This window comes from Dipodomys spectabilis, unplaced genomic scaffold (assembly GCF_019054845.1).
Source record: "Dipodomys spectabilis isolate Male_0828 unplaced genomic scaffold, ASM1905484v1 ptg000276l, whole genome shotgun sequence".
NCBI classification, from domain to species: Eukaryota; Metazoa; Chordata; class Mammalia; order Rodentia; family Heteromyidae; genus Dipodomys; species Dipodomys spectabilis.
In genome coordinates, this window is record NW_024870953.1 from 3,813,225 (window position 1) to 3,885,313 (window position 72,089).

Below are 72,089 nucleotides of genomic sequence, written 5' to 3' on the forward strand. Positions count from 1 at the left end.
AGCATTCTAGGATTATTGCATCCAATTTTAGAGTAGACAGATGCTTAAACTACTTTTTCAATCGGTATTTCTATGCATAGGTATGAGTCTCTTGTGATCTCCTGTTATTGGTGTCAGGACTGGGATTTGAACCCAGGGCCTATGTTTACAGGTTAGCCTATGGCCTCATTGATAGCCCACCAACCACCAGCAATGGCAGGTCATGTCCACTTTGCAGCTTTGCCATTCAGACCCAGGATGGTCACCGTGCAAAGAAAAAAAAATCGTAAAACCCCAGCTCTCTGCAGCTCACCACTTTTTGTGCTGTCCAATTTTTTTTTCTTCCTGAAAGTCCTCTTGGCCCAGGATCTAATGATTGGCTATGGGTCCAATGAGTGCACCCCAGCCAAGTGAGATCCAAGCTGAAGCAGAGTTTCCATGACCTGAGTTCAAGCCCCATGCTTGGCCAAAAAAAAAAGAAAAAAAGAACATATAAAAATTAACTATTTAACTAAATAAAAATTATGAAACTCCCTGGTAAAAATTTTTGCCAGTTTTCTTTCCTAGCCTAGGATTTGAACTCAGGGTCTTGGTAAATCTGTAGTAGTGTGAGCGAAGAGTTGTCATTAATTGAGTTCAAACCCCATGCCAACCTAAAGTGAAAAACTAAGTCACTGACCTCGGCAGGGGGACGTAGTTGTGGAGATGGGAGGGAAAGGATGGTAAGGGAAAAACACAGGAGGCGTAAACAATGCTCAATAGGAAATGCACTCATTACCTTGCTCCTGGAACTGTAACCCCTCTGTAGAACATTTTTACAATAAAAAATGTACAAAAAAAGAGAAACAATGTCGTTCTCAGAGAAGAACTTTGCAGGTAAGGGAAGGATGTTTGAATAGCTGTACAAAACTCTACACTGTTTTTTTAATGTTCAGTATGGAACTGAATAAACATAACTGCTTCCATTTAAAAAATTAAGTCACTCTCTTGGAACTGGATCCAGTATTTCTGCCATTGCTAGTTTTCGAACTCACCATCCAGATAACTCTTTTGCACCATGTGTGAATGTGAAGCTCATTGTCCTTGAAGAAAAGAAATTCAGCATAAAGTTCCCAGGGCCTGAATGAAGGCCCTGCAATGGAAGAAATATTTCTATAAATGTGTAATACAAGACATATACTTATATATGCATGTTAATTTCATATTATGATTTTTATTATTGATTTTGTATTTTATTTTTCTTTGACTCATTTATTGATTATTGTATTTAGTATTGTTATACATATATTTTATTTTGCACATCTATTATAAAATTATATACAATAATTTAAGGCATTGACTCATTTTAATTAACATTTGATTAAGTGTTGAAATATGGTACATAATTAAATGGAAGCATTTGTCTCAGTCTTCATATGTTTAGAGTCTCTCCCAAGTATGAGCTTTGAGTTCAAGCCCCAAGACTGGCAAAAAAAATTGAGCCTGGGGAGACATATTCTTCTGGGACTCAGAGGAAGGCCGAGGTTATAGGTAAGAGGTAGGGTAGAAGGCAGGTGCTGGTGGCTCACCCCTGTAATCTACTCAGGAGGATGAGATCTGAGGATTCCAATTGCAAGCAGGAAAGTCAATATGAGACACTTTTCTCCAATTAAACACCCAAAGAGCCGGAAGTAGAGCTGTGGTTCATGTAGTAGAGTGCTACTACTCATGCTAGTCCTCCTAGCTCCTCAGGAGGCTGAGATGTGAGGATCACGTTTCAAAGCCAGCCCAGGCAGTAAAGTCTGGGAGACTCTGGTCTCCAAGGAACCTACAGAAAACCGGAAGTTGCTCTGTGGCTCAAGTGGTAAGGTGAAGAGCTGGGGGACAGTGCACAGGCCCAGATTTCAAGCCCCATGACCAACACCTGGCCTTCTTGGACCTTACTCTGTAGCTCTAGGCAGAGTTCTTTCCAGTGGGCCCCTGAGGGTCTCCTAATGTCTAGGTGTCCTACAAGTCTTAGTAGCAGCCTGTTTGGAGGCCATTGCCTACAGAGCAGGCCACAGTACCAGAGAAGTATCAAACCTTGGAGCATGAAGATCATCATAATGGCATCTGTCATGGGTGCAATGTGGATCCGAGCAGTAAATCAGTCTCAGACCATGGTTCTGGGCCAGGAGGGGAAGGAGCTCTAAGATGTCACACCAGATAATGCCCAGTCACACGAGTATCACAAAAGTGCAAATTTGTCAGTCAGACCTTGGGCAGGTGTTGAGTTGGGCTCATGAGTTTTGTAGGCTCAGGAATCCACAGCCAACTGGCTGCTGCTTTTAGCAGTCACTATCCCAGAAGTCTGAGGTCTCAGTGACCTGCTTTCCTCGCCAGTGCTTGGGGAAGAAGGTCTGCAATCATGGCCGACTACCAAGGAGCAACCCTAGTGTCCTTCCCTTGATACTGCAGCCCCATGTTGCGATCGAGGGGCAGGTTCCATGGAACTTACTGCCATGGCCCAAGCCCCTCAGCCCAAGAAGGACTTAGGGAGAAACCACTTGATCTGGCTTGACAGTTTACTTTGACTATAACTCAGGACTGCCCCCATTTCTAGCTCAGCTCATCCACGTCAAAACTAATGCCCCAGAACATTAAAGTACTGGCTATACCAGTCTCTCATCCCCCAGTTCCCTGGCCCTGGAATCTAAAGTATATGCCTTTGTATTCTGGGCATCCAGAATTGTCTAGAAGGACTTGAGAGGCCCAGCTGTGGCCAGAAGGTAGATTTGCCTACGATAAGGTACGTTGACATTTCTTAGACATTGAACAATACATCCATGCCACCCTGGCCTCACCTCTCATGTAGCCCCAGATTATCCTTGTTTGGGGAGCCTTTAGTCAGCTATTAAGGTCAAGCTGGCCAGAGCCACTGGCATCCACCCTTCCTCCACACCACTACCAGCCTGCTGGGAGTGGGACATGCAGCCAGGGGTCCAGCTGAGAAAAGGACAGGAAACAGCATGACTGACCCTGCCTCCCCAGAGGCAGGAGAGAACATATGCTAGCTGGCACTGAGGACCCAGAATCCCCTGGATGAGGACAAAGATACGGACAGCCGGCCTGGGTCCCAAGGAAAAGCTGGAATATGCGTTCAGGACTCTGGCAATTGAGGACTCATTGTAGACCATGTTTAAAGACAGGGTGGCTATTGAGGAAGGGCACCATCCACGGTCAGGAAGAGGCAGACAAGCACCAAGGAAGTGGGCAGAGAATGCTGAGAGAAAAATGCACACACACACAAACACACACACACACACACACACACACACACACACACACACACACACACACACGGGTAGCCCAAGGCCTCAGCACTCCCTGAGCAACTGAACATCCCAACCTCCGAGAAGATGGTACTAACATCCTCAGACCGAATGTTGACAAAACTCAGAGCCTCTCACACGTCTGGAATGGCTCATAAAACAGCATGGCATTTCCTACTGTACACACCACTATGAAGAAAACTCAGGCACATTATTTGGGTTGTCGGTCATGGGGTTTGAACTTTGGGCCTGTGTGCCATCCCTCAGCTCTTCAGCTGAAGGTGTGCACCCTACCACTGGAGCCACAGCACTACTTTCAGTTCTCTGGTACTTCACTTGAGATAAAGTCTCACAGACTTTCCTACCCAAGCTGGCTTTGAACCGTGATCCTCAGATCTCAGCCTCCTGAGTAGGTAAGATGATAGTTGTGAGATACTGGCAGTGCCCGGTTTCAGCCACCTTCTTACAACCAGGGGAAATCCAACTTGTCAGGCCATAAAGCACATGAAACCCTTCACTTTCAGACTTTGACACCAGTATCCAAAGCCATTCTTCCTTGCTTGGAGAGAATACAATCAACACTACCCTCCAACCCTGCCTACACCCTGCCTATGATAGGCCACAACCTCTGGAGTTCTTGGTAAGACATGCCCAGCCTGCTGTAACTTCCCACTCGGGCAAACTTCGGAAGTTCTTAGAAATGGCTGTACACTGAGGCCAGAACCTGGTGTCCCAACCACAGCAACCCCAGTCTTTCACCATCTCTGCCAAGCAAGGGGTGTCTTTCTTTCTTGTTTTTTTGGATGATGGGCTTGAACTCAGGGCTTGGGTACTGTCCCTGATGATGAATTTTGCTCAAAGCCAGTGCTCTTCCACTTGAGCCATGGCACCACTTCCGGTTGGAGATTAGAAATGAGACTCTCATTTGACTTTCCACCCTGTGCAGGGATACAAGACCTTCTGGATCTCAAATTCCCGAGTAGCCAGGATGAGCCATCAGCGCATGGCCTATGGTGTCTCATTCTTTAAAATTTCCAACTAGTCCTCCTCTAGACACTACCACCTAGACCCTCCTCTACTTCCCTCAGGGACAGCAAAAGGAGGCTCAGAATCTGGGGAGGGCTATGGGCATTAAAGAGCTCCCTTCACATCACTTCCCCTTTCTAAGCTCCCATCTGCTTCCTCTGGATGGCCTGGTTGTCTGGAGCATATCAGACCCACTAGAACTTCTTAGGCCTGCCCTGTATCCGCCTGCCACACCCAACCGGTACCTGAGAATATCTAGGGCCAGTTGCTCCATGTCTCAGTGGAAGCCTTTGGGAGCGTTGCTGATAACCAGGTCCAGGGGTGCCCAGGGCAGAAAGAGTGTCCAGATCCCCTCTGTCATAGAAGAAGACACAAAGCATGGATGGATCTACTAAGTGCTACAGGGCACACCATCCATCTGTCACCCAGGCCTATTGGAGTGAAGTTTTACGTTGACAGTGCTGAGGCTCGAACTCGGGGTACAGGCGCTGTCCCTGAGCTTATTTTGCTTGATGTGAGCACTTTTCCACCTGAGCCACAGTACCACTTCTCGCTTTTTCTGTGTATGTGGGACCTAAGAATCGAACCCAGGGTTTCCTGTATGCTAGGTGAGCCCACTACTGCTAAGTTAAAATCCCAACATTGGATAGCTGTTCTGTGACCCCTTGGGCCTGTTTCAGGACAGTCTTGCACATATTTACTGAGTATATAACCAGCAGCCTTGGCTGGAAAAGAACACGATCTGCTATGTTATCCTTGATCTATGGCATCTTTTCTCTCTGTGCTTCCTGTCACATCCTCCTTGTTAAGCAAGACTCCCTTTCAAGTGCTGCCTCTAAGAAGCCCACTCCAATCACCCTGGTAGAGGGGGATCTTCTCCGCTCTGCAGTCTGCTGGCCTTGTCATGCTCTCCCTCAAACTGGTGTGGTTGAGAGCGTACAAAGGTGAAGGCCTGGCTTTCACCACCTAATTTCTGAAGACTCTGATACACTCTGATATGGTATCACACTCTGTGAGAGGGCACTTGAGGCCCAGGCAATCTAGGCGCAACAAATGGGACCATTTCTTGTGTGGGTTTGAACTGAGGTCTGGGAGCTGTCACTCTGAGTTTTCATGCTCAAGGCTGCTACTCTACCACTTGAGCCACAACTCCACATTTGGATTTTTGGTGGTTCCATTCAGAGAAGAGTCTTATCGGCTTTCTAGCTTATGGCTGGCTTTGATCTTTGGTCCTCAGATCTCTGCCTACCGAGGAGCCAGGATGTCAAGTGTGAGCCTGAGCCAGAGAGGGTCCAGAACCTTTCCTTTGAGTTTATGTTTATCTCGTGTCAACTAGCAAGCCCTATTAAAATAGTCATTTATAAGGGATCAAGTTCCTCTCCTAGGTCAGTTAAACCAAGGAGATAAAGTATCTTTGGAAAACGCTAGTCAGAGTTGGCCTAGGTGAGTGTGTGTGTGTGTGTGTGTGTGTGTGTGTATGTGTGTGTGTGTATGAGTTTCAGGGATACCTACCCCCATCTCTCTGGTGCTTCTTTCACCCAGTGGTGAGTACATCCAGGATCTTCACCCCAAGAAAGGCGGGCAGGGGAGGGTACTTAAGGTCATATCAAGTGGGATGATCTGAATTCTTTCCTGCAACTGAATCCAGGAGAAATAATAGACAGAAGGAGATGTTTAGAGGAACATCAAGGGAAGCCACTTACCTTTGGCTACAAATACCGGAGAGAAGAATGAATCCATCCTTTTTGGTAGTAAGATAACATGTGTCCACTATTCATTTATTTTATTTTTTGTGAGTCCCAGGTCTTGGATTCAGGGACTGGGTGTCATCCCTGAGCTTCTTTTACTTAAGGCTGAGGCTCTATCACTTGAGCCACAGCACCAGACCTGGCTTTTTTTTGGGGGGGGGAGGAGGTAGTTTATGGGAGATAAGAATCTCACAGACTCTCCTGCCTAGCCTGGCTCTGAGTCACGACCATCAGAACTCAGACTCCCGAATAGCCAGGATGACAGGTGAGAGCCACTGGCACCTGACCGCCACCACCCATTTATAGTCCCCTAGGGCCAGTGCTGGGCTACCTGAACTGCATCCTACTTTTGGTGAGTGGGAAGCAGACATGGGTCGGTTTGATACTTCAATAGCCTACCTACCTTTGAGCATTGTTCGGGCTCAGTCTGATGGCGGCTTCTTCCTTATCCACAGCAATGATTTCGTGCTGTCACAGAACAAATGTCCCCCAGGAGGTGTCGAATCTGGGGTCTTTACTCTGCACACTGCCCCCTATCCCCGAAACGACACACTGCAGCAAAGTGAGGTAGACATAGAGTGAATTCAGTTTCTTATAATCAGGGTCTGGACAGATAGTTTGCAGTGAGGATCAGAGGCTCAGGATAGTGCTGTGCAGTTGGACAATGCAATGCCTCTTCATCCGATTTCCTTTAACTGTCTTAGCAGAGGGTAGTGGGGAAGGACTCACCAGACAGACTGACAATGAGTAACCATCACGGTCTACCCCGGGCACTGAGGGGCTTACCTAAGGAAGCTAGTTCCACAGTCCAAGCAAAAATGATCCTGACACACAGCCTACCTCCAGAATGACAGGGTCACCTTGGGTCCCAGCCACATGGGGACGCTGAGCCAAAACCTCGAGCACACATTCAACATGTTACTGAGAGAGAGACAGAGACAGAGACAGAAACAGAGAGAGAGAGAGAGAGAGAGAGAGAGAGAGAGAGAGAGAGAGAGAGAGAGAATTATACTTAAGCCGGATGCTGGTGGCATAGGCCTACAATGGTAACTACACAGGAGGCTGAGATATGAGGATCATGGTTCAGAGCCAGCCAAGGCAGGAACGTCGTTGAGATGCTTATCTCCAAAGAACCACCAGAAAACCAGAAATGGTGTTATGGCTCAAGTGGTAGAGCCCTAAACTTGATCTGAGCAGCTTGGGGACAGTGCACAGGTCCAGAGTTCAAGCCTCACAACTGACAATAATTGGACTTCCCACCACAAGAAATGGACTGAATAGCACCCATTGTCCGAGGAAGCATAGCAGACAAGTCAGGCCGAGCTTCCTTTCATCTGGGGGTCATGAGTAGGTCACCCAGCTTTTCCGTGCCTCTTTTTCCCCAGTTGCAAAGCTGAATAGTGAAGGATCCCCTTCCTCATGAGGATAGGGTAAGGAGTTGGAATGTAAACTTGTTCAAACACTTTGGAAAGCAGTATGGAGGTTCCTCAAAAGACTTCACATAGAACTCCCCTATGACACAGCAATCCCACTTTTGGGCATTTACCCAAATGTTTACAAACAAGACCACACTAAAGCTACCAGCACAACTATGTTTATTGCAGCATTATTTACCATAGCTAAGATATGGAACCCACCCAGATGCCCTTCAGTAGATGAATGGATCAAGAAAATGTGGTATATATACACAATGGAATTCTATGCCTACATCAGAAAGAATGGCATTGCCCCATTTGGTAGGAAATGGAAAAACTTGGAAAAAATTATATTAAGTGAAGTAAGCTAGGCACAAAGAATCACAGGTCCCATGGTTTCCCTTATTTGCAATATCTAGTATATGTATGAGTCAAGCGGAAATGGTTAGATAATGTGATGTTAGGAACATGAACCCTTAGATATGTATTTTAATGTTTTTTTTCTTTCATGCATGTGTTTCTAACGCATTTATAAGATTATTTCTTTGTTGCTTTGTATGTCCTTCCCCCACAGTATAACCCCCGCTTTCACTATATTTGATGTCAGTATAACTTGTGGAGGAGATGTGGAAAAACAAGTCATTTAAGGATTCAGGTGGACCTGTTGGAACAATGAGAAGTACAAGTTGTCATGTCAAAAACGAGCTTTACAACGTCGGTACGGAGGGGGGGGAGAAGGATTGGGTGGAGGGGAGGGGGGGGGCTGGGAAGGGATATGAAGGGTAAACAAAGGAGGAGGCTGCAATGTATGGTAAGAAATGCATGCATCATCCTGCCCATGTAATTGTAACCCCTCTGTACAGTATGTTCACAAATAAAATAAAATTAAAAAAAAAAAAAGAAGCAAGAAAGAGAGCCATGCTTTGTTTCCTAATCCCATACCTGTGGCATGATAAATGACAGGCCCCTTCTTAGTCCTTTCCATGTATCTTCTTGTTATATGCTCACAGAATTGCCAAGAAACTTATCTGATGACCGTTCCCTGTATGCCTGGCCCTGCCCCAGAGTTTTATTGATCCCTTGTTTCCTCACAACTGTCCTGTGAGAAGACTGAGGACCAATGGTTCGAGGCTGAACCCAGAGCTTTAACTCTGGTCAAGAATCAGCTGCTGTGGACTGAGTTTAGGACAACCATCTAAACCGATAACTGAGCATGGTGCTACATATCTACAATCCCAACTACACAGGACCAGGCATGGTGGTGCATGCCTGTCACAGGAGGACCATGATCCAGCCAAGCCTGAGCATATATGGAGTCTCCATCTCAGAAATGCCCAAGACAGAAAGGCTTGGCTCACATGGAAGAAGACCTGACTGGAAAGCCTAAGCTCTTGAGTTCAAACCCTAATATACCAAAAAGAATCTGAGGCCTGGTGCCAGAGTCTCGTGCCTATAACCCTACCTACACAGGAGGCTGAGATCTGAAGAACATAGGTCAAGATTTAAAGTAGGTTTGGCCTTACACATCAGACGTCATGATGAGATGACCCAGAGTCTGACCCATGCCAATAAAGTCCATACTAACAGGGCTCACAGCTTTACTAAGTGCTGACCAAGCTCTCTGTCCCCCTGGGGAGCCAACCCCTATGGGTCCCACCTCCTGGTCCTCCCGTGCTCCCTCTGCCACCAACCAGTCCCAAGGGAGTAGACAGTTCCAGGTCACAAAGATCCCTTGCTCTTATAATTTATAGGTGCTGAGTCCCCTTCAAACATCTCACCCTTCCAGGCCCCTAGACCTCAGCCACAAAGCGCATGCACCCCCCAAAGACAGGGATTAGAAGTTACCAAAGGCTCCAGCACTCCTTGTTACAACCAATATCTACACACACACACACACACACACACACACATACACACACACACACACACACACACACACAACACAGAGCCATCATGGGTGGCTCCTTGCTGTCATCCTAGTTACTCAGGAGGCTGAGGTCTGAGGATCACTGTTCAAAGCCATCCACACAGGAAAGTTTGTGAGGCTCCTATCTACACTGAACTAACAAATAGCTACATGTGGAACTGTGGCTCAAGTGTCAGAGCTCTAGCTTTGAGCAAGATATCTCAGGGACAGCAGGCCACCGCCTCAGCCGCTGCCGGAGGAGGAGGAGGAGGAGGAGGAGGAGGAGGAGGAGGAGGAGGAGGAGGAGGAGGAGGAGGAGGAGGAGGAGGAGGAGGAGGAGGAGGAGGAGGAGGAGGAGGAGGAGGAGGAGGAGGAGGAGGAGGAGGAGGAGGAGGAGGAGGAGGAGGAGGAGGAGGAGGAGGAGGAGGAGGAGGAGGAGGAGGAGGAGGAGGAGGAGGAGGAGGAGGAGGAGGAGGAGGAGGAGGAGGAGGAGGAGGAGGAGGAGGAGGAGGAGGAGGAGGAGGAGGAGGAGGAGGAGGAGGAGGAGGAGGAGGAGGAGGAGGAGGAGGAGGAGGAGGAGGAGGAGGAGGAGGAGGAGGAGGAGGAGGAGGAGGAGGAGGAGGAGGAGGAGGAGGAGGAGGAGGAGGAGGAGGAGGAGGAGGAGGAGGAGGAGGAGGAGGAGGAGAGTTCATCTGAGGACAGCCCCAGTTCTCAGAAATCCCTTCCCTGCTGGAACACCGAACTCCCTTCACTGCAGTTGAACAAACTGCCCTAGATTGGGGGAGGGGGGAGAGGAGGAGGAGGAACCCGCCCCAAACTCGTGCGTGGAGCTCTGGGCACCCTGGCCCACAGGAACTAACCTTGCCGTGCGCCCCCCTGGCTACCTGGGCGGGAGAGGGGGTGGCCATGGGGGGGGGCGGCTGGGGCACCTGGCTTGGGGCCTTGCGCCCTCCACGTGAGCGTACCCCCACACCCCCGGTTTCATAACTCTCCCCCAGTCTTCCTGGTAAGATGGGTGTGCGGCGTGCTGGAGAGATCCCCAGCCCCCCTTACCCCCAGCAGCGGAGAGGGAGAGGAAAACCTGCCCTGCGGCCTTCCCTGGGAGCACTGCGGAGTAGGGTGTGGAGTGACATCAGTTTCTAAACATAGATCGCACCGCACCCCAACTCTGAGCCCCACGTGTGCGCATGCTGCAGTCCCCACGCGGTGCAGGGGCGAGGTGGGGCGGGGTGGACCGGGCCTGGCCCGGCCAGAGGGCGAAGGTTGGAGATGACTTTGCAGGAATCCTGCCCTTCCTTCTTTGCTGGCATGTCTCTCCCACGATGCCACGGGGATGGGGGGTGGGTCATAGGGTTAGACAACATTCCAGTCACTGCGCTCCCCCCCCCCCCTCCGCGCGTGCCTTCCACCTTTGGATCCGCTCTGCCTTTAGTTCAATCAACCATCCAACCAGACCCACCCTCCTCCCGCCCCAGCTCTGGTGCCCAGGATCGATGGAGGCCCCAAGGCCCTCTGAGGCCCCGTGTGGGTTTACACCTGGCCCTCCCAGGAAAGGCTGTGTTTACTGTGCTTGGGGTGGAACACCGTGTCCTTTAGATCCCCCCCCCCCCCCCCGTCCCCACCTACAGCCCCGTCTCCACCCCCTTGGTAAATATAGCGCTCACGTTTCATCATCTCTTTGTCCAACGAGCCCCAGACACCCCGGCCCGCGGCCCCCGCTGCAGCCTCCCTCCTCCCTCTCCGCCTCCCGCGGTTACCTCGCTTCACCTGGCGCAGGCAGCCAGCCACTCCCGCAGCCCCCGCCCACGCCTCGCCCCCCCCCCACTGCCAGCCCGTCACGACCTTCCCCCTTCCAGGGTGACCCCCTCTCCCCAGCCCTCCCCTCCTGATTTCCTCCCTGGAGGGGGGGGCGGACTGGACAGAGAGGGAGTGAGTTAGACACCCCTTGTCTCCCCCCTGCCTCTGCCTCTCATCCTCCCCCCCTCAATCTGCCTTCCTGACTCCCAGATCTGCCCTCTGGGGTGGGGGTGGAGAGACCTAGCGACAGCAGGTGACAGGCGACTGAGACAGTTCTGATTCACACACGGCCCAACCTGCGAGTGGGTTCTTCGGGGGTGGGCGCCTGGCGAGCCGTCTCCTCCCTCCCACCTCCCCTCCCTCCCACTTCCCAGGCCCCAGTGCCGGGCTTGGGCTAGCAAGGGTCTGAGAAGAGCCAAGGTGAGCGCATGACAGCCCCCCCAAAGTGTGCACTTGCCCTTTCCTCGCTGCCTCCCCCTCCCGGGCTGGCGGCCACCCTGACAGCCACCCACACCCACCAGGGGCCCGGAGGCGGCTGGCGTTCTCTGAACACCGGCGAGAACTGGCTCTTTCTGTGGTCTTCTGTTTCTTCTCTTCCTCCTCCTCCTCCTCCTTCTCATACCTCCACCCCGGGGGCCCGAATGGAGCAGCTGGAAAAATCTAACAGCAACAACAAAACAACCCAAACCAAACCACCTCGGTCATGGGACTTCCTTGGACCCAAGCTGTGCCCTGGGTTCGCCTGTGTTGGTGACCACAGGGGACCCTGGAGAGAAAGGCTCATGGGACAGCCATCCCTCCCTCCCTCTCCTCGTGCCTCTTCCCCGCCCCTCCCACCAGATACCTTCTGATGGGGGGGGGCTGCCAGGCTGCTGACTTTTTTTTTTTTGGCCAGGATTCTGGGCCACGCCTATGAGTGGCCACCTGTCCAAAGAGAGGTGCTGAGACAGTTGGACAGCGCGTGAGAACTCTGCATGCAGGAGACTGGCAGCTTGCTTTGCCATCACAGACTGCCCATGCCTACCAGGCTGCCCCATCTGCACGGTAGAGCAAGGCTGTGCAGACAGGCCACCCAAACCTGCTCCCAGAGACACACCCTTTTCTTAGGGAGCCCAGCCAGCCCTGGCTTCCCAACAGGAACCATTCCTCCTCCTCCTCCTCCTCTCTCTAGAGGAAGCTGGATGAACAAAGGACACCCAAGGAGGTCAAGAGGAATCCAGCCCTGGTGTTGCCTGCCTGAAGTCCCCCCCTTTAAAAATAAATAAATAAACACCTCTTCACCACCACCCTCGGCTCCGTGCTCCACTACTATGGTTACCAGCTCTTTGTCCTCGGCCAGCCCTCCTGGTGCATAGAGCAGAAACAAACAAGGGCATTTTAAGTGTTCTTTTAAATATTCCAAAACACAGCATTGGTATTCGGGAAGCAGAGAAGAGGAAATAAAAAGATCTGACTGTTCAAAAAAAAAAAAAAGGTATCTCAGGGACAGCACCTAGGCCGAGAGTTCAAGGCCCAAGTTTTCTACCTCCAAACACACCCAGACACAGACACAGACAGTCAGACAGACAGACAGACAGACAGACAGACAAACACTCACACATATACACACCCATACACACACACACACACACACACACACACACACACACACACACACACACAGGATAGCCCAAGGATTCAGCAGTCCCTGAGAACAGAAACATGAACTCCCTCAATTAGGATCAGATCCCATCCCCTAGAAGGTGGCAGTACCGACATCAGACACATTGTAGAGAAAACATTGAGTCTCACACATATCTGGAATGTCTCATAGACCATCATGGCATTTCCTATCATACACACTGCTATGTGGAAAACTTAGTCACCTCTTTTTTTGTTGTTCTTGGTCAAGGGGTTTGAATTCTGTGCCAAGCTGCTGTCCCTCAGCAATTCAGCTGAAGGTGAGCACTCTCCCACTTGAGCCAAAGCAACAATACCTGTTCTCCAGTAGTCTATCATCAAGTTTCACTAACTATTCTGCCCAAGCTGACTTGTAACCACGGTCCTCACATCTCAGCCTTCTGAGTAGCTAGGATGAGAGTTGTGAGCCACCGGTAGCTTCTGGCTTCAGCCACATTCATATAGACATAGGAAACCCATCTCATCAGGCCACAAACTTTTTGCAACCCTTCATTCAGATTTTGATACCCAGCATCCAAATCTATCCTTCAATGGAAGAAGTAAAGACACAACAATCTCACACCTGCACCCCTTCGCCGACTCCCTGCCTGTCACAAGACATGTCCTCTTGAAGCTGTGGTTTCAAACTGGGGCAAACATGGGGAGTTCTTACAAATGTCTGTACAGCGAGGCCAGCACTTGGTCTCCCAAACACAGCACCCTCCCCACACCCCCTCACCTCCACCATCATTTGTAGGCAAAGATGTCTTTCTTTCTTTCTTTCTTTTTTATGTTGTGAGGCTTGAATTCTGGGCCTGGGTGCTGTCCCTGAGCTCTTTAGCTTAACGCAAGCACTCAATTGCTTGAGACACAGCACCGCTTCTGGTTTTCTGGAAATTCCTTTTAGGTAAGAATCTCAGGGTCTTTCCTGACCAGGCTGGCTTTGACCCGTGATCCTCAGATCTCAGCTCCTGAGTACCTAGGATAACAGCCATGAGCTACTGGCACCCAGCCAAAAAAACGTTTCCATTCCTGTCATCCTCTCCCCTCAGGAGACTGAAATCTGAGGACTGGAGTTGGATGCCACTTAGCAGCAAAGCCCGTGTGAACTCTTCATCTAATTAAACACCCAAAAAAGCTGGAAGCGGAACTGTGATTCAAATGGTAGAGTGCTATCTTGGAGCATAAAAGACAAGATCCATGCCCTAGTTTCAAGCTTTTTCTAGCATAGACCCACCCAAGAAAGGGAAGCAAGTGGGCACATGGGAGTTCAAAGCTAACACATAATACTCAAAACTCCCAGAACAGACCCCATCCAGCTCTGATTCCCTAGATATTATGTCCTACATCATGGAAGTCTTAGATGGGACTGACCATGCACCAATTTGGGACATTCAAGTACAATCTCATACTGAAGATCTCATGACCTTATCAAAGAATCAGGATCTCTCAGAGTCCTGCCTAAACACTGGGCAGTGAGGTAAGGTCTAGTTTTCCAACCACATGATATGGGAACCAAAGGGATTCCTGGTCATGGGACGCAGACTGGGGGGATCTACGTCCCTCTTGGGGAGGTGAAAAGGGCTTCTCTATCCCAGAAATTTTCCTATGTTGTAAGTATTATCAAAGAAACAACCCTGCTCAGGGCCCAGTGACTCTGGTTTTCCCACCAGCCTCTACCCAGCTCTGCCCCTCCTTCAGCCAGCCCTCTCTGAATCCCAGATCTGCCATCTAGACTAAAGACTTAGCCAGCCAAGAGATCCATTTCCTGCCCCCATTCCCAGGCTGTCCTTTGGCAGTGGCGTGCTTACCTCAGTCTTTGGTGAAGGAATGAACACCGGGGCGGGGGGTATTGTCAGATTGAGCCCTGGAATGTCCTAGTCCCTAAGGATATACTGCACAGGCATCCTTCAGTGAACGGCAGCCAGGTTGTCAATGATGAACCCAAGGTGCCAGGACTTTTAATAGCAGTGTGGCTGGATCAAAGGCTGGTAGTCTATGTTGTCAGGCAATGTCATGGCTCCAATGTCCTGATACACCTGACCTAAGATCATTCTCCCTCTTCAAATTCCTACTTATCCTTTGCCACCCCCCCCCTTGAAACTCTCTCACTCCAATACCTCCCTAGACATTGGAAACTTTCTTCTGATCTGACCAGAAAATAAACTCGATGAGGCTGGGGATAATTGAAACCTGGTGACCCACCCTGAGCCCTAGGTTCTACCCAAGGCTGGTTCCCTTTATAGTCGGTGATCACACAGCTCCTGGCTGTGATGAAGTTGCTGAGGGGTCAGTGGCTTGGTCCTACATACTGACTTTAGGCTCTGAAACTGTGAATAGTTGGCTCCCTTGATCCAGGGACTCCAACCCAAGGCTTTCATGTTCTCCCTTCTTCCTTCTTTTCCTCGTTTTCTCCCTCTGTCCTTCCCTCTTCTCTCTCTTCACTATTTTTGTGTCAGTCCTGGGCCTTGTACTCGGAGCCTATGTGCTGTCCCTAAGCCTTTTTACTCAAGGCTAGCAGTCTATGGCTTGAGCCACACATCCACTTCTGGTGTTTTGTTTTTGGTAGTTAATTGAAGACAAGAGTCTTACAGGCTTTCCTGCCTGAGCCAAAAGCCTCAATCCTCTGATCTCAGCCTCCTAAATAGCTAGGATGACAGGCTTGAAGCACTGGTATCCAGATCAATCCAAGGTTTCTTCATGGGCCGTGGAACCAGTCCTGGAACTTTTCATTGTCTATGACCACCCAGAGCCTGTTGCACACTGTAAAGGTTTGTTGGATAAATAAATAAGCATCTGTCTATGACAATACTACAGAAAAGTCCCATCTGATTCAGGTAAGAATCCTCTGTGGGGGAGGGGGGGTGAATCCTGATGAAGCTCTCCCACAGTTCTCCCTCCTCCCTCTTACCCCCTCCTGGTGCCACCACACTGAACTGTTTTTGGCTCTGAGGGTGTGAGCCACTATGTACTTGCTACATTCCAGGGCCTCTGGGATGCCTATCTTCTCAAAGATCTCTGTCCAGCAACTGACCAGCACTGTGGCACTCAATTCCCCACATAGGTATGAAGGGGGTTGCTGTGAGCTGAATGCCTGGCTCAAGGGGCTTCCTGTCCTCCCCCTTGGTCCAGCCAGGATCTTCCACTACATCTGGACCCTAAGCTTCATGCTGCCGAGGAAGGATCCTTGAGGCAGCCTGGGTTCTCTGAATCTCCCAGAGTCCAGTACAGGTGCTGGGAATCATCTCTGCTCATAGCTGGCAGGCTGGGGATGGAGAGGTCACAATCTCTGCTCCTCACAATGTCCTCAAGTGGGGTGGTCGTCCTAGAGAGATTCAACAGCTGCCAGAGAAAGGCAGTCAAGGCACAACGTTCAAAGTGGGAGACAGTCTGGCTTGGGAACTCTGCCTGTGCCGCTTTGAACATCATTGTTTGACGGCTGAAATCATCTATCTAATTTGATCCATAATCCCAGGCATTATTCGAACTTGCCAGCTTAAATTAAAAGAACCTGGAAAATGTGGTATTTAATTTGTCCCAATCAAACTTAAAGGGTTCCAAAGTTAGTGGTCCCCTTTTCCTTCCAGACAACCTATAGCAGGTTACAGAAACTAGCATTCAGCGAGCCCTAGCTAACTGCCACCTCCTGATACCAAGCGGGCTCCAATAGGGGGAATGGATTTGCCTACTACTGCCCAGCTGGAAACAGCCCAGGTGGGACACAGATTGAATTCTGCAGGACTCCAGGGAGGATTGACACTGGGCACTGCCCCAGGAGGGTATCCTCACCACCAGTGGGGTCCCAGAGCCCTGTGCCCGGATGCCCACAGAGACCGCTAATGCCCTAGATATGGTTCTCCTCTCATCCACTCTCATGGTGAACCATCTGCCATGTCCCACCTTACGCCAGTCCCCAAAACCTCATAGCTTCACAGCCCCTGCCCTATCCTTTCCCTCATCTTGTTCTCTAATTATGTTGGACAGACACATTCCAAACCCTTGAATTATCTCCAATTAAACACACAAGTGCAGAGTGTCTGGCTGGAAGAGTGTGGCTGTGATCTCATTCGCATCACCAAACTTCTGGCTAGGGATAGAAGGACAGGCATCCACTCCAGTCCAGGGTTCACACTGTTCTTCTAAGGGAGGCCCACTCAGGCCCAGCAGCGACTGTGGGCTACAGGAAAGGGGGAAGAGAGAGGTGGAAAGGGGAGGAAATTAATGTCTACTGAAATCTTCAATAAAGGAGCCATGTAACTCTGAAGGAGAAAACATAAATTGTGGCTGGGTTTGTATTTAGTATTGATGAAGAAAGAACAACAACAAATACACACACACACAGAGAAAGAAAATGCTTTTGCTATTTTAAACATGGTGACAAATATATTTTCATTGTTCTCATTTCCCTGCTTTCCCAACACACAAACACACACACACACACACACACACACACACACACACACACACCTCCAGAATGGTGACAGATGACAAAGTTGTACAGCACCTGCAATTTGCAAACTAATCACTCACCTGAGGATGGTCAGGCTGTACAAGGAGAAAGATTCTCTCTCTCTCTCTCTCTCTCTCTCTCTCTCTCTCTCTCTCTCTCTCTCTCTCAGACACACACACACCCACACACACACAGACTCAGAGTAGTACCTCTCCTCAGTTTGTTGGTTCCTCATCTGGGACAATGTATTAGCTGGAGCACGTGGGTTCCAATTCTCTGTTCCCTTGTCAGAACCAAGGGCTCCCACCCAAGGGGAGCACCACTCTAATGACAGAGCACGACCCCGCCTCTCCCCTTCTCCAGGGCCAGAACTTTCCCCTAGGGAACAACCACCCTTAACTCCCCATTCACCAAAACCCTAGGCCTGGACACTGGGTGAAGGAATTCCAAGACAGGTGGCTCCTCAGAGCCAGGACTGAAACAAGCAGTGGGTCATGGGGTCCCAAGGGGGGGGTGTGACACAGGGTGGGGGTAGTACTGAGGAAATGGATGGAGTCCTAAAGGCTACATTCATGGACAGACTCCTACTTCCAGCCTAGATTCTTCTGGGCAACTGGGCAGCTTCTTGGGGAGGACAAGGAGACCAGATGGACAGGGAGCACCAGCAGTTGCTGGCAGAGCTGGGAAATGTGATCACTCTGTGAGTACTGTTGACAGCTGGGGTAGGGGGATAGGCCAGGTATACGTGTGTCTGAGGGTGTGTGTTCCTCCAATATATTCACCAACTATCTGACCCCCAGTGCCCTCACCTCCCTAGTGGGCTTTTCTGGGACCCTCCTCAGATGAAAGAGTGACTGAGCACAGAGGACAAGGGCTCACACAGCAAGAGAGGCCTATCTTCTGCATCCAACACCCCCCACTCTCAGAAAAAGACCCAATAAGGCAGGTACAGAGGTGCTGTTCCCCACCTCTGCGTAAAGCCACCAGGTTCCCACCAGGGAGAGGAAGGGTGCAGATGTGGGACTGTGTGGCTCCCACTACTCCAGCCAAGGGCTCAGTGCTGACCCCTTCTCACCCATTCCTACATCTCCCCGTTTCCAGGGATACTGGCCAATAGGGATGGGGGTGAGTTCCCAGAGTCAACACCCAATCCCTCACCCCCCCACTCCTGGGGCGCATTTGTGGCAGAGTCAAGGCTGGCTTGCCTGGTGCTGGGGCAGCGTAGTTGGGACACAAGAGGGGAGGCAGGATTTGCAGGGTGGGAGTAATAGTGGTAGGGGGAGGTGGCAAGGTGCTGACCTGCGGGCAGCCAATCACTTGTACTTCTGGGAGACTCTGTAGGCTGTGGTTCTGTGTGCAGCTTGCAAAGATGGCAATGGCATGGTGGACGCTTGGGCCCAGAGCAGAGGACAAGCAGCAGGTACCGGATCAGGGCTTTAAACCAGCTGGGGGCGCACCATCACTGGATGACTTCAAGAGGCACCACAGGTCTGACCAGCGGAGATGCAATGCTGCAGGGAGCGCAGGAGATGCGGCAGGGACAGGGGCTGGTGGATGGCTGGGCGGAGCATGCCCCTGCTTCAGCTGAGCTCCCAGCCAGGGGCCTAGGACTCAGGGCTTACCTAGCTTCTGAGCCTCCCTGGGGTGGTGTGAGGGATGTGCCTGATGTGCTGGCTTTGTGTGTACTCCTGGCCCAGACCCATGCTCCTACAGCAGCAGAGGAATTGAGGCTGCCACCCCTGATGTATGTGCCTGCTCTTCTCTCGGCTCTCTCTCTGCCCCCACTTCTCTCCCGGGCTTCCCCGCCCCGCTGCCCAAGAGCTCCAGCCGCAGTGTGCCCCTGGCTTCAGCATATATGTCCCCCCTCAGCCACGCCCTGTCCTCCCCTGGGTCATGCCTCTTCCCCCCTCAGCCACGCCTCTATCCCTGGCTTTGTGCTATTAGGCCATGGCAGAAGCAGCCTCACCTCAGGTCAGGGCTTCCCCCCAACCCCAGCAACTGCCCAGGGGGTGCATCAAATCTCCCCTCAGCCCAACCACGGGGGAACTCTCCCCTTAAAATGCTCTGAAAATGAAACTTATATACAGATTGTATCCATCCTCCTTCCAACGGATCTCCTGCCTAACAGTTTTCAACCATGACTTCCAAAACTGCCCAATGCTCAATCACTTCTTGACAGCTCACCGTGTGAGGCTTGACACCTCCACCTTTTGTGGCATTCCCCACACTCTCCGGTGGGCCAAGCCAAGAATTTATAATGAATATTGGCTCCCACAGATAATTCAGGCTCCACTGGTTATTATAGTATCCTCATAGTGAATTAGAAGAAATTGTCATGGTTATATTACAAACTTGATGAGACATCATTAACTCTTTGTCACCTCATCACCTCGGAGACATCACAAACTTATTGTGTTATCACATTCCCATTGTACCAACATGATCACATTGTGAAATCTCAAAACTATTACGACCTCAGAAGCTTTGAAAGCATGGCCTTTGTGATATGACAGGCCTTTTGTGTACTCATATCCTCATGTTGAGCTAATGAAAATTGAGATCAGGCATGCCATTTTAACATCACAAAACCTTTGTGACATCATCACCAGTGTAACATCACATTGTCATTATGATAATATCAGCCAATCATGACATCATAAAACAATAATGACATCAAATCACATGTAATTGTGATGTCACAGATACATTGGAATGCCTATTCTGTGATTTCATTCCATTTCAAATGTGGCAGGTGGGTTGATATCAGAAATACATTGTGATGATATAATCATTATAATATCACAATACCTTGATGACACCACATTGCCATTATGACATCAATAACCCACTGTGACATCACAAAACAGTCTTATCCTCATAAATTTTTGACATTCTTCCAGTGTGATCTCTTTGGCCTCTCTGAGTACATAAATTAACTCATAATACTTAAGACATGACATGTGATATCAAAAATCCATTGTGATATCATGACACTGTGACAACGCACTGGCAGATGTCATGACCACTGAGTCACATGAGGACATCACAAACATGTTAAGACTCATTACACTTGTGCCAACACATGCCTTTGGATACATCATTATCCCTTGTGAACTTATATAGTCATTATCAATTAGAGATCGGGCATGAGATTGTGACATCACCAATCCATTTTGAAATCACAAACCTAAGTGACCTCATCACCTCTATGGCATCACCATTTGTGACTTCAAAACAATACTATCTGATGTAATGGTTGCATCATATTGCCAATGGGATATCTCTGTCTCATTGCATTTTCTTTTTTTTTATTATGAAAATTAAGTATGATGTATTATTTATTTATTTATTTTTATTGTGTACTGTGAACATATTGTACAGAGGGGTTACAATTACATGGGCAAGATAATGAGTACATTTCTTATCAAGTATTGTAGCCTCCTCCTTTGTTTACCTTTCACATCCCTTCCCAGCCTCCCCCAGCCCCAACCACGCAATCCTCCCCCCCCCAACAAAGTTGTACAGTTCATTTTCGACATAATAACTTGTAATTCTCATTATTACAATGGGTCCACCTATATCCTTATTTAAATGACCTGTTTTTCCCCTTTTCCTCCACAAATTTTACTGACATCAAATACAGTGAAAGCAGGGTTATACTGTGGGGAGGGACATACGAAGCAACAAAGAAATAATCTTATAAATGCGTTAGAAAGAAATGCATGAGAGAAAAAACATTAAAATACATATCTAAGGGTTCATTTTCCTAACATCACATTATCTGACCTTTTCTGCTTGACTCATACATATACTAGATATTGCAAATAAGGGAAACCATGGGACCTATGTTTCTTTGGGCTTGGCTTACTTCACTTAATATAATTTTTTCCAAGTCTTTCCATTTCCTAACAAATGGGGCAATGTCATTCTTTCTGATGGAGACATAGAATTCCATTGTGTATATATACCACATTTTCTTGATCCATTCATCTACTGAGGGGCATCTGGTTGGTTCCATATCTTAGTTACAGTAAATAATGCTGCAATAAATATAGTTGTGCTGGTAGCTTTAGTGTGGTCTTGTTTGTAACCATTTGGGTAAATGCCCAAAAGTGTGATTGCTGGATCATAGGGGAGCTTTATGTGGTCTTTTGAGGAACCTCCATACTACTTTCCAAAGTTGTTGACAAGCTTACACTCCCACCAGCAATGGAATAAAGTTCCCTTCTGTCCACATCCCCTCCACCATCTGTTGTTATTAGAGTTCTTGATTTTTGCTATTCTAACTGGGGTGAGGTGGTATCTCAATGTTGTTTTGATTTGCATTTCTTTTATGGCTAGGGAGGTTGAGCATTTCTTCATGTGTCTATTGGCCATCCTTCTTTCTTCTTCAGAGAAGTTTCTCTTTAAGTCTTTAGCCCACTTATTTATTGGGCAGTTGTTTGGGCAGTTGTTTCTTTAAGGATTTGTGGTTGGGAGATTTAATTTTTTGAGTTCCAAGTATATTTTAGATATGAGACCCTTGTCCGTTGTATGGTTCGTGAAGATCTCCCAATCCGTAGGCTTTCTATTGATCTTGCTAGCTATCTCTTTTGCCATGCAGAAGCTCTGCAACTTCATGCAATACCACTTGTCCAACTTTCTTTGATTTGTTGTGTTTCCGGGTCTCTATTATGAAAATTTCACCCTGCGCCAAGGAGACCTAAGGTTTCTCCTATTCCATTCTGTAATGTTTTCAGAATGTCTGCTTTGACTTTGAGGTCTTTCATCCATTTGGGGTTGATTCTGGTGCAGGGTGATATATAAGGATCTAGCTTTAGTTTGCTACAAGTAGTTAACCAATTTTGCCAGCACCATTTACTGAAGAGGCTGTCTTTCTTCCATTCTATTTTTTCAGCTCCCTTATTGAAGATTAGATGGCTATAGGTCTGTAGGTTCATTTCTGGGTTTTCAACTCTATTCCATTGGTCCTGAGGTCTGTTCTTGTGCCATTACCAAGCTTTTTTGATTACTATGGCTTTATAATAGATTTTGAAATTTGTTATTGATGTTCCTCCAGCAGTGTTCTTTCCGTTGAGGAGCGTTTTAGCTATTTGGGGTCTTTTATTGTTCCATATGAATTTTTGGATTGCCTCTTCTATTTCCTTGTAGAATGAGGTTGGAATTTTGAGAGGTATTGCATTGAATTTGTAGATAGCCTTGGGAAGTATTGCCATTTTCACGATTTAATCTTTCCAATCCTTGAGCATAGGATGTTTTGCCATTTTCTAAGTTCTGTTTTGATTTCCTTTTTCAAGTTTTTAAAGTTTTCATCATAGTGGTCCTTCACTTCTTTGGTTAAGTTAATACCTAGCTATTTTTTTTGTGGGGATATTAAAAATGGAGTTACTTTCCTAATTTAAGCCACACTTTTTTCATTGTTGCCATACAGAAAAGCCATTGATTTTGGGGGAATAATTTTATACCCTGCTACTTTGCCAGTTTTGAATCGGCTTGAGTGATTTGGTTGTGGAGTCTTTGGGATTCTTTAAATAAAAGATCATGTCATCTGCAAAGAGGGAGAGTTTTATTTCTTCTTTCCCTATTTGGATCCCCTTTTTGTTTGCATCTTGTCTTATTGCTGTAGCTAGGCATTCTAATACTAGATTGAAGAGAAGTGGAGAGAGTGGACATCCTTGTCTTGTTCCTGAGTTAAGAGGAAATGGCTTTAGTTTTTCACCGTTAAGTACAATCCTGGCTGTAGGCTTGTCATATACAGCCTTTATTGTATTGAGGAATGTTCCATGGATTCCTAATTTTTCCAAAACCTTCATCATAAAGAAGTGTTGGATCTTGTCGAATGCTTTTTCTGCATCTATTTCTGTCTCACTGCATTTTCACCAGCCTACTATGTACTCATATTTTAAAAAATTCATGGCCTTTCTGTCTTTTTGGTCCTCACGTGAACTCGTATCTTCATTGTGATCTAGTGGAATGAAATTGGACATGTAATGATTATGTTACACATTCTTTGTGACATCACTATCCAAGTGTGACCTTATCACCACTTGACATCACAAACCCATTGTGACATCATATTGTCACAGTGATATCATGATAACCTTGTGACATCCCAAACCTGTTGTGACCGCTTAGCACCTTTGAAAAAGCACATGGTGTTTGTGATATCATGGTCCCTTTGGGTAATCATGTCGTCATTGTGAAGAAAGACAACTGACATCAGACATGCCAGTGTACCATTACAAACGCATTTTGACATCATCTCCAGAGTGAGATCATATTGTTTGATAATACCATCAGCCCATTGTTACATCCCAAAATGACAATGACATCATGGCATTATGACATCAAATTTTCTTCATGAGGTCCTAGAGAAAATGCGATTACCTATTCTGTGATTTCATTCTATCACAAATGTGGCATATAGGTTGATTTCATAAACCCATTGTGACCACATCATCATTGTGACATTACAATCCTTTTGTGACCTCATATTGACATTGTGATATCATTAATGCAATGTAACATCACAAACCTGTCTTGTCCTTATAAATTTTGTAACAATCGACTACCTTGGCCTGGACTGGATGCCGAGAGCTAAATTGAGTCTCAACCATGAACCCTCAGACATTCAATGAGCAGTTCAGCCATTTGTTAACTGGTCTGCAAACAACCAACCCCCAAAATAATGATCTCCAAAGCTCCACACTTCAAAGGACAAGGCTGTTTCCTTTCTCTTCATTCTCCTTCTCTACAGATCTGTCCTACTTTTCAGGTCTTTTCATCTTTTCCTTCCACCATTCCATTCTTCTCTTCAGGCTGCTCTACTCTTGACAGGCCTGCCCTGCCTTGTCCAGGTGGCCAGTTGCCATCCTTCACCTCCTGCTCTCTCTATTTCCTCTCCTCCCGGGTCTTTGCCCTCCATCAGTCTCATCACTTCTTTCCATCCAGATCTTTAACCTTTTTCTCTCCCCTTCTCTTGCTCTGAATATGTAGCTTACATATAGACTCTACCCTTCCCCAACTGCAATATGTTTCTTGCCTTCCAGTTTTCAATTATCATTTACAAAATGTCTATGCCCAATCACTTTTTGGCAGCTAATCATATGGGGCTTGACATCCTATCTCCTTCAGCAGCATGTCCTGCCCCCTCCAGTGTCATGCACCCTTCTCTCCATTGGTCCAGACTAGGAGGCCATGATGACTATCTGTTCCCGTGGATTATAGGGGCACTTGTGGTTATTACAGTGTCCTCATGGTGAACTAGTAGCAATTGAAGTTGGACAAATAATTGTGATATTACAAACTCGTGACATAATTAACCCATTGTGACCTCATCCCCACTGTGACATCATAAACCCATTGTGACTTCACATTGTTGTTTTTGATACCAGGATCACATTATGACATTCCAAATCTATTATAACCTCTTATAACATTTGAAAAATACATAGCTATGTGATATCAGAATCTCTTTGTGTACCCAAAGCCCCACTGTGAAATGCTGACAATTGAGAATCAGACATGACATTTTGACATCTAAAACAGTTTGTGAGATCATCATATTTGTGACATCACATTATCATTTTTATACCATCTACTCATTATGAAATCACAAAACTAAAATGATATGATAGAATTATAACTTCGCATTGTCATGGTGACATCAAAGACATATTATGAATGCCTTTTCTGTGATTTCATTCTATTTCAAATATGGCATGTAGGTTGATGTCATAAACAAATTAGGAACTCATAACCATTGTGACATCACAAACCTTTTGTATATCATATTTCCATTGCGATATCACAAACCTATCCTCCCATCATAATTTTTGTGACATGCTGCTATTCTGATCCCTTAGGCCTTTTTGTCCTCATAATCTGTTGTTGACCTCATTAGACTTCACAGATGACATTTTATATCACAAATTCCCAGTGACATTATGACCATGGTGGCATCACACTCCCAGATGTCATATCCATTGTGTCAAATTCTGACATCACAAACCTTTTAGGATTTCAATACATGTGTGACAACACATACTTTTGGAGAAACCACAGTCCCTTTGTGAACTAATATATACATTGTAAGTTAAGACAATTGAGAATCATCATGTCATTGTGACATGCCCAATACATCACCAATATTTTGTGACCTCATCACAAATGTGGAATCATCAACTAATTGTGACAGCAAAACAATATTTAGACATGATGTAATGAGTTGACATTGTCATGGTGATATCACTGTCCCATTGTATATTCACAAACCTAAAATGATCTCCTAACATTTTTAAAAATTCATGTCCATTATGACTTCCAGCTCATTCTGTGAACTTGTTTGCACATTGTAAAATAGTAACAATTGAAAATGGACTTGTGTTTGAGATATTACAAAATCATTATAACATCAAAAGTCAATTGTGACCTTCTCACAACTGTGTATCATGAAGCTATCATGACCCCTAAGTACCTTTGAAAACACACATGGCATATGTGACATCATAGTCCCTTTGTGTACCCATATCCTCATTGTGAATACATGACTATTGAATTCATATATGCCATTGTAACGTCACAAACCCCTGTGACCCCATCGACAGTGTGACAACATATATTCATTATTACCTAATTACTTCCTTGCAACATCACCAATTTACCATGACCTCATAGCATTATGATATTATATTGTCATTGTGATGTCATAGACACATTGTAAATGCCTATTCTCTTATTTCATGCTATTTTAAATGTGGCATGTGGGTTGATGTCAGAAATATATTGTAATCTCATAAATATATGGCATCACAATCACTTTGTGACATCACAGTGCCATGGTGATATCACTAACACACTGTGACATCAAAAACCTGCACTGACCTCATAAGTCTTGTGATGTGCACCAATTGTGATGTTTTAGGCCCTTTATGAGCTCGTAATCTGTTTTCAACCTTATAATATTTCAGTTATGATGTATGATATCAGAAATCCACTGTCACATCATGACCATTGTGACATCACACTGACAAGCAACATAAACATTGTGTCACACTGTGACATCACAATCCTCCTAGGACTTCATAACATTTGTGAAAACACATGACTTTGGAGATACCACAGTCTGCTGTGAACTCATATTCTCTGTGATTTCATGACAAATGAGACCCGTTATGCTATTTGGATATCACTAACCAATTGTGACATCATAGCCCCCTTACTGTATGGCATCACCAATTAATTGTGACATCAATACCTTTTGTGATATCGCAATTTGACATGATGATCATGACATCTGTCAGTGTTATGTCACAATGGTCATGATGTCACAGTTGATTTCTGTTGTCTTGTGATAAATGAGATATGAGGTTGAAAACAAATTATGAGGGCAAAAAGGTCTAAGATATCACAATGTCAGCATGTAACAAAAGTTATGAGGAGAGGAGAGGTTTGTGATGTCACATTGTGTTAGTGATATCACAATGGTACTGTGATATCACAAAGTTAGTATGATGTCAAAATGGTTTGTAGGCACAAAAATGCGTTTCTGATATCAACTCTCATGCCACATTTGAAATACAATGAAATCACAGAATAGGCATTGACAATGTGTCTGTGATTTCACAAGGAGAATTGTTGGTCATAATGTGATTCTGTCATTGAGTTTGGTGATGTCACAATGAGCTGATGCTCTCATAATGAAAATGTGATGTCACACTGTTGAGGATGTCACAAACAATTTTTGATGTTATAATGGTATGTCTGATCTCAAATGTCAGTTCACAACAAGGATATGGGTACACAAAGGGACTGTGATGTTGAAAAGGGTATGTTATTTTTCAAAGGAGCTAAGAGGTCATAATAGATTTCAGATGTCACAATGGAATCATGATGTCACAATGACAATGTTGTCACAAGGGGTTTGTTATGTCGTGGTAGTGATGATGTCAAAATGGGTTTGTGATGTCACAATGAGTTTGTCATACCACAATCAAATTTCCAATTTCAATTGCTACTAGTTCACAAGGAGAATACTGTGATAATCAGCAGGGCTCGATAATCTATAGGGTCTGATAATCAGCATGGGCCCATCTCCTGGCCAGCTGGAGAGGACAAAGAATGCCACCAAAGAAGGTGAGGCATCCTGTGGGAGGGACTGGTGCATTAATCACCACGTACTGAGCTGTTAAGAAGTGATTGACTGTGGGCAGTTTGGGATGTGATATTTGAAAACATGCAGTTGGAGTGGAGAAGGGGCACAGACTTTATATAGGCTGTTTGTTCAGAGTAATAGAAGGTGAGAGAAAAAGAAAAAGACCTGGAGGGAAGGAAGTGGTGTGATAGCATAAGGGGAAAGACTTGGGTGGAGAGGAAGTTGAGGGAGGGCAGAAGGTGAAGGATGGTAACTGATGAGCCTTGCAAAGCAGTTCAGGTCTGTGGAGAGTGGAGAGTCCTAAAGAGAAGAAGGAACTGGTAGTGGGGAAAAAGGAAAAGACCTCGAAAGAAGTATTGTCTGTAGCGAAGGAGAGACAAAGAGAAGGGGAAAAGAGGCTTTCCCTTTGATGTTTGCAGCTTTGGATATCATAATTTTGGGGGTTGGTGTTTTGGAAAACATTTATTATATAAAATGTGTCTCGATGGATTTTCTTGACCTATAGAGGTCCTTATTTTTGAAGACTTCATCGAGATAATCCATTTGGATTGCATCAGGTTTGGCCCCAGGAACAATCCCCATAGGTGAGAGTGTCAGCCTTCAGGGTTGAGAGTCTACCTCGAGTGTTTGTCTCCGGAGGTCCAACATGGACAAAAGTCATTTATGTACCTCTAGAGGTGCATATTGGCAAGCTTGCCAGCTTGTTTTGTACCCCTCTGGAAGCTATTTGTGGCTTCCTTGGGATGCCATCTGGAACCTACTCGAGAGATAAAGTAGGGCTTCTGTGGGAAGCCATCTGGAATCTCATCAAGAGTAGATCTGCGACTTCCTTGAGAAGCCATATGAGACCTATGCTGGAGGTCATCTGGGTCCTTCTCCAAGGGCCATCTTGGACTTTCTCCAGAGGTCACTTGGGGCTTCCTCAGGAGGCCACCTGAGATCTCTTCAAAAGTAGTCATTGGGGCTTTCTTAAGAGGCAATCTAGGACCACCTCCTGAGGTCATCTGGAGCCTCTTTGGGAGGTCACCTCAGGCTAACTCGTCTTTGGACATCATCTGGGACTTCCTTGAGAAGCTATATAAGACCTTCTCTGGAGGTCATCTGTCGCTTTCTCAAGAGGGTTATCTGGAACTTCCTCTGGAGTTCATATGGCCTCCTTGAGTGTCTATCTGGGAGCTACTTGAGAGGTAATATCAGCCTTATTGAAAAGACATCGGAAATTCCTTTGGAGGTCATCTGATACTTCCTTGGGAATACATTTGGAACCTCCGTGAGAGGTCATCTAGGGCCTCCTAGGGAAGACATATGTGACATCCTCCAGAGGTTATCTGTAGCCTCCTCAAGAGGCAATCTGGGACGTTCTGTCCATCATCTGGGACCTCCTGTAGAGGTCAACATTGAGAGGTATGGGACATGTGGGTTGTCTTTGGATCTTGGTTTTTGTATGTATGTTGACAGTTCTATCTATGTCCTGTATGCACCTGTTTACTCCTTTTCTCAGGATGGAAGAACAAGGCCTTAGGTTGTATATCCAAAAAATATTCTCCCCCAGGATTACAGAATCCCTCAGAGGAAGAAGCACTGATGTACTCTCTCTCCTATTCTTTGTCATCAGAAACTTTAATGAATCCTCCCATACTAAAAGTGGTTACTTGTACCAGACTGAGGTGGTACAATGTGGTATGTTACCCTTATTACCCTTGAGACAGGAACAGGGAGGAGATGGTGGGCAGGACCCCTTTCTAATCTATGTTCCCTTTACAACTAGTGACCTGTATAACTGGAAACAGCAAAATCCATCCTTTTCAGAAAAAATAAAACCAGGGACTCATTGCCTCATTAGACAGTAATTTTCACACACAAGCCCATCTGGTATGAGTGTCGGAAAATTTTACAGGTGTGTTTCACCTGGTAGAAAAGGGAGTGAATCCTGCTCAGTGACTTAAAGTTGGTCCTTGGACCACACAGTAGCCCCAGTATTGAACCAGACTATTTGGAACAAGTCTTTCCCCAGACTTACCCAAGCTGAGGCTTACAGCAGTCGCGGTATGGAGGTGTTTACCAATTTTTTCCAGGTTCAGCTAGCAGGGATACCGCAGTGGCTAGAAAGCCAAGTCTTCAATCTAAGGTGAATGAGATGGTACTGTTCCCCAGTGAGTACCCTAATGCTTTTTCTGGAACTTCTGCCAGAAGCCTATAGGACATATAAGATATAGATCTTTAAGTCCTGGAGAATGAAAGAGCCCTAAATATGGCCTTTGTTACCCAGTCAACCACGGATATTAGAAGAAAGCTTGAAAAGTTAGAAGGTTTTGAGGTAAAGTGGTTGCTCAGTTGGTGTTTGATAACAGAGACACCCTGAAAAAAAAAAACGAGTCTAAGAAAAGAGTTTGAGTTTTGGTAGGAGCACCAGAATAGGGATCAAGAAACCTTTTACAAAGACAGTACAGATCATTTGCAAATGGCAGTAGGGAACCTCTAGGACTAGATCAGTGAGCTTAATGCAAGCAAAATGGACATTAGGAAGAGGAATGTCCAAGGAGGAAAAAGATAGAAAATGACAGGTTAAGTAATCACATTCACAACCTGGAAAATGTAAATGAAAGGTTAAGTAATCACATTAACCACATAGAAAATGTGTTCATAGCTCTGGAGAAACATGCAAAGGACCTCTGAATTCCATTAAGAAATTATGGCTATGAAAAAGGAGCTGGGGGGGGCTGGGAAGGTGGCTCAGTGGTAGAGTGCTTGCCTTGAATGCATTAGGCCCTGGGTTCGATTCCTCAGCACCACATAAGCAAAAAGAAAAAAGCCAGAAGTGCCAATGTGGCTCAAGTGGTAGAGCGCTAGCCTTGAGCTGAAGAGCTGAGGGACAGTGTCCTGGGCAGAGTTCAGACCCCACGACCGGACTCAAAAGAAAAAGAAAAGAGCTGGACCTGATATAAGAATATATCGAGGAGTTCCGGGAAGATGGCGGAGGAGAAGCTGGAATCTGAACAAGCTCTCGCATAGAAAGCAGTTTTAGAGTTCCAGTGAACAGTCCTAAGCCAGAGAAACACACCAAGTGTGCCATCACAGGACAGAGAGTTAGACAAGAGAGGGGAAGCCAAGACAAGGAGACACATCTGAGCGCCTGCCAGCAGCCGCGGCGGCGGCGGCAGGGTCGCAGCGGCGACCGCAGCCGCGGCCATACCTGAGCGCTCACACAGAGAGTCCGGGACGAAGGAGCCAGACGCAGCGGGTGAGAGGATTCTACTCAACACCAGCAAGAACCGACAAGGACCGGACAACTTCATCCTGCACTTTGCAGACCAGAGACGACCCAGGATCCAAGACTCGGCGAGAGTAGAAGCCCGACTTCCTCACTCCTTCTCAGGGAGCAGAGGAGGGAAGGCCACCCCTCCCCCCCCAGCACCGGTGATCTCCATCTTGGATACCGACAAAGCTCGGAGGAGCTGCTAGCTCCAACTCAGGCCTGGGAATAAAACGAGTCATTTAACAGGTCACAAGAACTTAACGGCAAAGTGACCTGCCAGACTCAGCTCCATCCAGGGAAAAGTCACCCAGCTCAGGCACCAGCCATTGGAGTGGCTTTCCTCACTGGGTATCCAGAGACAGAGGCTGCCCCTCCCTCTAGCAGCCTCCACAATCAATTGAAAAACAGAAACCCTGAGAATGGCTCCAGGGTGGGCTCTGTGAATTTTTCACAAAATAGCCCCAGGGAAAAGCTACTGTTTGTTGAAAGGCCTCAACTCTACCAGAACCTAGCCTCATCACCTCTCTTTTGTGATTCTCAAAGCAGATCACCCTCCCATTAAACTAACCTGGGAGGGGGATCTCAAAATCTTGGGTAAAGCAGAGCATTTTTCTGCCTGTTCGAACAAACTGACTTAAGAAACCAATCAAGCCACAGGACCTCAAGCTGACCAGAGACTCCAACAAGAGGCTGGTAACAGACAAAAGGGAGATACAGGATTCTTCCCACCCCTCCCAAAAAAAATCAAAACAAAAAAATCAAAGAACTTTTTTTTCTTCTTTTCTTTTTTCTTTTTCTTTTTCTTTTTTTTGGTACCTTATATATATAAATTTTTTTTTTCCTTTTCTAAAACTTTTATTAATCTTTAAATTTTGCCTTTTTTGAAAAAATAATTGTTTTCCAGTAACTGTTTTTCCTTCTTATAATTTTTATTTTAGGAATACGTGAATGTACGTTTTCCTTTCTTTTCTTGTCTTCTCTCTCTTTTTCTTTCTTTCTTAATTATCTTTCTGTTTTTTGTCTAGCTCTGCTGAACTTCTGATCTTTTTTTTTCTCCCTTTCTTATCCTTTTCACCTTTTCCTTTCTTTTGTTCTTCTGTATGTGACTTAACTCTTGTCCTGCACATCCTGATAAACCCATAGTTAACTAGTAGACCCTATCCCCCATTGTGTACACACTTAATCCACAAATTTATTACTCAATCCAAAACCTCTGAGACTTAAATTCCTTAATAGCAGTACTACCTCTTCATACATATATAATATTTTAAGCATTTTTTAAGTTTTTCACATCTCCTCTATCTCCCTCCTGTTTTCTCATTATATTCACATTCCTCTCTAAATAGATGGTCTTTCAATCTCCATAACTATATTAATTTTTACGTTTCTAATTTTTTTTTCTGGTCTCTTTTCATTTCCCTTTACCTTTCTTCTTTTTCTCTCCCTCTCTACTTGCATCCTACCCAACCTATTTCCTGCATTGAGATTAGGACATAGTTAACTCTCCCTGTGCCTCCCCACACCAATCTATTCCTAATTTTTACCCACATCTCTCCCTAACCCTAAAAATTTCTGGTTTCCCAAATTCTTCTCTGCGGTTCGAAGCCCATTAACATATAGTTGTTTGATGTTGAATAGATGTATCTGTTGAACTAGATTGTATCTGTAGACTATTGACTGTATAAATGCAAACGTTGGTTGATGGTTGCCTTAAGATAGTGTTCTAGCACAAAACTGGTGCTATTTTCATCTCAAATGGGCAGAGTAAGCCGAAAAAACACAAGAAAAATGGCAAATCCGGGTATCTCAATTCCCAATCTTGATAATCAGGGGTCAGATCAGATAATGAACAATCCAGAGGAGAGTTCCCAAATAGCTCTACAAACACTGGTGACAAATATGATAAATGAGAAGTTTGACAACTTACAAAGGACTCTGTATGAGCGTGATAGGGAGAAAGAGGAGGCATCCCAAAAGTTTATGCAGGAATATCATAAGCGTGAGGAAGCTACTCAAAAAATGATACAGGATTTGCGTGAACAACTTGAGAATACTCAAAGAGAAAGGGAGGAATGGCGTGAGCAGGCTGAGAACACTCAAAGAGAACTGCAGGAATCCCACGAACGGGAGGAAAGAGAACTGCAGGAATCCCACAAACGGGAGGAAGCTAATCAAAGAGTAATTCAGGAATTGAGAGACCAGGTAGAGAACACACAAAGGTCAGTAAAGGCATTCATGGAATCCATTAACAAAGAGCTGAAGGAAGTCAGGGAGACCACAAAGGGAATGCTGAATGGAACCCAACAGAAGGAATGGGAGTCCAAAGAAACCATAACCAATCAACTAAGTGATTTGAGAACAAACACTGACCACCAAATTAAGGAAGTAAAGAAATTCATACAAGACCTAAAACAGAGCTTCAACAAAGAACTTGAAGCCATCAAAGCTGACCAATTAGAAGGAAAAGAGATAAAAAACAAAGTAGAGAGTCTTGACAGCAGGTTAGACCATACAGAAGATCGAATCTCAGGGATTGAAGACAGCCTAGATATTATAGAGAAAGAACATACAACCATCCAAGACAAGTCCAAGAAGAATGATAGATCTATCCAACACCTAGAAGACACCATCAGAAGGCCTAATCTAAGGATAATGGGTGTAGAGGAGCACCTAGAAACAGAAGTTAATGGTCTAGGAAATTTGTTTAACAGGATCCTAGCAGAGAACTTCCCAAACATACAAAAAGATAGGCCTATTCAGATACAAGAAGCTTTTAGAACCCCAAATAGACCAGACCAGAATAGGACATCCCACCGTCACATTATAATCCACACAGGATCAACTCAGACCAAGGAAAAGATCCTTAAAGCTGTCAAGGAGAAAAGATTAATCACGTAGAAAGGGAAACCAATTAGAATCACCTCAGATTTCTCAGAAGAGACAATCAAAGCAAGAAGATCCTGGAATGATGTATGCCATGCCCTAAAAACAAACAACTATCAACCAAGAATACTGTACCCAGCTAAACTCTCCTTCATAACTGAAGGCCAAATAAAAACCTTCCATAGCAAAGAAAAATTGAAACAATACATCTCCACCAAACCAGCCCTACAAAAGATTCTTAAAGATGTCCTACACATAGAAAACCAACAACACCACAACAAAGGCCAAGAAACTGCACCCAAACTGAGAATCCAAGAACCATAGGAAGAACCTAGTTTTCGCAGCCCCCAAGAAGTTGGATAACATGGCAGGAACTCCCAAATACCTCTCAGTCCTATCTCTTAATGTTAACGGACTGAACTCTCCAATTAAGCGACATAGACTGTCTAGTTGGATTAAAAAACAAGACCCTTCTATCTGCTGCCTGCAGGAGTCACATCTTGCCCGTAAAAACAAACACATTTTCAATGTTAAAAGCTGGAACAAAATCTACCAAGCAAACGGCCCCCATAAACAGGCGGGTGTTGCAATCTTAATATCAGATAAAATAGACTTCAAATTAAAATTCGTGAGAAGAGATAAAGAAGGTCGCTACATACTAATTAAAGGATCTCTCCTTCAGGAGGATATTACAATTCTAAATATCTATTCGCCAAACAATGGAGCACCCAAATTTATCAAAGAAACACTACTTTCCCTCAAATCCCATATAGATCCAAAGACATTAATTGTTGGGGATTTTAACACACCAGTCTCCCCACTAGATAGATCAACTCGGCAAAAACTCAACAGAGAAACCGCAGATCTAAACAGCTGCATAGATCAACTAGACTTAACAGACATCTACCGAACATTTCACCCAGCAGCATCAGAATACACGTTTTTCTCAGCAACACATGGAACGTTTTCTAAAATAGACCACATTTTAGGCCACAAAGCAAACTTGTCTAAATTCAGAAACATTGAAGTTATACCTTGCATTCTCTCTGACCACAAGGGAATAAAATTAGAACTCAACACCAAAAGCCACCAAAGAAAGTCCAGTATCACATGGAGGCTGAACAACACACTGCTGAATCAAGAGTGGGTCATGGAAGAGATTAGAAAGGAAATTCAAATGTTCATGCTATTCAACAAAAATGAACACACAAATTACCAGCTCCTCTGGGACACAGCAAAGGCAGTACTCAGAGGCAAGTTTATAGCTCTGAGCTCCTACATCAACAAATTGGAGAAATCTGAAACTAGCAATTTAATGACACATCTAAACCTCCTTGAAAAAGAGCAGCAAGATAAACCCCAATCCAGTAGACTGAAAGAAATAATCAAAATTAAATCAGCATTAAATGAATTAGAATCCAAAAAAACTATAGAAAGAATCAACAAAACAAAGAGTTGGTTCTTCGAAAAACTTAACAAAATTGACAGACCCTTAGCAAATCTTTTCAGAAAAAGAAGAGAACACACCCAAATTAATAAACTCAGAGATGAAAATGGAAACATCACCACGGAAACAACCAAGATTCAGAACATTATAAGGGAATACTTCTCAAAACTTTATGCTAATAAGTTTGAGAACTTGACAGAAATGGACCTTTTCCTAGCAAATATTGACATGCCAAAACTAAACCAAGATGAGTTAAACCAGCTTAACAGGTCCATATCAAGCATTGAAATAGAAACAGCAATAAGAGACCTCCCAGCTAAGAAAAGTCCAGGACCAGATGGTTTTACAGCGGAATTTTACAAGGCCTTCAAAGCAGAGCTCACACCAATACTCCTCCAACTTTTCAATGAAATTGAAAGAGAAAGCTCACTACCGAACACATTCTATGAAGCCATCATAACCCTCATCCCAAAACCAGGCAGGGACTCATCAAAGAAAGAGAACTATAGACCCATTTCTTTGATGAACATTGATGCAAAACTTCTCAACAAAATTTTGGCCAACCGACTTCAACAATTCATCCAAAAAATCATACACCACGATCAAACAGGATTCATTTCAGGGATGCAAAGCTGGTTCAATATACGCAAATCAATTAATATTATTCATCACATCAACAGGAGCAAGAATAAGAACCACATGGTTATCTCAATAGATGCAGAAAAAGCATTCGACAAGATCCAACACCCCTTTATGATGAAGGTTTTGGAAAAATTAGGAATCCATGGAACATTCCTCAATACGATAAAGGCTGTATATGACAAACCTACAGCCAGCATTATACTCAATGGTGAAAAACTAAAGCCATTTCCTCTTAACTCAGGAACAAGACAAGGATGCCCACTCTCTCCACTTCTCTTCAATCTAGTATTAGAATGCCTAGCTACAGCAATAAGACAAGATGCAGACATAAAGGGGATCCAAATAGGGAAAGAAGAAATAAAACTCTCCCTCTTTGCAGATGACATGATCTTGTATTTAAAGAATCCCATAGACTCCACTCCCAAATTACCCAAGCTGATTCAAAACTTCGGCAAAGTAGCAGGTTATAAAATTAACTCCCAAAAATCAATGGCTTTTCTGTATGCCAACAATGAGAAAAGTGTGGCTGAATTTAGGAAAGCAACTCCATTTGTAATAGCCCCACAAATAATAAAATACCTAGGAATTAATTTAACTAAAGAAGTGAAGGACCTCTATGATGAAAACTTTAAAATCTTGAAAAAGGAAATCAACACAGAACTTAAAAAATGGCAAAACCTCCCATGCTCCTGGATTGGAAAGATTAACATCGTGAAAATGGCAATACTTCCCAAGGCTATCTACAAATTCAACGCAATACCTATCAAAATTCCACCCTCATTCTTCAAGGAAATAGAAGAGGCAATCCAAAAATTCATATGGAACAATAAAAGACCCCGAATAGCAAAAATGCTCCTGAATGGAAAGAACACTGCTGGAGGAATATCAATACCAAACTTCAAACTCTACTATAAAGCCATAGTAATCAAAACAGCTTGGTATTGGCATAAGAACAGACCTCAGGACAATTGGAATAGAATTGAAAACCCAGAAATGAACCCACAGACCTATAGCCATCTAATCTTCGATAAGGGAGCTAAAACAATAGAATGGAAGAAAGACAACCTCTTCAGTAAATGGTGCTGGCAAAATTGGTTAACTACATGTAGAAAACTTAAGCTAGATCCTTATATATCACCCTGCACCAGAATCAACTCCAAATGGATCAAAGACCTTGAACTCAAAGCAGACACTCTGAAAACATTACAGGATGGAATAGGAGAAACCCTGGGTCTCCTTGGCTCAGGCCGAAATTTTCTGAATAGAGACCCGGAAACACAAGAAATCAAAGAAAGGTTGGACAAATGGGATTGCATAAAGTTGCAGAGCTTCTGCAGGGCAAATGACATAGCTAGCAAGATCAATACAAAGCCCACGGATTGGGAGAAAATCTTTACTTGTCATACAACGGACAAGGGTCTCATATCTAAAATATACTTGGAACTCAAAAAATTAAACCCCCCAACAACAAATCCTCAAAGAAACAACTGCCCAATAAATAAGTGGGCGAAAGACTTGAAGAGAAGCTTCTCTGAAGAAGAAAGAAGGATGGCCAATAGACACATGAAGAAATGTTCAACATCCCTAGCCATAAAAGAAATGCAAATCAAAACAACATTGAGATATCACCTCACTCCAGTTAGAACGGCAAAAATCAAGAACTCTAACAACAACAGATGCTGGAGGGGATGTGGACAGAAAGGAACCTTACTTCATTGTTGGTGGGAATGTAAACTTGTTCAACCACTTTGGAAAGCAGTATGGAGGTTCCTCAAAAGACTCCACATAGAGCTCCCCTATGACCCAGCAATCCCACTTTTGGGCATTTACCCTAATGTTTACAAACAAGACCACACTAAAGCTACCAGCACAACTATGTTTATTGCAGCATTATTTACCATAGCTAAGATATGGAACCAACCCAGATGCCCCTCAGTAGATGAATGGATCAAGAAAATGTGGTATATATACACAATGGAATTCTATGCCTCCATCAGAAAGAATGACATTGCCCCATTTGTTAGGAAATGGAAAAACTTGGAAAAAATTATATTAAGTGAAGTAAGCCAGGCCCAAAGAAACGTAGGTCCCATGGTTTCCCTTATTTGTAATATCTAGTATATGTATGAGTCAAGCGGAAAAGGTCAGATAATGTGATGTCAGGAAAATGAACCCTTAGATGTGTATTTTAATGTTTTTTTCTTTCATGCATGTGTTTCTAACACATTTATAAGATTATCTCTTTGTTGCTTTGTATGTCCCTCCCCCACAGTATAACCCTTGCTTTCACTATATTTGATGTCAGTATAACTTGTGGAGGAGATGGGGAAAAACCAGTTGTTTAAGGATACAGGTGGACCTGTTGCAACAATGAGAAGTACAAGTTGTCATGTCCAAAACGAACTTTACAACGTTGGTGGGGGGGGGGGGGCTGGGGGGGGAGGAAGGAGAAAGATTGGGATTAGGGGGGAGCGGGGAGGCTGAGAAGGGATGTGAAGGGTAAACAAAGGAGGAGGCTGCAATGCTTGGTAAGAAATGTACACATTATCCTGCCCATGTAACTGTAACTCCTCTGTACAGTATGTTCACAAATAAAATTAAATTAAATTAAAAAAAAAAGAATATATCGATTATAAGCTTTGAAAGGTGTCACCAGAAATTCAAAGTAACAGAGAAAGTAGGAAAGAGTAATTAGCAGAGAAGAAGGGAAAGTGCTGTGCCATAGAAGATGAGGCCAAGAAAAGAGAAAAGGAAAATATCAGGCTCAAGAAAGAGATTATTTCTCTTCAAAAAGAGTTAAAGGACCACTTGCTTTGATAGAGAATGCCATGGAAAGGGAAAGAGCATCAGGAAGAAAAGCAGAAGTGCTAAACAAACAGTTGAAAGATCTGTCACAAAAATACACTGAAGTGGAAAACTAGAAAGAGAAACTACTAGAGTAAAAGCCCCAAAAGACTGCTGAGATCATCACCATAAATGTAATGCAGAAGCATCGTGTCCCAGTGGAACAGGTGGAGGTGGGAAAAATACCTCTCAATAGGACCTTTGTGAACCTAAGGGAGGAGCTGAAGAGCAAGCAAAAGTGTTGTGAGAAGGAGCAGCACTTAGCCAGTCAAGGAAACACTCCTATGACCCTGCCAAAACACTTGCAGGTTAAGGACCACATTGAGAAGGAGAGTGGGATGATGAAAGCAAGTTTAAGATAAAAGGAGGAGAATAAAATGAAAGAAGTCTCCAAGGTTCTGAGCACTTTACAAGAGTTAAAGAAACTAGAGACCCTAAGATACAGGGAAACATCTGAGCTGATCAGGTAGCTTGGGAGACCACTCGAAAACTAGTTGGTTCTCTAGAAATACTGGTCATCTATATTAAAGGAAGAAGCAAAAACAGTGGTAATAAATGTGCAAATGTTGACACTGAACTTGTGAAAAATGCATACAGGCTCAAGCTTTCTGTCAGTTTACATGTAGATATTTGCAACCTGGTAAATTGCCCGAGGACACTGCCTAAAACTATTCTGAAAACCGGTGGGGCCTCAGCCTGACAATACTTTGTAATGTGTGTAGGTAATTTCCAACAGGTAAATGCTGAATTGCTGGAACATATGAAAATAATTCATATTTGAGGAACCTCAGATGGTGAATTTGGGAATGTGGACTCCACAGAGGTAAAGCCTGGAAAGTATGGCTATTCGTATCTGATAGTAATATTGGACATTTTTTCAGGCTGAGCTGAGGCATGTAATAATACCTTGATTTGGCTTACCCTTATCTGTGGGATCCAAAGATGGCCCTGCATTCATGGCCCAAGTTCTCAATTATTAACTAATGCCCTAGGAATAAATTGGAAGTTACAATCCATTTATAAGCCTCAGAGTTCAAGCATTAGAAAGAATAAATATGACCTTAACGAAACTTTAACTAAATTAAATACGGAGACTGGCCATAGCTAGGTAAGCCTCCTCCACTTCACTCTCTTTTGAGCAAGATGTAGCCCTTATGTTAAAGGATTCAATCCCTTTGAAATACTTTAGTGTAGAACACCCCCTTGGGTTCCTAAAATTAGGAAGGCTATATTAACAGAAGTGTCTAACTTCAATCTGCAGGCTTTACAACATATTCTTTTATGTACCTATCTTTTGGTAACCAAGACCTACCGGCCGGCTAAGAAAAACTCCACCTGAAGGGGAGGGACCAAGAAGGTGATGGAACAGTAGGGAAACACCACAGCTGTCTCCAACCAAATACAGAGTTTGGATTTCAATGCTCTGTTTCTCAAAGTGACCCACAAAAAACGGCAATTACTCAGAGAGATAAAGGAAGGGCAAAAAGAAAAGGGAAAAACCTACACAGACAGTAAAGTGGGAAGACCCTTCCCCCACTCTTTGTTGGTGATGGGAATCCACGTTGCACAGCTTAAGTGACGGGGTTTTGTCCCAAGCTGCTTAAGTGCCCCGGGTCTGGACCCTCTGAGGACCGCACATCCACAAGCATCCCAAATCTCAAAGGAACTCCCAAAAGCTGGGCCAACCCAGAATATACAAACAGAAATCTCAGAAGGTAGAACTAGAACAAAGACTCCCCTCACTCTCCCTGGAACAGCACCTCTGCCTGGCTGGTACAAGTAGCCGAGCCCAGTCAGGAGCAGTAGCAGCTATCAACATTGGCGAATGAACTTAAACTCTCAGGGTGGAACCTCTGTCCTGCTGATGTAAATAGCCTAGCATAATCTGGAACAGCAGCAGCAGCTGGCAGTGGTGGCAAACCACCCAGAATTGGGGCACAATGCCTCTCGGCACTTGCACAGACCAGCCTGCAGCGGCAGTGGTGGCTGAGGTGGGGACAAGCTGCAGTGAACAAGTCCAGACCCGTGGTGGTTTCAGCCTCTCCATACTGTCATGCATAAGCATCTCATGGTGGCAAAGTGGTGAACAACCCCAGTCTTGAGGCAGGGTGTGGTACTGAGCAACCCCAGAAAAGCCTCATGACCTTTCCTACCTGGGCTGGCTTTGAACCTAAATACACAGATCTGAGCCTCCTGAGTAGCTAGAATTACAAGTATTCACACCAGTAGGGTCTTCCTCTTCCAACCCCTCTAACTTTTTCTAAAATAGATCATTTCTTAGTTCATATATGGAATTTAAGCAAATACAAGAGGATCGACATAATACTCTGTATTCTATCTGAGCATAGTGTAATCTAACTTGTTCTCAAGAACAAGGCATAAATAGAAAAAAACATGGAAATTAAACAGAACTCTGTTGAACAATACATGAACCACAGAAGAAAATAAAGAAGAAATTAAAAATTTCCTACAATTCAGTGAAAATGAAGATACATCACAAAGAAAACATTGGGACACAGCAAAAGCAGTCCTGAGGGGCAGATTCACTGCTCTCAGTGCACACATCAAGAAAACATAGAACAACTAAACGATCTTATGATGCAACTAAAACTGCCAGAGAAACAAGAAAAAATTGAACCTAAAGTTGCTAGACAGAAAGAGAACCGAAATAATAGCTGAAATTAATGAGACAGACTATGAAAATTATAAATAAAATTAATTTTTAAAAGCTGTTTTAAAAAAAGACACTAAAACTGAGGGACCCCTGGCAAGAGTAACTAACAAAATAAGAGAGGAGACCCAAATCAATAGTATCAGAGATACCACAGGAAAAATTACAACAAACATTTAAGACATCAAAACAACCATAAAGAAATAATTCCAGACTCTACTCACAAAGGAAGGAAAACCTAGCAGAGATGGATGAATTTCTACAGAAGTACAAATTGCTATTCCCCCCCCCCCTTTCCTTTTCAGCCATTCTTCTCTACCATGTATGGTGGTGGCAGCAGTTCGGTAAATAACCTTCTTTTCATGCCTGAATAGAGTGTGATGTTCTCTTCATGGGCTACTTAATGAAATCTACCTATTTAATATACCTTACAAATGGTGCCATGACTGGGATGAGGTTTTTGAGTTGGAAATGCTAGAATTTCCTAACCACCCCTTTTCTGCAAACCAACTGCCTTAAGACACCATCTGAGACTTTTCACCAATACCATTGCTGGCCTTCACATCCACGTCCACATCACTTCTCTACTCTGGTGAATGAAACTACTCTCCACAGCTCTCTGTTGCTCAATCTCTGCTCAGATGTGGTGCCATTCCACAGAGCTCCTACAGCCTTTAGCAGAAAGGATGGTCATCACGGAAGCGGAGAATGCCTGGTTTGGGGGGCTTAGCCATTTCTCTCTATAGGGGTCTGGGGCAAGCCGGGACACCGCTTCTTCCTGGTCAGCTTTCCTTCACTCACCAAACTGACTCTCTAACACATTTAATGGGATCCTGTGAGTCATGCCCGATCCGTAAAACTCCTTTGACATGCGTCCTGCGCTCCCTGGATAGCCAGATGACCTAAATTTTTTTGCTGTTCTCAGATTTAGACAATTTATGCCTCTGCAATGGTACATTGTGAGAAGTCTGTTTACCTTCAGGCTCTCTTTGCTCTCTACTATTCACGTCCAACTTTCTATATCTCTACAACTTTTTGGATTGTGCCCTGAAGCGTGAAACATGGACTGGTTCCCAGGGACCCCCTCTAGGTACCCTCTCAAAGGATAGACAAACTAGGATTGATTTTTTGTTCAGGGTTTCTTTGCATTTTTTTCAGAAATTTGCCATCTTGAGTTCACTATCTTGGCCACATGGTGGATTAAGGGTTTTGCCTCATCCAACCCTTACACTTCCACAAAGCATGCTACTCTTCCATCCATCTATTCTAATATGCATTGCTAACAAGTTGCTCTTTTCACAGACCCTGATAACTGAAGCCCAACCATGTGATGTGCTTTGTTAGCAAATATGTCTCAATATTGTTAGCAAAAATTTTAATTTTTGAGTTTTGCCTTTTTTTTTGTTTTGTGTTGTGTAGTCTAGTACTGACTACCTGATTATAACATGTTGGGCATTTCTGTGCTAAGATTCTCACATCTAATATTTGGTCAATTCTTGATAAGGACCAGGTAAGCTCTACTTATTATATTTGATCTCCTTGTTGCTTTAATTGGAAATAACAAAGAGATTTTGTGGAAAAGATTGCAATGCAAGCCAGCCTGGGCTGAAAAATCCCTCAAACTACATCTCCCAACTAACCTGCAAAGAGCCGGCTGGAAGCATGATTCGAGCCTCTTATCTCTAACCAGCAAACACTACAAGTGGTACCATCACTCAAAATGGTAGTGCGCTAGCCTTGAGTTCAAGCCTCCTTGAATACCAACTGGGACTAACTATCCCAACAATGAGCACCTAGACTCAGCCAGTCTGGGGAACAAAGGAACATGGAGACTAGTAAGAGGAGATGATATCACATCAGTCACTTTGTGCCTGCCTATCAAAATTAACCAGAGCTGGGATGTCAATAGAAGTAAGAAGACTGCCCATCTAATGTCCATACCTGTTTAACTTTCAACTGGACAGGAATTTATATTCTTGCCTTTGTTAATTGACTTCTTCTCTATCTAGTCGCCAGGTGTCAGTAGAAGGTAGGGACATTTCTACCAACGTTTTCAGCCCCATTCTTTCCTCTTGCTATTTATTTGCTCTCTAGTATTTTTTTGAGTCCCTGAATGCATCATGAGACATCTCCAGACTTCGTCCAAGGGACTTGCCTCCTCCCGACTTTATCTAAGGACTCAATGCCCAAGTGACAGCTGTTGGCCTCTGCCTTCTCCTAGATGGAACCACATATCAGCCTTTTACCCTTACTGTCAATGCAGCTTGCAAACAGGAAGTAGCCAGAGAGAATCTTCACCCTTTTTTTCATAATTATCAAATGGCTGGAATGTATGTTCTGAACAAGGACACCTCCCTCCCTCTTGGCTAAGTTTCCACCCAATATCTGTTACATAGGTAACTGGCAGACCTGGAAGCAATCACCTTCTCCTGCTAGGTCACATCCTAGGCCACCTCTGGTCACATGCCTCCCATCTGACTGGTCACATCCAGATCCAATGTGGTCACAATTTTCCAGCACCTGGCCACACCTCTTCCTGTCCCTGGCCTAGATAAGTCTTGATCAGAGGTGGGTCTACCCCCTACATTTTCAGTCATGTTTTTCCACCATGCATGGTGGGGGCAGCCTTTTGGTAAATAAACTTCTTTTCCTGCATGAAAAAAAAGAAATACAAATTGCTCAAACAGAACCAAGAAGAAATAAATCAATTGCAAATGTCAATAACCTACAATGAGATAGAAGAAGTAATAAGAAATCGTCCAACAGGAAAAGCCCAGGACCTGATGGATTCACTACAGAATTCTATAAGGCCTTTAAAGAGGAGCTAACACCCATACTCCTCAAGCTCTTCAGAGAAATAGAAACAGAGGAAGTAATCCCAAACTCATTCTATGAAGCCAATATCACATTCATCCCCAAACCAAGCAAAGACCCAACAAAAAAAGAACTACACACCAATCTCTTTGATTAAGACAGATGCAAAGCTCCTCAATAAAATTGCAGCCAACAGAATCCAGAAACATATCAAAAAATCATATATTATGACCAAGTGGGCTTCATCCCAGAGATGCAGGGATGGTTTAACATATGTAAGTCAATAAATGTAATCCATCACATCAACAGATCCAAGGTCAAGAACCACATGATTATCTCCATTGATTTGGAAAAGGATTTTTGATAAAATTCAGCACTCATTCATGTTAAAAAGCTCTGGAAAAAATAGGAATAGAAGGAACATTTCATAAGACAATTAAAGCCTTACATGGTAGATCAAAAGCCAATATTATGCTTGATAGGGAAAAATTTCAACCAATTCCTCTAAAAACAGGAACAAGGCAAGGATGCCCACTCTCTACACTCCTCTTCAATATAGTTCTGGAATTTTTAGCCAGAGCAAAAAAGCAAGAAAAATACATTGAAGGGATCCACATATGAGAGGAAGAATATAAACCCTCTCTTTTTGCAGATGGCATTATTTTATAAATTAACGATCCCTAAAGCTCCATCCCCAAATACTTAGAGCTTATAAACCAAATTGGCAAATTACCAGGATACAAAATTAACCCACAAAAATCAGTCGGCTTTCTGTAAACCAACAAAGTACAAACAGAAATGGACATCAAGGAAACAACCTCATTCACAATAACCTCAAAAAAAAGTATTTAGAAAGTAACCTAATCAAAGTTGTAAAAGGTCTATTTCATGAAAACTATAAAAGCCTAAAAAAAGGAATCTTAGAGGATACCAGGAAATGGAAAGACTTCCCATGTTCCTGGATAGGTAGAAATAATACGGTGAAAATGGCCATACTGCCAAAAATAATAAACACATTCAATGCAATTCCCATTAAAATTCCAACGACTCACATTACTGAAATAGAGAAAATAGTCCAAAATTTCATATGGAACAACAAAAGCCCTAGCATAGCCAAAACAATTTTAGGCAAAAGAAAGGATGCAGGAGGGATCATGATGCAGGACTTCAAGCGCGACTATAGAGCCATAATATCAAAGACAGCTTGGTACTGGCACAAAAAGAGACCCAAAATCAGTGAGACAGGTTAGAGGACCCAGAAATATAGCCGCATATGTACAGTCAGTTGATATTTGACAAAGGAGCCAAAGACATATGGTGGAAGAATCATAACCTCTTCAACTTCTGGTGCTGGGAAAACTGGCCACATGCAGAAAACTAATGGTGGACCCTAGCCTATCAGCATACAATAACATCAACTCAAAATGGATTAAAGTCCTTAACATCAAGCCTGAAACTCTGAAACTACTGCAGGACCGAGTATGAGAGAGACTTGGACTTATAGGCAAAGGCAGGAACTTCCAGAACAGATTCCCAGGGTCACAACAAATTGGAGAATGACTCGATAAATGGGACTACCTTAAAATAAAGTTTCTGCACAGATAAAAAATAGTAACCAAACTAGAAAGAAAGCCAAATAATTGGGAAAAAATATTTACCAGCAATATATCAGACAAGGGTCTAATATCCATTATATATGGTAAACTCAAGAAACTAACCCTTTACAAACCTAAGAAACCAATTTTGAAATGGTCAAGGTAGCTAAAGAGAGTTCTCATAAGAAGAATTACAAACAGCAAAGAAACATTGAGGAAATGTTCATCATCCCTGGCCGTAAAGGAAATGCAAATAAAAACAACTCTGAGATATCACCTTACCCCAGTCAGAATGGCCCACATCCTAAATTCAGCCAATGACAGATGCTGGAAGGGATGCAAAGAAAGAGAAGCATTACTTCATTGCTGGTGCGAATGTATACTAATACAACCACTTGGAAAGAAGTCTGGATGGACCTCAGAAAGCTAAATATCGACCTGTCCTATGAACTCGCCATTCTACTCCTAGGCATCTACTCAGAACAACAGGAACCAGCATACAAAGACACACACACCTTTATGATTATTGCAGCACTGTTCACAATAGCCAAGATTTGGAAACAACCCAGATGAGCCACTACTCATAAGTGGATCCAAAAATTGTGGTACCTATATACAATGGAATACTATGCAGCGATTAGACACGATAAAATGATGGCATTTGTAGGGAAATGGATCGAACTAGACCAAATTATTTGAGTGAGGTAAGCCAAGAACAAAGAGACAAATGGCACAGGGTCTACCTGACATGTGGATTCTAAAGCCAAAATGCAAGAAGGTATGACAAAGTAAACAGGGCTCGAGAAGCAAAGGACAGCCACTGTTTTTGTTGTATCACCGTTAATGACTCCATGTTCTTGACTATGTAAATGGTAGAAATATGCACACAATGGAGGGAAGCCAGGAGGAGGAACAGAATAAGTGGGAAATGGAACAACATACAACAAAGGTGTCCATCAGCTGCACTGGACATAGAAGAAAAATAACTAAGTAACCCAAACACATTGTTGGGAAGGGAGGAATGAGAAGGAAAGAGGGAATAGCTTACACTAAGCAAAAGGGAAAAAATGTAAACATCACCTGAGTTGGGAAAAATAATTTGGATTGTCAAAGCTCATAGAATTAAGAAACTTTAGATCATGATAACGAGAATTTGCCTTGTCAAGGTTAAAATGTGTTTGTGACTTTAACTAAGTATCACAATTCCACAATGTTGTGAAATATGTGAAATATATGTAATCACTTATCTCAATTTTTACAAAAAAGTGTGAGAAGGGAAGGGTTATGAGGTATGGGTGACAATATTGTCAGACACCTTGTATTCATGTACTGTTTTGTAGCATGGGAACTTCTTTCTACAACTACTTAAAAATAATAACAATACAAAATATTTAAAAATAAATAAACATGATGGGAACAGATAAGTTCAAATATAAAATAAGAAATTAAATCCAATTGGAAGGCAAATTTCTTTGGGGAGAGTAATGTAGTTTATTCTATAGCAAGTCTCCTTCAGCAATAAATTCAAAAGCTAGACCTCAAGTAAGTGAAATAAACTAAGAAATGGAGATTAAAAAAAAAACTTCACCCACTCTTTCTTGCCTGGACAGCTGGTGTAAAAATTCATCATGCTCCTGAATTAGAACCAAAGTGGCAAGGACCATATTTGGTGGTGCTAGGACCAATATACAGAGAACGCTGCAAGATGAACTGTTCAGAGACACTCAGATGATCCCTTAAGGATAAGACTTACTAAGTGTTAATTACTGCTAACTAGTGTGTTTCTATAATTTACTTGTTTTCTATTAAATATACATTTTAAGTCTGTTCATTGGGTGGAGAATTTTTAGGATTTGGTAAGAAGGAATCAAGGATTTGATTGGACATGAAAACCAGTGGGGGGTGTATAAAGCAACGGGGCCCTAATAATCAGCAGGGCCCACTAATCAACGTGGTCCCGTGTCCTGGCCCACTGGAGTGCATGGGACATACCACCAAAGGGCCAGGGTATGTTGTTGGAAGGGGTAGGATGTCATCCTCACATGATTAGCTGTGAAGAAGTGATTGGGGAAAAGGCAGTTTGTGAAGTGATGGTTGAAAACTGTTAAGCAGGAGACCCACCGGAGTGATGGAGGTGTTCAACCTATGTATACGCTGCATGGTCAGAGAAATGGAATTGGAGAAAATCAAGGGAAGAAAGTGGTGAGACAGCAGGAGGGGAAAGACTTCGGAGAAGAGGAATTTGAGGGAAAGTAGGAGGGAAAGTATGCCAATTGGCCACCAGGTCAGAGAAGTGTAGGCCTGTGGATAGTGGAGAGGCCTAAAGAGAAAAAGGAAGTGATGGAAGGGAAAAAGGGAAATGAAGGAAAGTCTATAAAGAAGGAGGGAATAAGGGAAAAGGACAAAGGCTTACCTATTGAAGTTTGGAGCTTTGGAGATGATAATTTGGGGAGTTGGTGCTTTGCAGACAAATTAACTATGTGTGGCTGTCCACTCACTGGAGGTCTGAGATTTCGTGGTTGGTGCTGGCTTGTCACTGAGTGTACAGCCCAGGACAAGTTAAATGCAGGCCAATTCGAGTGTAAGTAAAGGTATTTTCAATGTGCCTCATTGGATTGTCTTGTGTTTTATGCATCGTAAGTATACTAGTTCACGTTAGTAGTCTCAAAGGCCACGAAATTTGTAAAATGTTATGAGGTCATAATTGGTTTGCAAATTCGAATTGGACAGTGAGGGCAATATGATGTCCCAATATCAATTCATAATAATATTTTGATGTAATAATTAGTTGGTGATTCCATAATGGTGATGAGGTCACAATAGGTTTATGATGTCACAATTGGGTTGATGATGTCACAATGGCATGCTGGACTTCAATTTTCATTAACTCCCAATGAGAATATGATTTCAGAATGGGATTGTGAGATCTACAAAGTCATGCATTGGCCCAAATGTGATGAACTCCCAACAGGTATGTGATATCACAATGTAACACAATGTTCATGATATCTGACAGTGATGACCCAATTTTTTTGATAGAGTGCATTTCTAATATCACATATCATACCTGAAATATGAAGTCAAAAATATTATGAGATCACAAAGTCCTATGTATCACAAGGGCATCGTGTCAAAGTTATGAGGAAAGGACCGGTTAATGATGTCACACTGGTGATCCTGCCTCCAAGGGTTTGTAATATTACAATGGTATAACTGATCTTAATTGTTAGACCACAATGATTATATTGGTAAACAACTGAACTTTGATGTCACAAAGGCCATATGCTTATTCAAAAGAGCTAAGAGGTCATAACCGATTGAAATGTCACAATATGATTGTGAGGTCACAATGGCAATGTGATACTGCAATAGGTTTGTGATATCAGGTTGGTAATGAGGTCACCCATGGAATAGTGATGTCACTACTAGTTTGTAATATTAAAATCACATCTCTGATTTCAATTGCTACTAGTTTACAATGAGGACAAGAGTTCAAGGAAGGAGCTAGAAGTCCTAAAACCCATAACTTTTCTAACATGTGATGTCATAATAGGTTTGTGAAAACAGAATGGCACAGTGATATAACAATGGCAATGTGATGTCACAATAATAATGTGTTAAGGGAGTTGAGAAGAAGATAGCTGAGGAGAGGTTGGATTCAAAACAAGTGCTCGCATAGATAGCAGTTTTAGTGTTCCTGTGAACAGTCCTAGGCTAGAGAATCATACCCAAGTGTGCCATCACAGTACAAAGAGTATGGCCAGAGAGGGAAAATCCAGTCAAGGAAAGAGATCTGAGCACTTGCCAGTAGCCGCGGTTGCAAGGGCTGTGGTGGCAGCTGTGGTGGCCATAAACACCATACCTACAACCGAGAGTCCAGGACAAAGGAGCCAGACACAGTAGACTGGCGGATTCTACTCAACACCAGCAAGAACTGAGAAGGAGCAGATATCTTCGTCCTGCAGATTTCAGACCAGAGAGGGTCCAGGAACCAAGATTCTGGTGTGAGTAGAACCCTGACTTCCTCACTCGTTCTCAAGGAGCAGAGGTGGGAAGGCCACCCCTCCCCTCACCACCACCGGAGGTCTCTATCTTTGATACTGACAAAGGCCCGGTTGAGCAGATAGCTCCGACTCAGGCCCTGGAAAAAAAACAAAAGAGTTATTTTGCGGATCACAGGAACTAGAAGTGACCTGCCAGGCTCAGATCCACCCAGGGGAAAGTCACTCTGCCCAGGCAGAGTAAACTGCCCTGGGAGAAGAGACATTCTTCACCGGGTAAACAAAGCCAGAGGCTGCCCCACCCTACAGAAGCCTAAACAACAACTGAAATTCAGTAAACATAAACCCTGAGAATGGCTCCAAGCTGGGCTCTGTGAATGTCTCAGGAGCTAGACCTTCAGGGAAAAGCTACTGTTTGCTGAAAGGCTTCAACCCAACCCAGAACCTAGACTCATCACAGCATCTCCAAACTAGAGGAAACAGCCATCTCCCTCTTTTGTGATACTCAAAGAGCTCCCTCCCACTGAACTAGCCTAGGAGGGGATCAAAAAAACCTGCCTAATACCGGGCATTTTCTGCATGGCCAAATTGACTTAAGAAACCAATCAAGCCATAGGAAAACCAAACAACACAAGCAGACCAGAGACTCCACCAAGACACTGGTTATAGACACAGGGGAGATATAGGCTCTTCCCATTCCCCCCTCCAAAAGTAACCCCAAAAACAAAGAACTCTTTTTTGAACATTATTATTTAATTTTTTATTTATTAAAGTGTTTTCTGTTGATCTTTATTTTCTCATAATTTTTATTTTTGGTGTGTGTGTGTGTGTGTGTGTGTGTGTGTGTGTGTGTGTGTGTTTGTGTTTGTTTAATCTCTTTGACCTTTGGTCCTTTTGTATTGTTTTCATTTTTTCTCTCTTTCTTTATTTTTTGTATGACTTAATCGCTGTTCTGCTCAACACCAGATACATACCTGTCGTTAATTGTTAGACCTTCTCTCCCATTATGTACATATTTAAGCTAGAAATTTATTACTCAGTTCACAACCTCTTAGGCTTAACTTCGTTAATAACAGTATTATCTCTTTATACCTACATAATTTTCAAGTAACTTATTTTAAAAATTTATTTTTTAGTTTTCACATTTCCTTTCTATTCCTCCCCTCCTCTCATCCTATCCTTTTCTTCTCTCAATATCATTTCTTTAAACTTACATAATTTTTACGACTTTCATTTCTTAAATTCAAATTTTTGTTTTTCCATTTTTTTCTTTTTAAAAAAAACTTCTCTCCTATGATTCTGTCCAATCCATTTCCCTCTCAGAGATTAGGAATTGGTTATATTTACTCTCATTTTACCTCTCCACATCCCTCTAGTCCTATTTTGACCCACGTTTCTCCCTGAAGTTAATAATTTCAGGTTTGCCAAATCCTTCATCGTTGTTCTTAACCCATTAATCCACGGTTGTTTGATTTAGAATAGATTGTATCTGCTGAACTAGATTGTATCTGCAACCATTTTGGTTGTGCAACTGAAGGACTCTGGTTGATGCTTACCTTAAAATAGTATTCTAGCACAAAATTGCTGTTACTTTCATACCAAATGGGCAGAACAAGCCGGAAAAACACAAGAAAAATGGCAAGTCCAGGTATATGAACTCCCACTAATGATAATCAGGTGACAGAATAGTTAATGATGATAATAAGAAGAATAGTTAATGATAATAAAATAATTAGTAGTTCCCCAAAAGCTCTACTAACAATACTGGTAAACATGGTGAATGACATGATTGAAAATTTGCAAATGTGTCAGTGTGAGGATGATAGGGACCAAGAGGAGGCAATACAAAGAGTAGTACAGGAATCTTGTGAGCATAAGGAAGCTACTTAAAGATTAATACAGGAATAGCATAAGCAGGCTGAGAACAGTTATACAGAATTAAAGGAATTGATTTAATGTGAGAAAACTAATCAAAGAGTAATACAGGAATTGCGAGAGCGTGATCAGAATAGACAGAGATAAATAGAGGCATTCAAAAAATCCATAAAGAGACAGCTGAAACAATTCAGGGAGACCACAAAGGGAATGCAGAATAAATCCTGTCAGAAGGAATGGGAGTCCAATGAAACCATAACCAATCAGCTAAGTGATCTGAGAATAAACAATGAACACCAAATTAAGGAAGTAAATCTCATACAAGATCTAAACCAAAGCTCCAATAAAGAATTTGAAGCCATCAAAGCCGACCAACTAGAAGGCAAAGAAATTAAAAACAAATAGAAAGTCTTGACAGTAGGTTAGACCAGGCAGAAGATCAAATCTTGGGGATTGAAGACACCCTAGATATTATAGAGAAATAACATACAACAATCCAATATAAATATGATAGATCTATCCAATATTTAGAAGACACCACCAGAAGGCCTAATGTGAGGATAATGGGTATAGAGGAGCACCTAGAGACAGAAGTTAATGGTCTAGGAAATTTATTTAACAGAATCCTAGCAGAGAACTTCCCAAACATGCAAAAAGATAAGCGTATGGCCTATTCAGACACAAGAAGGTTTCAGAAACCCAAATAGACCAGAACAGCACAGGCCATGTCACCGTCACATTATAATCCGCACAGGATCAATTCAGACCAAGGAAAGGATCCTTAAAGCTGTCGAGGAGAAAAGACCAATCACCTATACAGCGAAACCAATTAGAATACCCTCAGATTTCTTAGCAGAGATGATTAAAGCAAGAAGAGCCTGGAATAATGTATGCCATGCCCTAAAGACAAACCACTACAAAGAATAGTGTACCCATCTAAACTCTTCTTCATAACTGAAGGTCAAATAAAAATTGTCCATAGCAAAGAAAAATTGAAAAAATATATCTCCACAAAACCATACCTACAAAGGTACTTATAGATATCCTATAGATAGAAAACTAAAAAGACAAAGGCCAAGAAATGGCATCTAAGGGAATAGAATTAGAACTCCACATGAAAAGCGACCAAAGACAGTCCTGTAACACATGGAGGCTGAACAGCATACTGTTGAATCACAAGTGGGTCATGGAAGAGATTAGAAAGAAAATGCAGATGTTCATGATATTCAAAAAAATGAACACAAAAATTACCAGCTCCTCTCGGACACAGCAAAAAAAGTACTCCGAGGAAAGTTTATAGCTCTGAATTCCTACATCAACAAATTAGATCTGAAACCACAATTTAATAAGACATCTGAACCTCCTTCAAAAAGATCAGCAAAATAAACCCCAATCCAGTAGCCAGAAAGAAATAATTAAAATTAAATTAGAATTAAGTAAATTAGAATCCAAAAACACCCTAAAAAGAATAAAAAAAACAAAGAGTTGGTTCTTCGAAAAAATTAACAAAACTGGGACTGGGAAGGTGGCTAAGTGGTAGAGTGCTTGCCTTGCATGAATGATGCCCTCGGTTCGATTCCTCAGCACCACATAAGCCAAAAGAGAAAAGCCGGAAGTGGCGCTGTGGCTCAAGTGGTACAGCACTAGCCTTGAGCTAAAGAGCTGAGGGACAGCGCCCAGGCCAAGAGTTCAGGCCCCACGACCGGACCCTCCACCCCCCAAAAAATAACAAAATTGACAGACCCTTAGCAAATCTTATCAGAAAAAGAAGTGAACATACCCAAATAAACAAACTCAGAGACAAGAATGGGAACATCATCATCAGAAAGTTATAATGGAATACTTCTCAAAACTGTATGCTAATAAGTTTGAGACATGGCAGAAATAGACCTTTTCCTATCAAATATTGACATGCCGAAACTCAACCAAGAGTTAACAACTTAACATGCCCATATCAAGCATAGAAATAGAAACAGCAATAAGAGTCTTCACATCTAAGAAAAGCCCAGGACCAGATCGATTTGCAGTGGAATTCTACAAGGCATTCAAAGCAGGGCTCACAGCAATCCTCCTCCAACTATTCAATAAAATTGAAAGAGTAAGTTCACTACCGAATTCATTCTATGATGCCAACATAACCGTTATCCCAAACCAGGCAGGGACTCATCAAAGAAAGAGAACTATAGACCCATTTCTTTAATGAACAAGGATGTTAAACACCTCAACAAAATTTTGGCCAATCGAATTCAACAATTCATCCAAAAAATCATACACACGATCAAACAGGATTTATTTCAGGGATACAAAGCTGGTTCAATATATGCAAACCAGTTAATATAATTCATCACATCAACAAAAGCAATGATGACAACCACATGGATATATCAATAGATGCAGAAAAAGCATTTCACAAAATCCAACACCTTTTATGATGAAGACTCTGGAAAAACTATGAACCCAGAGAACATACTTCAATACAATAAAGGCTGTATATGACAAATATACATCCAGCATTATGATTAATCGTGAAAATCAAAAGCCATTTCCTCTTAACTCAGGAACAAGACAAGGATATCCACTCTCCCCACTTCTCTTCAATTTAGTATTAGAATGCCTGCCAACAGCAATAAGAGAAGATGCAAACATAAAAGGAATCCAAACAGGGAAAGATGATGTAAAACACTCCCTCTTTGCAGATGACATGGTCTTGTATTTAAAGAATCCCACAGACTCCACTCCCGAATTACTCATGCTGATTCAAAACTTTGGCAAAGAAGCATAGTATAAATTAACTCTCAAAAATTAATGGCTTTTCTGCATGCCAACAATGAGAAGTGTGGCTGAAATCAGGAAAGCAACTCCATTTGTAATAGCCCCACAAAAAATAAAATGCCTAGGAATTAACTTAATCAAAGAACTGAAGGAATGTTATGATGAAAACTTTAAAAACCTGAGAAAGGAAATCAAAACAGAACTTAGAAAATGGAAAAACCTCCCATGATCATGTATTGGAAGAATCAACATCGTGAAAATTGCAATGCTTCCAAAGGCTATCTACAAATTCAATGTGATACCTATCAATATTCCAAATCATTCTTCAAGAAAACAGAAGAGGCAATCCAAAAATTCATATGGAACAATAGAAGACCCTGAATAGCAAAAATGATACTTAACAGAAAGAACAGTGCTGGAGGAATATCACTACCAAATTCCAAACTCTACTACAAAGCCATAGTAATCAAAACAGCTTGGTATTGGCACAATAATAGACCTCAGGACCAATGGAATAGAATTGAAAACCCAGAAATGAACCTACAGACCTATAACCACCTAAACTTCCTAAACCACCTGAGCTTAAAAAAATAAAATGGAAGAAAGACAGCCTGTTCAGTAAATGGTGCTGGCAAAATTGGTTAATCACATGTAGAAATTTAAAGCTAGATCCTTATATATCACCCTGCACCAGAATCAACCACAAATGGATCAAAGACCTCAGAGTCAAAGCAGACACCCTGATAACATTACAGGATGGAATAGGGAAAACCCTAGGTCTCCTTGGCACAGGCCAAAATTTTCTTAATAGAGACCCAGAAACATGAAAAATCAAAGAAAGGTTGGAAAAATGGGATTTCACGAAATTGCAGAGCTTCTGCCTGGCAAAGGACAAAGCTGGCAAGATCAATAGAAAGCCCACAGATTCGGAGAAGATCTTCACTAGCCATACAACAGACAAGGGTCTCATATCTAAAATATACCTAGAACTAAAAAAAATTGTATCCCCCCAACAACAAATCCTCAAAGAAAGAACTCCCCAATAAATTAGTGGGCTAAAGACTTACAGAGAAACTTCTCTGAAGAGGAAATAGGATAGCGAATAGACACACAAAGAAATGCTCAAACTCCCTAGCCATAAAAGAAATGCAGCTCAAAACAGCATTGAAATACCACCTCATCCCAGTTAGATGGCAAAAATCAAGAACTATAATAACAACAGCTGCTGGAGGGGATGTGGACAGAAGGGAACCTTACTTCATTGTTGGTGGGGGTGTAAACTTGTTCAACCACTTTGGAAAGTAGTATGGAGGTTCCTCAAAAGACTCCACATAGAGCTCCCCTATGACCCAGCAATCCCACTTTTGTGCATTTACCCAAATGTTTACAAACAAGACCACACTAAAGCTACGAGCACAACTATGTTTATTGCAGCATTTTTTTAATATAGCTAAGATATGGAACCAACCCAGATGCCCCTCAGTAGATGAATGAATCGAGAAAATGTGGTATATATACACAATGGAATTCTATGCCTCCATCAGAAAGAATGACATTGCCCCATTTGTTAGGAAATGGAAAGATTTGGAAAAAATTATATTAAGTGAAGTAAGCCAGGCCCAAAGAAACATAGGTCCCATGGTTTCCCTTATTTGCAATATCTAGTATATGTCTGAGTCAAGCAGTCGGGATGGACGGGAAGGGGACCGCCCCCGAACCCCACCCCACCCCACCCCACCGGGACAGGACGGGATGGGCTCGGGACGCCCGCCCACCCACGTGGGGATGGGGGGGATCAGTCGAAAAGACAAACCCTTGTGTCGAGGGCTGACTTTCAATAGATTGCAGCAAGGGAGCTGCTCTGCTACCTATGAAACCCCGACCCAGAAGCAGGTCGTCTACGAATGGTTTAGCGCCAGGTTCCACATGAATGTGCGTTGTGTGACGGGAGTGGGGGCGGTGCCCTTTCCGTCCGCACCCCGTTTCCCAGGACGAGAGGGTCTCCCCACCGGACCAGGATTCCCTTTGGTGGTTGACACTACCACCAGCAGTTGAGGAAGGGAGAGGTGGCTGAGAGATGAGCATGAGACATTAGACGACTTTGGAGTAGAGTGGAAAATTGATGTCTTAATCAGATAGCGAGAGAATAGCGGATTTCCCAGAGCCTGGGAACATGGCCATCCTAGCGCTCAGATGTCTGATACAACAGGACTCCGTGAAAGACCTACAGGCAACAAACTATTTCCAGAACACCAGCAAAGGAATCCTCCCATCAGACATGCAACATTCAAGAAAACAAAGAACACAAAAAAGGAGGGATCCTCAAGACAAACACCACTGGGCAGCGTGATTCAACAGAGGGTCTGGCCAAAGGTGATGCAGACCGTGAGCCTTTCCTGCCTTTGGACACAGTCACAGCCACCAGGAGCCAGAGTATCAAGGGTCCTGATACCATCAAGGATCTGCAGAGGTGCTAGTGACACGTCGTTCCCACCTTGGACTGAAGCAAAAAAAGAAACAAGACACTCAGTGCCAAGATTCCACCACTGAAGCAGAAGACAGACCTGCAGGATCGACCAGAGAAAGAGAGGGAGAAGATAGCCCAGTTGCATGAAGCACCACAAACAGAGCTAGAGGTCCACAAGTCACCCATACAGAGGTTGGTTTCAGCAGAAAGAGATTTACAAACTGCACTGGCCCAAGTGAAGCAGGTGGCCAATGACAGATAAATGGAGCACGAAGCTCTTACCAGCCACCTGCAGGCTGCAGAGTGGTGTATGGCAGAGCTGGATATGATGGCTTCTGCGGTCACCGCTGCACAGAAGGAGACCAAAATGTTCTTTGAATGGCTGAATGATGTGACTCTTCAGCTTGATGAAAAGACCAGAAGCTTCGATGACCTGCAGCAAGTGAACACAGAGTTGCAGGAGAAGCTGGATAATGCTGCATTCATTATTCTGGACAACATCTTCAGGTTGTTTGATGTTTTAATTTTTTGTTGTTGTTGTTGATGTTGTTGGTAGGGGGGCCTGAACTCTGGGTCTGGGTTCTGTCCCTGAGCTGTTCAGCTCAAGGCTAGCACACTGCCACTTTAGCCACAGTACCACTTCCAGTTTTTTCTGCTTATGTGGTGCTGAGGAATTGAACCAGGACCTCATGCATGCAAGACATGCACTCTACCACAAGTCTTCTTCCAGCCCTAATTATTTAATTCTTTAAAATTAATTTTTGTCAGTCATGGGCCTTGAACTCAAGGCTTGAGTATTAACATATCCCAGAGTTCTTCAGCTCAAGGGGAGCCCTCTCCCAATTGAGCCTCAGTGCCACTTCCTGTTTGGAGATACGTGACTCACAGACTTTCCTGCCAGGATTTGGTTTGAACAGGTGAATTTTTTTATTTTATTTCTTCTAGGTATTTATTGATACGTTACAGTTTTTCTGGAACTTAAAATTTTCTGTAAACCTTTGTCTTCAAGTAATCCAACAGAATTAAATATTACATTTTGAAGCTATCCTTTAGCACATCCATTTTGAAATTATTATCTTAAGATGAAATTCTAATTCTTTGTAGTAACAACCCATTAAAGTCCAAATGGGAAATATGCTAATTTCAGCAGCCTTGACTCTCCTTCCTCTTTTTCTTCTCTCCAATATCTTTTCTTGTTTTGGAACAAGTGTCACGAACTATCCAACCATTCAAAAGGAAGCTTATTCCATTAATTTTAAAGGAAAGGAATCCAGCCTGCCTGCATCTCAAGGCAACTTTGAGTATGTTAATCTAATAATTCTTGTCAGTGGATTTTCAGTCATTTCGATAATTTTTTGTTTAACCACACATTAAAGAGGTCTCAAAAAGCAAGAATCAAAAATCATGTTCTGATTTCTAAGAATGTTTAAAAAGCTACTGATTCAACAACACATTCTATTCTTCCAAGATTCCATGGTGAGGAATTTCTTTTATCATAGCCCTTACCACTGAACCTTTCCCTTTAAACTTGTAGCTTTGTTCAGTTTTCTTGTTCCAGCTTTCATTTTGGTATTAGCCTCAGTAATATCATTGGAGTATTTCACAATGAAATCCCATTTATTGTTAGAGAGCTCAATTCATATTGCCAAAGACAGGCTCATGAGCATATTGTAAAGCATAAACTATTGAATATCATTAACATGATCATATGCAAATATTCCATAAATTAATTTAAGTACCACATAAATGTGCATCTTCATATACTTTTTAAAATGCCAAGTAGTTACATATCTATGTCATAAAATAATTCAGATCACTTGTAGAAGAGATTAAGCTAAAACCTTTATTTATATCATCCCCAATATTTTTGTCAAATTTTCTTTTCTCATTAACTTTCACCTTAGGGCCTGCTTTTCCTAGCAAAAAGTTATAAGTTGATATCCTTGGATTTTAGTCCCTTCTGAGTAACCTCTTTTCTTCCCACCTCTAGTTAGTTCCTCATGTTGAATACCTGAGGAATAATGTCCCATTGTGCCTGCAAGATGAGTACCCAAGTCGACTGTCTGTGCCTACTCTTGCCTTGCTTTGTTTGGGAATGTGGTACCAGAGAAGGGGTGTCAGTGATCAGGGGGCTGGAACCATGGTGATAAGAATTATGGGTAGCAAAATGAGTAGCAGAGAATAGGATACCAGGGAAAGGGTGACTGTAATTGCTGAGTTGCAGTGGCAGGAAATTGGGTAGCAGCAAAAGCTTTGCAAGGGTTGGGGTAGCTAATAGAGGCATCCAGAACAATTTAGCAATGGCAAGGAAGCAAAGACAAAGTGAAACATAAAAGTTGTGAGGCATTATGGGAATTCTTTGTCTACCCATGCTAAAAACCATGGAGGAAAGTTTTTTTAAACTAAAACTACAAAAGATAATTTAAGGTCTTGGTGCTAACAAATCTGTCCAGGTGTTATTACATTAAACAGAGAATTCAAAATGGTTTTTCTTCATGAATACAGAGATCAAAGGTATTATAATCCTTATTTCAAAATGCAAATTAAAGGGGAAAATTAGTCAGGAGGTAAAATTCATATTGAATATTAATATTTAAGAGAAAAAGAAGATCCTAGATGGCAGACTAAAGACAAAGCAATATCAGAGAATTATATGTTCAATAATACTTAAGAAACTTTAATTGAAAAATTGAGCTGGAATGTACACATCAGGCAAAGGCAAGCAATCAGAGCCTAACACCAGCAAAGAAACACCATAATGTATATCTCAGAAAAAGGAACCAAGTTCCTTATCCTTGATTTCAATGATACACATAACCCTCCTTACACACACACACACACACACACACACACACACACACACACACACACACACGAATGTATGAAACAGTTCAAGCTACTCACATCCATTCAACATAATCAAAGATCTTCAAACTTTAAAAGTTTGAAGTCTTACTCTGAAAACATTACAGGATGGAATAGGAGAAACCCTAGGTCTCCTTGGCACAGGCCGAAATTTTCTTAACAGAGACCCAGAAATACAAAAAAAAAAAAAAAAAAAAAAAAATCAAAGACAAATGGGACAAATGGGATTGCACGCAATTGCAGATCTTCTGCATGGCAAAGGACATAGCTAGCAAGATCACTAGAAAGCCCGTAGATTGAGAGAAGATCTGCACTAGCCATACAACATACAAGGGTCTCATATCTAAAATATACCTGGAACTCAAAAAATTAAATCCCTCAACAACAAATCTTCAAAAGGAACAACTGCCCATTAAATAAGTGGGCTAAAGACTTAAAGAGAAACTTCTCTGAAGAGGAAAGAAGGATGGCCAATAAATACATGAAGAAATGCTCAAATTCTCTAGCCATAAAAGAATTGCAAATAAAAACAACATTGAGGTACCACCTCAGACAGTTAGAAAGTCAAAATCAAGAACTCTAATAACATCAGATGCTGGAGGGGATGTGGACAGAAGCGAACCTTACTACATTGTTGGTGGGAGTGTAAACTTGTTGAACCACTGCGGAAAGCAGTATAGAGGTTCCTCAAAAGACTCCACATAGAACTCCCCTATGACTCAGCAATCCCACTTTTGGGCATTTACACACATGATCACAATCAAGACCAAACTAAAGCTACCAGCACACCTATATTTATTGCAGAATTATTTATCATAGCTCTGATATGGAACCAACCCAGATGCCCCTCAGTAAATGAATGGATCAAGAAATTGTGGTATATATACACAATGGAATTCTGTGCCTCCATCAGAAAGAATAATATTGCCCCATTTGTTAGGAAATGGAAAGACTTGGAAAAAATTATATTAAGTGAAGTAAGCCAGACCCAAAGAAACATAGATCCCATGGCTTCCCTTATTTGCAATGACTAGTATATGCTGAGTCAAGCAGAAAAGGTCAGATAAATTGATGGTAGGTGAATGAACCCCAAGATAAGTATGCAATTTTTTTCTTTCATGCAGATTTCTAAATTGCTTTTTATGTCTCTCCCCCTGGTTTCACTGTATTTGATGTTGGTACAATTTTTGGAAGGGAAGGGCAAAAACAAATCGTTTAACTAGGGATACAGGTGGACACATTGCAACAATGAGATATACAAGTCATTATGTCGAAAAATTAACTTTACAACTTTGGTGGGGGGAGGAGGTGTTTGGCCATCTACTTTCCAGTTGATCTATAGGTGTAGAAGCAAAGCGTAATAAAAAGCAATACAAACCAGTTCTTACTATAAATAATTTTTCTATGAACATCTTAAAAATAAATTATGACAACATGAAATAAAAAATCCCTAAGTTTAAAACATTCTTCCAGACAAGTTAAAGAAAAACTGAGAACAAGTATTTTAAGAATAATTTCAGAGAGCTTGAACTCAGGGCCTGGGTTCTGTCTCTGAGATTTATTACTCAAGAATAGTGCTGCCACTTTGAGCCAGAGTGCCACAGAAAAGTCTCACCAATATTCCTCTCCAGACTGGCTTTGAACTAGGATCTAGAGGTTTCAGCTCTCTGAGTAGCTAGGATTATAGGCATGAGCCCCTTGCACCTGGCTAGAATAATTGCTTACCTGAGACAGAGACCAGTTAGTATTAAATGTTAATCATGTTTAACTTTGTAAAATACAGTTAACTGAAATGTCTTCCACTAAAAATAAGGAATTAAATGTATAGGTGGGTTACAAAGTTCTTACCAAAAGCCATATACTTTCCTTTTTTTTTTCTTCCAAAATTGTTTGCTTTCCAGAATCATACCTTATCTTTACTTGCTGGTTTCTTTAGTTTATTTCATACATGCCCACAGCTCCTTCAACTATCAATTCTTATGGAAGACCTTGCAAATATCTATTTTCAGTCTAAACTCCTTGTATGCACCTCTCATCCATATATTCAACTGACATAAAACTTGTGAAACAGTAATCATCTCTTATCATTACTGGACATTAAATTGTAAGTAAAATTTAAGAAAATAAAGAGTAACATAAATACACATAACATGATTTTAATAGTAATGCTAAACATAAATACAAAGTCGATTATTTTCCCCAGCAATTTAATAAAAACCTAAAGGAAAAGAAATCAACTTTTTTGAAGACTGATATTATGGTTTAAAATTAGGACCTTACCTTGTCACTTAGGCTTTTTCCTTTAAGGGTGGTGATCTGTATTTGAATGACAGCTCCTCTTCCAACTTTATTTGGGAGATTATATAGAGATAAGAATCTCATGGAATAAAAATCATTTGTGTCCCTATCTTGGGGTTCATTTCACATATCATCTTCTTATATGATTATATGGTACCGTGTACTAGTTACTCCAAGTACGATTAACCATGGGACCTATGGTTATTTGAGCCTCGCTTATTTCACTTAATACAATTGTTTTGTGGCTTTCCTTTTCCTAGTAAATGGGGCGATGTCATTCTCTCTGATGGAGGAATAGAATTCCATTGTGTGTGTCTGTGTGTGTGTGTATCACATTTTCTTGATCCATTCATCTACTGAGGGGCATCTGGGTTGGTTTCATATCTTAGCTATGGTAAATAATGCTTCAATAAACATAGTTGTACCGGTAGCTTAGTATGGTCTTGTTTGTGATCATTTGGGTAAATGCCCAAAAATGGGGACTGCTGGATCATAGGGTAGCTCTAAGTGAGGTCTTAGAAAACATTATATCAAGTGAAGTAAGCCAAAACCAAAGAAACTTTGGTCCTATAATTTCCCCTATTTGCAGTAACTATTATATGTCTGGGACAAGCATAAAAGTTCAAAAGCTATGTACAAACGACCAGATAAGATGATGTTAAGCGAAATGAACCCCAAGATAGGGTTTATAATCTACCATGTGTTTTTTTCTTTTTATGTTCCTCCCCCATGGTTTACCTTTGTTTTCACTATATTCATTGTTGGTGCCCTGCATCTTGTATACACACTTCTCTAGCTTGGGGAGGGGAAGGGAAAAAAAATAGATAAATAGTGATACAGGCTAACACATTGTAACAATGAGATGCACAAGACAATATGTGGAGAAAGGATCTTTACAAGATAGGCGGGGAAGAAGGGAAGGGAGTACAGGGGAGTGTAATTCTGGAGGTGGGAGAGGAGGGTAGGGGAAAAACAAAAGAGGAGGTAACAATGCTTAATAGAAAATGTACTCATTAACTTGCTCATGTAACTATAACCCCTCTATGCAGCATTTTTCAATGAAAACTTCTTTCTAAAAACAGAAGGTGTGCCGGACACCTGTGGCTGACCCCTTTAATCCTAGCTACTCAAGATGCTGAGATCTGAGGATCACGGTTCAAAGAAAAACCAAGAAAGAAAGTCCGTGAGACTCTTATCTCCAATAAAACCACTAGAAACCGATACTGGTGCTGTGGCTCAAGCGGTAGAGCTCTCCCCTTGAGCTGAAGAGTGCAGGAACAGTGCCCAAGCCCAGAGTTCAAGCCCCACGACCGACAAAAAAAAAGAGTCATGTACACCAAGTATAGTAGCCCCATCTGTAATCCCAGCTGATTGGGAAGCAGAAATGACAAGGATCTTGGTCTGAGGCAGGCCAAAGAAATAACTGCCAAGACAGCCATCTCAACAAATGAGCTGGCCATAGTGGTTCACATCTGTAATTCTAGCTAATTATGTTTTGAGGCATAGGTAGCAAAGTCTCAGTCAATCTAAGATCTGACCAGGGCAAAAGTTCAAGACCTCAAGTAAATAAAATGGACTAGAAGTATGGCAAAAGTAGTTGAGATGCTTGGTGCTATACAGACAAAGTCCTGTCTAGCAAGCAGAGAACCCCTGAATAGAAACCTAGTAATATTCCTTTCTTCCACCAAAAAGCTTAAATAACTTTGTTCTATTTGAACATCTAATTTCAAGGCCACTGTCAGATCAGAGATGGTGAAATTATCTTAAAAATTAGGTATTCAAAAGAGACAAAGTGCTTTAGGTTTTGAAAAATTTGAAAAGGTAGGAAAATGCGTGTGATTTTTGTTAGCTCCATAATTCTTGAAAATATAAAATGTACTCAAGTATTTAATATATATCCATATGTGTACATATATCCATGTATATATATATATATATATATATGTGTGTGTGTGTGTGTGTGTGTGTGTGTGTGTATGTGTGTAATCATATATATATATATACATGCATATATATGTAATATGCAAATGGTACAAATGAATCTGTACAATCACTACTCAAAGGCATGCATAGACAAAGAGAATGAGTAGAGAACTCATACTTAGGAATCTATGGTTAGTCCATAACCCTGAAAATCTTTTAAATCAGTTTGCATGTGTCAGTTTCTGCAGTACAGGGACAATACGATGGCAATGAGATACCAGACAGATGAAATGAGAAATGAGAGATACAAATGGTTCAATATTCTTTCTGATGGGTAAATAGAATTTCCAGTGTATGTGTGTGTGTGTGTGTGTGTGTGTGTGTGTGTGTGTGTGTGTGTGTTTGTGTGTGTGTGTGTATTACCTTTACTTAATTCATTTCTCTCTTGAGGAGTAACTGCGCTGATTCCATAAGCATGGTTGTGCTTAAACCATGACTATATCCTGGTTGGTATTCTTTCGGGTAAATGCCCAGGAGTAGAGTTGCTGGATCATATGGAAGTGGTTAGACAAAAGAGGAGTGGAGTGGGAAAAGGTGGAAGATTGAATAGGAGAAAAGTGGGAAAATGCAAAGAGGAATCCAGTAAATATCCTACACAATTAAGAAGAGTGAAGGAAGAGGTGTATAAGGGAGGGATGGATGAGAATGTTTAAAGGGTTGGCATTGATCAACGTATATTCTACGCATAAACTGCTTTGTTTAATGATAACTGCTTTGCTACTTAAAATAATAATTAAAAAATCAGGTCCCTAAAATGTTATGCAATTAGAAGCCAAACATGAGGATCTGCTCAGATAATCTCTAGGATTAATAAATCTTTTTTGGTTAGGATAAGTTTTAGAACAACACTAATGATACATATCATTTGAAGAAAATTTAATGATTTCCAGCTATTTAAAATAATCTTTTTGAAGACATGGCTCAAGTGGCAGAGTGCTACTTATTGAGCAAAGCAGTCAGATAATGAATTCAAGTCTCAATCTCGAACAAAAGTAAAACAGTCAGTATAATTCAGGCACTTTCCCGGTCACTAGTACCTCATGCATTAATCTCACCTTAAATCAGAAGGCAGAGATCTGGGGATCTCAGTTCAATGTCAGCTTAGATAGGAACGTCTGTGAGACTCTCATCTCCAATTCACTGTCAAAGAAAGCTGGAAATGGACTCTTGGCTCAAGTGATAGAATGGTAGCCTACAGCAAAAAGCTTAGGGGCAGAACCCAATCCTTGAATTCAAGCCTTAGAATAGTAAATATACATCACAAAGAAAGTAAGTCACTCAATTTCTCAACCTCCCATTTCCCTAATCCTAACTCTAATCTTGGACAGAACCCTAAGAGTAATCTTGATGATAATAGTAACCTAATCCTAAAATTAATGGAAAATATTCGAGTTTAGACACATTCTAACAGATACTCATTGTCTTTGAAATGATTTGCAGTTTGCTCCAAATCCTACAGATTCCCTGACTTGGACTCTGAAATCGTTCCCTATTATGAATCATTAACCTCAAATCTTCATATCATGAAAACTATCACAGTTTCCACTGATCTTAACGTTTACTGAACTCTTATATCTCCAAAAAGAAGTTGCAGTTTTATTTAAAATCTACTTTAGTACCTAACCCTAACTATATGTAAACCTTACTAGAAACCTAATTCTAAATTTAACCCTATTCAACCTTGAATAGGAAACTTAGGAAAACTCTGTAGTTTTTGTTAAATTTCAAACTTATTTACTTGAAAATGTTAGCAGAAAACTCAGTTTTACCGTAAAGCTTACCCTTCCCTAAGCCTAAGTCTAACCTGAACTAGAACACTAACCCTAACCTTTGAACTAATAACCTTTGGATTCTAAAAGCCATACAAATACATTAGTTTTTATTCATCCTATCTTTGATTCAACTCATCTTTCTAAAAATAGTTTGTAGTTTTACTTAGTATCTTGCCATTTTTGTAATCAGAACCCTAACTGGAATATTGAGACCAACCCTCACACTAATCATACCCTAATCTTAATATTATTAGCAGTTTCTTATTTCACAATCATCCTAATTCTAACTAGACTTGTTATTCGAAGATTTACTTTCAGTTTGACCCTAAACCTTCCATTTCCCTAATGCTAACTCTAACTCCAGCTGGAACTGTAACCTAACTTTCACTCTAATGATAGTCCAATTCTAATGTTTAAGAAAAAGACTCTAGTTTTTAATCATTCTAATGGATACTCCAGTTTGCACTCTGCAAATGCATTTCAATTTGCCCTAATTCCCACAAATTTTCTGACTCTACCTCTGAAGTTATCTTGTTCCCTAAAATGAACTATTATATTATTTGTCCTCAAATTCTCTTATCAGGAAAAATACTGTAGTTTCCAATGATCCTACCTTTCCATGAACTCCTGCACCCTAAAACAATTTCAGATTTACTTACCATCTAATCCATTACTTAACACTAACTCTCAAGCTAAACCTGGCTGGAAAACTCTCATTAATCATTACATGAATGATCACTGAGAAATAAATATAATGATAATGCTCTAGTTACTATTGAGTCTCACATGTTTGCTCCTACTTGTTACTGAAAACTGAATTTTTTTTTGGTCAGGCATGGGGCTTGAACTCTGGGCTTGAGCGCTGTCCCTCAGCTCTTCAGCTCAAGGCGAGCCCTCTACTGCTTAAGCCACAGCTCCACTTCCAGGTTTTTGGGTGTTTAATTGGAGATAAAGAGTTCTCATGAACTTTGCTGCCAAGGGTGGCATCCAACTGTAGTTCTCAGATCTCAGTCTCCTGAGAGTATAGGATGACAAGCATTGAAAAGTATGTTTTGCTGGGTGCCAATAGCTCATGGCTGTCATCCTAGGTGAGATCTGAGGATCACGGTTCAAAGCCAGAATGGGCAGGAAAGACCCTCAGACTCTTATCTCCAACAAACCACCAGAAAACTGGAAGTGGTCCTGTGGCTCAAGTAGTAGAGTGCTTGCCTTGAGCTGAAGAGCTCAGGGACAGCACCCAGGCCCAGGGTTCAAGCCCACAATCGAAAAAATGAAAAAAAGCAAAACATCTTCGCTACAAATATGTGGAGGTGTGTGTGGGAGGGTGCTGTGATTGAGAGGCCAAGTGCTGGCCTCACTTTACAGACATTTCTAAGAACTCCCCAAGTTAGCACCAGTTTGAAGCCACAGTAGAATTGATGGTGCCTTACCAAGAACTCAAGTGGTCGAGGCCTATGGCAGACAGGGAGTGGACAAATGGGTGCAGGGGTGGGATTGTTGTGTCTGTATTCTCCCTAATGAAGGATGGATTTGGATGCTGGGTGTCAATGTCTGAAGTAAAGGTTTGCAAGAAGTTTGTGGCCTAATGAATTGGGTTTCCTCTGGGTATATGAAGATGGATGAAGTCTGGCACCTCCGGTGGCTCACAACTGTCATCCTAGCTACTCATAAAGCTGAGATGTAAAGACCACGGTTCAAAGCAGCTTGGACAGGAAAATTTGTAGGTCTTGATAAATGAGCCACCATAAAACAGGAAATGGCACTGTGGCTCAAATTGTAGAGTGCTCATCTTCAGCTAAAGAGCTGAAGGACAGCGCCCTGATCCAGAGTTCAAACCTCATGACCAATATTAAACAAAGAGGTTGGCTGAGTTTTCGATATTGCAGTGTGTATGGTAGGAAATTCTATGCTAGGTTATGAGACATTCCAGATATGAGAGGCTCAATGCTGTGTCTACAGTTAGTCTGAGTATGATAGTGCCATCTTCTCACGGGTTGGATGTGATCTTAATAGAGAGAGTTTATGATTTTGTTCTCAAGAACTGCTAAGGGCTTGGAATGTCCATGTGTGTGTGTTTGTGTGTGTGTGTGTGTGTGTGTGTGTGTGTGTGTGTGTGTGTGTAATTTTCCCTCGTTTTTTTCTGTTCCCTTCCCGGTTGCTGGTCTGCCTCTTTCTGATCTCAGATGGTGCCTCTCCTTCACACCAACCTAGCTTTTAGCCCCTTATTAGGGTCTACAATGAGTCCTAAATTGCCACAGACCTGTATTCCAACTTTTCTCTGGGGCACAAGTCTGGCTGTCCCAATATTTGGCCGCTTCCAGTGGATTCTGGGTAAGTGATGCCAGCTGGCATAAGGTCTCCTCTGCCAGAGAGGGAGGGCCTCAGTTATGCGATGTCCTACCCTTTTCCTCAGCTGGGCCTCTGACTGTATATCTCTATCAGCAGGCTAGCAGTGGAGTGGGGAATGGGGGATTGCTGGTGGTTCGGGCTAACTCGAGCTTGACAGATGACTGAAGTCTGCTCAAGCAAGGAGGATCTAGGGCTACATGGGAGGTGAGGACAAGGTGGCTTGGAAGTATAAGTCAGTGTCTAGGAAATGTAAATGTACTTTATCACAGGACAGTCTATCTTCCTGCCCCAGCTGGGCCTCTCAGGCCCTTCTAGACAATTCCAGATGCTCAAAATACAGAGGCACAGACTTTAGATTCCAGTGCCAGGGAACTGGGGGATGAGAGGTTGGTATGGCCAATACCTCACTGTTTTGGGGTATTAGTGTTGACCTGGCTATGCAACCCCTTGTGTACTTTCACTTCTTAACCCAGTGTTGGCCACACACTGGCCACTAGTGGCAGTACTGTGGAAGTGGCAGGAGTGGAAGTGAGGTCTAGGATGACCAAAATCAGGATTTATAGCCTTTAGGAGTGGCAAAGGATGTCTTTTTAAAATTCTTAGAGCTGGAAGTCAGGGCCTAGGCAATGTCCCTGAGCTTCCTTTGCTCAAAGCTAACATTCTACCACTTGAACCAGAGCTCAACTTTCATCTTTTTTTAGTAGTTTAGTGGAGATAAGAGTCTCATGGACTTTCCTGCCTGTTCTGGCTTCAAGCTGCCATCCTAAGATGTCAGCTTCTTGAGTAGCTAGGATTACTGGTATAAGCCACTGGAACCTGTTAAGGATGTTAGTGTGTGTGTGTGTGTGTGTGTGTGTGTGTGTGTGTGTGTGTGTGTGTGTGTGTGTGTGTGTGTGTCTGTGTGTGTGTGTCTGTGTGTATGTGTGTGTGTTTACCGGGACTTGAACTCTGACCCTAGGTGCTATCCTTTAGCTTGTTTTCACAAGGTTGGTGCTGTAAAACTTGAACTACATTAGCTCTGCTTCCCAGCTTTTTGGTGATTTATTGGACATAAGAGTCTGCCCAGGCTAGCTTTTAATTTTGAGTGATCCTCAGGTTTCAGGCTTGAGTAGCTAGGATGACAGGCATCAGCTACCAGCGCCCAGCTAATAATGGCCTTTCTCCACAGTGGACTGGGATCTCCTGAAAACTTTCTTTATTTTTTTCTGTGCCAGTACCGGGGCTTGAACTCAGGGTCTGGGCTCTGGTCTCTTAACTTTTTTCCTCAAGGCTGTTACTCTACAACTTGAGCCACAGCTCCATTTCTGGATTTTGATAGTTCATTGGCCAGAAAAGTGTCACTAACTTTCCTTCACTGAGCTGGCTTTGACCAACGATCTATGATCTCAGACTTCTTAATAGCTAGGACTTACAGGGGTTGATCCACTGGAGGCATTGGGTAGAAGTTTTTCTTAAGCAAGAGTTCTTCCCTGCATTTGCCCTGACTCCTCCACGCAAATGGGTCCTGAGGGTCAGGAGCTGTGAAAAATAGGCTTCCAGCCACAAAATTGGCTGGGGTCTTTGGAAAAAAGTCAAACTAATCTTCCCCTGAGCCCCATTCTGGGACCCCACCCTCTGCCCTACCTGTGACTCAAGTGCAAACCTTGACCCAGCCTTCAGTGTTCTGCCAGAGTTGTCTGAGGCCACAAAACCTTCATTCCACCAACACCACCTACTCTACACCGCCCCTCAGGACCTTTGTGCATGCTCTGTACCTTCTGCCCGAGGCCCTCTGTCCTGTTCCCCATCTTAGAACTTCTGTGAAATTTTGGCACTGGTCATATCACCTCCTGGAGCAAGACTTTCCTTCCCTACTCTCACTTTTTTTTTTAATACTGAGTTGCTAGAGATTGAGCTTGTGCAGGCTGACTGTCAAATGCGCTATCTTGGGGTATGTGTGTGTGTGTGTGTGAGTGTGTGTGTGTGTGTGTGTGTGTGTGTGTGTGTGTGTGTGTGTGTGTGTGCCAGTCTTGGGGTTTGAATTCATGGCCTGGAGGTTATCCCTGAGTTTTTATGCTCAAGGCTAGCATTCTACTACTTGTACCCAGCTCTGGTTTTTTTTTTTGGTGCTTAATTGGAGAAAGAGTCTCATATAGTCTTTCCTGCCTGCACAGGCTTGCAGTTATAATCTTCAGAGCTCAACTTCCTGAGTGCTATTATTACAGGGGTGAGCCACCAGCACTTGCCCTCTACCTCTTACCTATAACCTCGGTCCTCCTCTGAGTCCCAGAAGAGTATGTCTCACCAAGTTCACAGTTTTTTGCCAGTGTTGTGGCTTGACTCAGGGTCTAGGCATGTTCCTGAGCTGCTTTTGCTCAAGGCTACATTCTATCACTTAAGCCACAGTGACACTTTTGGATTTTTCTGTTTGTGTGGTACTGAGGAATCCAACCCAGGGCTTCAAGCTTGCTTGGTAAGCACTCTACCACTTAGCCACATTCACAGCCCAAGGCTTACTTCTAACAGGAACTATGAGTATGGAATTTACTAGCATATTCTTTTCAGCACAGAAATCACTGGCCATTTCATATCTTTGCCAGGATTTGGGAACAGTGTGAGACTTGGCAATGAGGAAGGATGAATGAGTGATAGCCACCAGGCCCCATAGATATAGGCTCACGTCCTAAAAAGGGATAGGGAATATGGAGACAGAACCTTCCACAACTGCTATACCCTAGGAACAGTGGTCTCCCTTGAGGCAGAGGCTGGCTGCTAGATATCCCAACGGGACACCGCAGCCAGAACATAATGAACCCGTTGCATACACCAGCCAAGGCAAGCCTTCTGAGCTTCAGTTATTAAATGGCAGAGAAGGATGCTTTGTTCAAGCTACTGACTCAGACTTAGTACATTCTGAGGGCTTGTCCCAGCTTGCCCAGGTTGGAGGGTCTGATCATGGGCAAGCTGCTGAATGCCCATCATCCATACATCATCCATAAATACAGAGACATGGAGTTACTGCCTTCTTTTTTTCTTTCGCAGGTCTCAGGTTGAAATATCATCCTAGGCCCTATCCCTCATCACCTCTTTCTCAAGAGTAATGCTCTGCCCTTGAGCCACAGACCCAACACATGGGGATATTTTCCTGTGATCTCTTAGAAATAAGAGTGTTGCGGACTTTCCTGCCCTGGCTGAATTTAAATTGCCAATCTCTACATCTCTGCCTCTTGAGGAGGTAGGATTACGTACAGGAGCCACTGACACTTGGCTTTGTTTTCTTCTTGTTGTTCTTTTTTTAATCGTGACAATCTGAAATCTTCAGTGTCATTCCAATGGTTTGCATTCAAAGTAAACTTCCCAGGCCTGGAGTACGAATGCCAGGACTGCCACACACAAATGGAGGGAGATACTGACAAACTCATTCCTATTTACGTGAATGCTAAAGGAATGTTATAAAAGTAATTAAAGTTACAGTTAATTCATAATTCTATTTTAGAAAGCCACACAAAAAATCATTGGATTTATATCTTCCATTCTAGCACCACGTTATGATTCCCCTAATGGAAGGATATTGATTAATTTTAATTAATGCTTTTATAAGAATTCAACCATGATACTTCATTAAATGGAGACATAACTTAATAACTAATTATTGGTACCTATATATATATATAAAATTTAATAATATCGTCACATTCTCTCTCTCCTCATATATATATATACATATATATATATATAGCAATCTACACAAACACACACACACACATATATACATATATAGATATAGATATAGATAAAGATTGGGCACTACTGTGGCTTGAAAATAGGTCGTCAGAATTTTCTGGTAGCTCAGTTTGCCAGAGGTTGGTGTGCTAAGACTTCGACCCCATTTATGGATTAGATATTGTAGGCTGTGAGTTGAAATCCCAGAATTGCCAAAAATTTATTCATGTTGTAAGAAGCCACTTTTGACACATTTTTTTTCCTGAAAAAATTTCCTGGGTCCCAGTATGATGTATAATTCATATGCAAATATATCCTGTATGATAGGATGTAATAAATTAAATGTTATATGTGTAATAATACTAAATGAATAACTGTAATAAACGTCATACTCACTAAACTCATGTGTGTATGTTTCGAGTGCTGGGGC